Below are 72,089 nucleotides of genomic sequence, written 5' to 3' on the forward strand. Positions count from 1 at the left end.
TCTTATTCATGTATTCATTGGGCTTCAATTCCCAAAAGGCACAAATCTTTGCACATCACCAAGGAAATAATAAAACACTACCCCTGACATTTGCAGGGAGGATCAGGTCCTAATGGACCTTGTGTGTCCCATGTTCATATTTCTTTTTGTTCTTTTTTTCCTTTATGAAAATTTTATTAAATGGTAGAATCCAAGTTCCATTTTAAGATAGTAGTTATGTGCTCCATGATTAAAAAAGGAAATTAAAATATAGCAAGTGAGCAATGAATGGATTAATAAAGACATATCAAGGACTCTGAACTATAGAGAGCTGACAATAAATGTCTCTCAAGGTTAAGTAGAGGCTACCCACTTTGAAGTAACCTTGTGTTTTTTCAACTAAATGGATGGAAATTGTCCTTAAATTTCTTTTGGACAGGAGCCCCATAAGCCGGAGCCAGTGCTTCCGTGCATACATGCACCATTGTTGCTCATACATGAATTGAATTATAATTCATGTAAATTCCCATATTTATCAAAATCACATGCTCTACAGATCCAAACACCCTTTAAAAAAAACCATTTGCAAACATGAATAACAAAAATCACACCATTAATATCAAATTCACATCACATCATCATAGAATTGCATAACTATTACTATACAGTTTTATGAGATTCATTATGTTCTCTCTCTTGTGCTAAACCCAAGTTTACATATGCACTTCCTATAATTTCTAAATCACACCATGACTATAAATTTTTGTTGTATTCAACAGCTACAATTTATATTTTCTATTGTACGATTTTATGAATCTATTACATCTATTCCATTTTTATGAATCTAATTACATTTCTTCCTTTTGTGGATTCTCTCATTATATCTATCGCATTTAGACCGTGATGTTGTCTAGTTAAAGTATACTCACTCATCTAAATATGTAGTCCACAAGAATCACTATCTGAAATACTTTATCTTCAATTTATATATTTTCATTTATCTCAAGATAAAAGAAAAATGTTACACCTACCTTCCAAAAGTGAACTAAAAGGAATCATAAGCCTAATTTGAAAAACATGATTACTTCAAACATTTTACTTTTAAAAATAGCATTCACATGATTTTAACCTAGGAAAAGTGAAAGGTTAAAGAGCTATAGAAGGGTTCAAGGATTGCCACTAATGGGTTTGCAAGATAAAGAGTAAAGAATTGTGGAAGGGTTCAAGCATTTCCATAAATGGGTTTGGAAATAAACATTTTGGCTCAAGATTAAAACGTATGAATGAAGCAAGTGCAAGAAGGGTCCATTTAAAGAACTCTATCTCAAAGGTCAATGATTTTGCAAGTAAGTTGTAATGGGTGGTTGTGAGTTGCGAAGTCAGTGGCAACGGGCCCGTGCCAAGAGCACATTAACAAGGTCTACAAACATCCTTTGCACATAGATATGGAAGGGAAATTCCCTTTTTTTTCATACCTCGAGTATTAAATACAAATGTTAACAAACAACACACTCATTGTGCAATGAATGATGTTTAATAAAAGTCAAAATGAATTACATTTCCATTGTCTCTCTACCTCTACATACACAAACCCATGTGTGCACCTAATATCTACAATTTTAATTTCACAATCAAATGCACATTCAAGATCCAATTCATTATGTAATTTTTTTGAAAGATGCCATGTTCATTGCTAGCTAAGCACCTTTAAAACATTTACCATGTAGTCTTAGATAAATCCCCTCCTCATATTATTACGTAAGGCACTTTCTCACCTTTTCCATTGAAAACATTAAGGGAGATTTGGTGTCTCAAAAGGGCCTCATAAGTATTGGATTAAGTTAATTAGAAATGAACCTACCATTGTAACCCATGGGCTAAGGGACCTGTAGCATTGACTCAATTGACATGGGTACCTTTATTTTGAAATTGGGCACCCTTGGCCTTTGGATGGAGATGGATGGTGGATAGATCAAAGGTCTAGTATGCCTTTAGTGGATGGTGGATGCACTTTGGTGGGCTCCAAAGGCGAAATTTGACTTTGGGGAGGATCATTAAGAGGAGAAAGGTGGGTTTTAATATGGATCCTTAATTCAAGTCCAAGATCAATGGTTGATATGGAGGCGCCTAATGGAGGGTGGAGATTGAAGCGCATTTTGGAGGGCTAGGATTGAAGTGCCTATTTGTTGGCTTGGATTGAAGCACCGTTGCCCACTTGCAAATCAAGGACCCGGATTTAAGCACCTTTTTCCTTCATCTCATCCCTTAATCTACTTCCAAATCTAGGTCCCAGATTGACGCGCCATTTGCACTCATCTCCTCCCTTGGATCTACTGGTAAATCTATGACCCATATTGCAACATATTTTCCTCTCATCTTGTCCATTCGATCTTTGTGTTGATCAAGGGTGGAGATTTGATCCTTCTATTCTTTAGATCTACCTCTTGATCTAATGCCTATGAGTGCTCTACCTCAAATTTGAATGTGTCTCCTTAGATCTGCCCCTTGATCTAATGACTAGGAGTGCTCTACCTCAAATTTGAATGTATCCCTTGGATTGAAGATTAGATAAAGGACTGGGAGTGAATATCATGGGTCCAAACTCTAGGTTAGAGATCTCCACTCATTAAATGCTTTTGTCAACTTCAACATGCATTACCCCATACCTTAGAGCTCTCTCATTGGTACACCTCAAATTACTCTCTAATCCCTTGAAATATTAGAAAACTCTAATTAGAGACCCTTTTGAGACCCCAAATCTCCCCTAATGTATTTGCTAATCAGCACAAACATTAAATTTGGATTTGAGCTTGAAAAAGTATGATGCTTGAGGCTTGTCATCGGCACACACATTCATTTGTATGTCTTATTTTATCTTTAGGCATAATTTATGAGTACATATTTATTGACTTCATTGGTTCCACAATCAACCTTACAAGCAAGGCTGATGAGCATATATTTGGTCTAATTTAAGGCTTTTGAGGCATGAATAATGTGAACAAAATTTTCCTTCATTTGTAATGCAAAATCAGCGTTATTGAGGGTCAACGGCTGACTTAGCCACTAAATTACTTCCATTTTCCACAGAATGATTTTGGCTAAGCAATACTTTCTATAGCAACTAACAAGCTCGAGAAAGAGTCAAAACTTGTTAGAGGAAGGTAAATATAGTAATAGGCTCAAAGAAAGAGTGTAAGCCTCAATCCAAGACCACTTTATCACTTGTGGGGATTATGCTAAGAAAATGAATCCATCTTCCACGAAAGTCTCAATAAAATAAAATGGTAACATGCAAAAGCTGACACCTTCAGACTATACACAATCTGAATCTTATTTCCATACGTAAATTGTACGTAGAAAGAGCATTTCATGCGAACTACTTGCCTCACAAGGAAAAGGGTAATTACAGCTACCCTTGGAATCATTCAGGAACTTTATACAAACATTCCCTATACTGACTGCAATTCTAGCTGAAATCAGATACTTGAATTGAAGCAGGGAGCATCAATTCTGCATCAGAAAAATGGACCCTTAAAACGTGTGATGCTCACCACCATGCAAGCATATTTGTAAATGAGAACCACCGACCAGGGTAGACTGTAGACAGCCCACAAGTTACCTTCCCCTTAGCAATCTTTGACCTTACCATTTTTGGCTTGCAAAATCTGTCCATTGATCATAGTAAATGTCAAAATAGATCCATGCATACATACAAAATGTGTCTTTTTCCATTGCAGTAAGCAATACCCTCTGCTCTCATTTGGCAATTCAGTTTCTGATCAAATGGTCTTACGTTAAAGCCACTTAAGGCAATGAGTCACAAATCTGGAATCTGGATGCATAATCATGTCCGTGTCCTCATCACAGTTCCTTTTCTAATAAAGTCCCACTCATGGACCTATTCGTATTTAACTGAGAGAAGGTCCCAGATCCTTTGATCGTCAGTTTTGCAAAAACTTTAATTTCATTATACCTTGAAGGTCACAACTTCGTGGCCATGCCACAATGAAACAAGTTGTACCACATCCACATATGTGGGCAAACATGAAAGAGGCAGACCAGCAATGCATTGTTCTCCTTGACAAGCCATGAGCAATCATAAGAACTGCCAATCGCACTTTGCATGTACCATGATGCCGACATACTAACGTGCTGATGGAAGGCTTCCCCTTCTAACCTCACATTCCACAATTGCACCAAAAGAAGACCACAACTCCTCTATCATCAGAAAACGATGAGAGAGACATAAAGGGATTCAACATTAGCTCCATTAGTTACATTGCTGCAAAGCCCACAAAAACTGTATCCTTCTATAAAGTTAAGCCAAATGCTTCCATACTTTCAATCACTATCTCTTTCAGGTAATACTTATAGTACAACCGACTGACATATCTTTGAAGTTAACTGCAGCTCTAAGAACTTCCAAATCTGGAAGTCCTTCATTTTGTTTCCCATCAAAGTCAAGAAAGTCTCAACCCAGTGCTCTTTCATTCCCTGTGAACTCAATTCACTTGGCACAGTGAAACTGGCACACAAATGAAGACAATCAAATAAGAATCGAGAATAACACCTTTTCCATTTGATTCTTGAGAGAACAAGTCACACTTTATAGTATCTGATAAATAAGACTGAGGTGCTTGTTTGATGCATAAAAGAAAAATGAACTGAAACGCCACATGACAAAACTACCTCATAAGTTCATCCACTGCAGGCTTGCTTTCCCTTGTAAGCTCACTGTTATACCATGAGAAGAAATATTAGATCTCATGGAGCCAGAATCAAGATCCAAACCTTCATGCACAAACCAGGACAATTATCTTGTGCAGAAATTACCTTTGAATAACAACTTTAAAGAGATGCAGCGAACTGGCAGAGAGAGTGCGTACAGCCATGGATACATTTTCTTTCTTAAACAAATAAATAGCTGGATATCCTAAAAGCCATCTGCAAGAAGTGTATAACACTGAAAATCACAAAATTAAAGATGAAATCGCTGAAATTTGAGCATAAAACCATTAAGATGAAGATGTGGACAAACCAATGGGATATGTTTGGTCTCACCCATTTAAAGTAGGTAAGGAAACCTCACAAACATTCAGGAAACCACCCAAGTCCAAATATTGAATGCTTGAAAATGATTTATGAAAGACACTTTCTGGCGAAGCTTGAAAGGTGTTCTTAGCACCAACAGCATTGGGAAGTTTCATTTTCATATGGCCTGTTTCACAAGGAATACCCTCTTTCATGGGAGAGGAACCTTCTTTAGGTGGAATGGAAAGAAAATGGTTTTTGAAACATTCAAAATGTCTCAAAACTCCCTCCTCTTCCAATGGCAATGCAAACTGCAATAGGAACATATACATACCATTAAAAGGGGGCTGCCATAAAGGCACTGTTATGGAAATCATGCCACAGACAGTAGAGAGTAAACCATGCACAAGGCATATCCAAAACCATGCTGGGCATTCTACCCACCCTAGCAGTATCATCATCCAGTACCACAAATCTGAGAGTGATAATCCTGTTCAGCGTTTCATCCATGTACAGAATGAGGTTATCATGATGGATCAAATAGCCAATATCATCCATAGACATAACTCTTAAGGATCCAACATTCCCAACTTCCTGTCAGCAATTTTCAAAACAATCAGGCAAATGGCACTGTCTATACAAAACATTTCCATAACATTGGAAGCATACAAATTTGCGGTGTTTGTAACCTCCCCAAATAAACCTCACACAACAGCCTATAAGCATACACAGACAAAAATTAATCAGCATGCAAATTCATGCCAACTCTTCTGACCTGCATCATTACTTTAAAGATAATTGGGCGAATGAGTGATAATTGCATCAACAACAAATGGCATTTAGATTTAATTTAGAACTATTTGTGCTGCATTTGAACTGTACCTAGAAACTCCAACAAGAAAGCAGAAAAGCTGTGCCATTTTGAACAAAAAAAGTCGTGGATGTGTGCGCGCGTGTATACAAACATGCATTGGTATATATGAACGTGTGCATGTGTGCTCATGTGTGCGTGTATATGTATGTGTCTATGTAAGTATGCAACTGCATAGATGTACAGATATGTGTATACGTACATACATGCATATAGATAGGTAGAGAGAGAGAGAGAGAGAGAGAGAGAGAGAGAGATTGTGCCCTTACAAGATGGCCTATGCTTAATGCAAGACATGGCCTATCACCCCAGATGCACCTCTTATATATGTCAAGATGAATCCAGGAACATGCCCACACTTATCCTCTAAAAGTAAAACACATTGTGCAGTTTCTATGTCATCACAAGGTTAAAACCATAAACGCCATCACACATAGCAAGGACTAGCTTGTCAGCACTCCGTAGGTGAAAGGCAGACTCAGCTGTGACAAAGGTGCTAATCAAAAAGTACCATTGGTATAATTTCAAGGCCACCTTTGGACCACTTTTCTAACTTAGACTCTTTTATTATAATCAATGCATTGGTCATGACCTTTATAGTAAGAAACTGCCTAGTACTCATCATCCAGATGAGACATCTCGAACCTTGGGAGGCCTCTCTATCTAGATATCCATTCAGTTCAAAAAAGCACTAAACGTTCATCTATCTGCCATACGTTATCAACGCCCATCTCTTGCTATCCTCTATTTCCTATTCTGCAGTAGGAGAGTTCAGTTCCTTACTTTAGTTTTGCATACGTTGAGCAAAGTATTCTACTCGGACTATATCAGAACCCCTTCTTCCTATGTAACCTTTGGATTGAGCATTAGTGATGCAATCAGAAACTAGTATGTTCCTCCTTTTTAAAGTGATCTCTGCATTTTAAAACAGTGTGCTCCTTACAGTATTCCATTGTGCTACAATACAATAGATCAAACTAGTCATAAAGGAGCATTCGGATACTTCACTATGGGCAATTGTTAGCCCCTGGGCAGCAGAATACTGTTCACCATCCCCAATGATCAGGGGGAATGAGAGCTCCTTCTCAACTCTCTTCCAACTCTACTCCACACTTAGTAAAACTCCAAACGTTTTTTACTTGCCACTCTATGGCATTGTGCCAATTTTATCGTCTCATGCGCTTTTGCACAAGTTCTCGTGTAACATGACGTCTGCATTTGATAACCCAGCATTACGAAAAAAGGTTTACTCGAACTTGCTGGATACGAGGGGATGTCAGCAATCATCACTGTGGCATCCTCTGCGGGGAAAAATAGTCTAAGGTACCTTACTACCCATCAACCTAAGTTTACTAGTTGCTTGTTAGTTATTTCTTATAGTATTTTCATTTGATTGTGGCATGCTCTACTATCCATAATGATATGAGGGACTAAAAGCTCCTTCTCGATGCTTTTATGTTTCTACTCTACATGCGGCATGTTATGTCACTAGGTAAGTGTGTTAGGATACACCTAATTCAACTTAGGGGAGCCCTGGATGGATTAGGCACATGGATCAGGCAATAACTAGACATCAAGTTCGAGATGACCTAGGATTAGCTTGCTAATTAGAGCAAGGGGCTGTGTTGGAAAACATACCCACATTTGTCGGTACTTAGCAAAGCTAAACACATAACAATGTCCTCGCAATCACCAACAGAGAGTAAGACATCAAATGCAAAAGATCTGCCACGGTACAACACTCAGTGAACTTGCTTATAGACTTGTGCAATTAGAAGAAAGAGATATATGACACTTTCAGATCTAAGAGAGAATACACAGATGTAGAGTCATGATAGATCTCATCTATAGAATTGAAAATTGTAAACCAGGAACTCCAAAATACGTACCCCCACCTGCAACCAACATACACTGAAATCTACTACACCATGAGCTATGTTTGCCGTCTGCAGTAGAATCACTCCTGGATCACCACAGGCCTCTCTGTAGGCTTCAGTAGCTTGCTCTATGTCTTCCTCTTGCACTCACATCCACTCCCACTTGTGAGCCCCCTAATGAGGAGTATATGGGGGACATGTACCAGCAGAAAGAAAAGTGTCTGAGAGATGCCACATGGGCAGAGAGAGACAACTACGGAGGCAGATCTGACATGGCTGGGAGGGCTTCCACATGGGCAGCATGCAAGCTGCTATGTGGACAGCATGAACAGCAAGCTTAGGTGCTCCTTATGGACACTGTGCAAGGCAGCATGCTAGAACAGGTACATGGCTGCGCTGGGACAGGGCAGAGGCCTAGGAGCAGCAGCAGCAGCGACTGGGGAGGCTGGGGCCACCTACAGGCCTGGTTCCAGGGCAGCAGCACAGCAGATGTGCATGCAGAGGACAGCAGCAGGTCCGGCTGCTAAAACAGCTCGGAGCAGAGTCAGAAATAGGCGCAGCAGTCGCGACTTCTAAATTCTACATCAGTCAAACTCAGCATAGGGGGGCCATTTATGTTTACTTGGCCAGCACTAGGACGTTTTTTCAAATTCTGAAATCCTGTGCTTCCACATGGCACAATATACACCCTTAGATTTTTCTAATTCTGAAAGCCCAAAAGTCCAAAAGCTTTTTTGAAAGCCCAAAAGCTTTTTTTTTAAATTCTGCAAGCCCAAAAGCTTTGAAAGCTTTTGAAAAGCTGCATAAAAAGCCATGGCAAAACCTTTAAATATAGGCGAAACATTGTAATTTCAAGTGTGTTGCTGTTTCTTCATCATTCATCATCACCATCAGGTTTGCTTCTACTTCCTTACTTGCCAATCCATGTAGGGAATACCTGTTTCGTAGACAACCATTCCGCAGCGAATTGGGAATCTTGCTATAGAAATTTCTGATTTTGCAGTTTTCATCATCTCTCAAGTCATGTAGGAGCGACCTCTTCTCTTGCAAATTCTTGATCGCACTTGTTCTATTGCTTTTTCACCACATTCCTGTGCCTCACTTTAGCCAACATCTCAACCTCTCTTCTGAAGCTGGCCTCAGCTCCCAAGGCAATGTCGTTGTTAAGCACTTTGATTGCCGCTTCTTTTCCTCCTGGTAGAAGAGCTCGGTAGACGGTGCCAACATTACCTTTGCCTAGTACGTTCTCTTCACTAAAACACCCAGTTGCTTCTATCCACTCGTACTTGCTCACTGTGTCTTTGAATTCCAGCTCCACAAAGCGTGACAGATGCTTCAGATGCCGCCAGCGCGCCGTTTCCTCCTCTCCAGATTCCTCTTCCATGCCGCGTACCTGCGCGTCCTTCAATTCTAGCTCGAGATTGGTCCGGGCCAGAAACATGTCTTTCGCCTGGATGCTCGGCTCCTCGCACAGGGCCTCCACCTTGTGTGGCAGACACTTCCTCACGAAGGCTATGAGGTGTGGACAGCGGAGCTTCACGCTGACATCCGGAGCGTCCTCTTGGCAGTTGATAAGCGAGATCACCTCGAATGGCCACTTTGGAGCACCCGAGGGCGCACTGCCGGGCTTGCTCGCCTCCCTGGTTTTCCACCTTCCCTCTTTGCTCGAATACCATTTCTCGTAGCAAGGCCACTGCCAGTTCGGGTCGTTCACATCCCCCAGCATTCTTGGGACTCAGCGTTCGTCTCGCTGCAGCAGAGGCACGATTAGTCTCTAAGTCGCTTTTGTGCGTTTGAAGCAAAGTATAAGACACAGAACTTGTGCAAAGATGAAACGTCTAGTCTTTACCTCAACGTGTCCTCGTTGGGAAGGAAGGCGGAAGAACGATTGCGAAAAGCCAGAGTCATCACGAAAAGCAGAGAATTGTTAGATAGAGAATCTCAATATTCCTGAGTGATCGAGTTTGAATGTGAATGCAGCAGAGGTTCAATATCCCTGTGGTGACGGTGTTTGAATCTGAATGAATGCTAGGGGCTAAGCGAAGATTGTTGCTGCTCTTACGAGATAAGGGAGAGTTGCAAACTAAGAAGAGAAGAGAAGAGACAGGGTTGAGAGTAGTGGCTGTGGGACGTAAGGCGAGGCTTGCAATTGTATGAAGCAAATGTGGAAACTATACGGGAGTTTGTACGAAAGCTCTTTGCAAGGAGCGTCCTTGAAACCTCCACACGTCAAAGCTTGCAATGAAATGTCGTTCATGTATCGTGTTAAATCCAATGCTTTTGTATCCAACCCGTATATACCTGCAAGACGACGGATTGCATGTTAGGGACTCCACAACCGGACAGTCGCCTGGCTTTCTAGGCGAGATAGAGATTTGCAAAAGCTCACCTAGAATGTTTTTCGTGGTAGGATCTGAATGACCAATTGCACATATGCTAACAAACATATCCAAACATGCTGAACACGAGGAATGCATATTGACTAATCATGATTGTTTTTCAGATTCCAACACTCCAGCAAAGAAATAGGCCACTTGTCATCGAGCTGTGGACGTCAGAAAGGATACTCCACGTAAGTACAATGTACGGTCATTTCAATTCTGAAATGTTTCTGCACCGTCTGTTGCTCTGGTCCGCATTAATGCGCTACACCTCCAACACTGGAGGTGACTATTCGAAACGGGGGGATGGCACGTTCCCCTATGATATATAATTTTTGGAGAGACATGTGCCGGCTCTCCACCATACATTACGTATGGTTTTTTTTTTTTTAAACTCCTCATCTTGAGCACGCACACTTCTTCGCACATTCTGTTTCCGCAAGGGAACATTACATTTGCTTGGTTCGACCAACATACTAATCATGTCTGCAACACTTCTGTTTTCGAGATGTTTGCAGCCTCCAAACGAGTGTCTTCTCCTAAAGGTACGCACAACAAAATGTATTTGCTTGATTCAATTTATTTTATCAATTCTTTCACCTTCTAAAGATAGAGGTTCAGTCCATTTTGTTTTTCCTGTTGCGTTTAGACAAAACCACGTGAGTGAAATTGTAGCATGCTTGATTCAATTTATTTTATCAATTCTTTCACCTTCTAAAGATAGAGGTTCAGTCCATTTTGTTTTTCCTGTTGCGTTTAGACAAAACCACGTGAGTGAAATTGTAGCAAAGTTTCGGATGGTTTTTATTATTAATCCATGTAGGTGTTTAAACCCGAACATAAGACATCGATTCATGTCACGATGTAGAAATGACCACCGGAAACTCCTTCGAACATGACCATTCGTCAACGCTCAGAGCAGCCAGAGATCGAGCTATTCAACTTGATATAACATCAAGAAAGATGTCCTTGAGGCCAGCTACGTCATCGTGGTTGACCATCGCAGATAGATACAAGCAATGGGTTAGTAATTGCGCGGCTATTTTCTCTAGCCTTCAAATCTGCGGTGTTTGTGGCATAACCACGCTAGTGTCTGCAAACCAAAGGATCGTTTCTTCGCAAGGCATAGGGATCTCAAGCCACACCGCCGCACTCAGAAACATGATACTTTTGGATGCCTGCGAGAATATGGGCATGCAAGTGACTTACTGGAAATGCCAAAGCTGCACACGAGATGCCCAGCGGAGCAGATACATTGTGCGGTTGATGCCACAGTACTCTCGGCAGTTGCTTAAAACAAACCACCTCCACACGCAACTGCTAAGCATCATAGATGTATCCATTTCAGTTACCACGACTGCAAATGCGATTGCTCGTGGCACACTCGATCGAAGGTCACTTCTAGACAATCCTCTGATATCTTGGCGAAACGTCCCACTAAGCTCGGCACAAGAAATCGTGACGAACGAGCTGTCAGGTGTGCTCGCATACAACATCGAGAACAATCCAATATTGCGCAAGTACAATTCTTTAGCAGAGCGTGCGGACATCAAGATGGGTATGTGCATCTTGAGTCCTCAAACCATTGCAGGTATCTTGGAACTACACGATGAGACAGCTCCCTTCGAGTTAATGTCAATAGCGGAATCTCAGCCTGAGCTCCTGCTTTTGCAAAACATGGTGGACCCCGCGAACCGTCGCGCCTTTGATGCAAGGGACAAGCATGAGTTTGCCTCCATACAGCTACGGGGTACAGAAATGCTTTCAGAGAGGGTCGCTTTATTCCACGTCGACGGAGTAGCAGCAGCTGGCAGTGCGTGCGTTGACATAACCATGGAGTCAGCAGTGTTCCCATTCCTGTTCCCTTTCGGACGGGGCTACTATGATGGCTGCATACAGTTCAGCAACTATGTGAAAATGAGAATATGCACCTTATTCTCTATCTACACGCTCTACAAGCCGTACCTGTTGATCATGTTCCAGTTAAAACAGGCAGTGATGATTGCCAATTCAAGCAACTCTACATGCTTGCAACGAGACATCGACCAATATAGGAAAGCCAACCCTGCCACGACCGATGAAGACGCAATGAGACACGTGCTTCGCTACAGCATGCCATCAACAATGCCAGGGTCCCCATCGTGGCATCGACGGCAACTGAAGGACCTCATAACGATGGTCGATGCTTGGGGCCTCCCAGATTTCTTTCTGACATTCACTGCAGACGAGGTCACCGATACACGGTGGCAAGAAATTAATGTGATCGAGAGCATCGCAACGCATTATAATGCGCAATTCACTTGGAAAGACTGTCCTGTTGAATGCGTGGCACTTTTCCACGCACGCTTCCACATGTTCATGCGCAAGCATTTGCTTTCATCCGACGGTCTGCTTGGCCGAATACAACATCATGTCGTTCGTTATGAGATACAGAACAGGGGCTCCCTACACGCCCATGTCATATTGTGGGTCCACCATGATGACCGTCGGCGAATTGCAAATGAGATTGCAGCTTACGTCCCCAGGGACGAGGCCCTGGATCCTCGAAACACAAGGCTGCGAGAACTAGTTCTCAGGAAGCAATCGCACGTATGCAGGAAAGCGTGCTACGTCGGACCGTCACACCACAGTTGCAAGCACGGCTTCCCTTTCGCAACACAGCCAGAATATGAACCCATCCTCGACCCTCTGACGCAACGTTGGTTGTATTACCGGCCGGGACATGCGCACCGAAACGTCGTCCCCTACCACCCTTCCGTGTTACTGTTGTGGGGTGCGCACATGAACATACAGCAGGTGACAAACTCTTCAATCTCTCACTACCTCCTCAAGTACGCGATGAAATCTGAACCAATGGGCAAACTGAACATCCGTTCAGAAGACGCCTCACGTTTGGGGTTGCAACATCTCGACGAAGTAAAGCTGAAACTCATCGCCGCGAGCCTCCTATCAAAACCAACCTCTCCAACAGAGGCCGCGCTAAACTGCATGCAGATACCAATAATCACAAGGAGCGAGACCGTTCACTATGTCGACTCCTCGCCACCATCTCTAAGACAACGCATCGTCTCGCGAAACAACAACGTCACCCTGCACCCGGTCGACATATACTGCGGGAGACCGAGCGTCATCGAGGAGAGCACGTTCTACGATTACCATAGGCAATATGTGATACGAAAGCCCAAGGAAACGCAACGTGGAACGGTCGGTCTTGACCTCTTCGGCAACAGGATCGCAAAATGTGAGCGAGTAGTCAGATTCACTGACTACCACCCTGGACATCAACCAGAGGGGTACTTCTACAACGTGCTCTTGCGAAAACTCAGCTTCAGGAATGAAACGGAGCTCATATCACCTGCCAACACAGTTGGATCCTACTTTGTCGAATGCCAAATGCGCGGCCTCATATTGAGCAACGAGGACCTCGAGATGTATGTGACCGAATACACGCAAAGGAACTTGCTAGCGACTGACCACACGGACCAGTTGATCAATATGATATTGCAAAAGGTTGCGATCATCCGAGACTGCCCAATGGAAGCGCCTAACATCGACCAGCAAACCGTCGAAGGGCCAACACGCGCGAGGATGTTGCAAAAAATGGCCGAGTTTCGCACCGTCGCCAATGCCGCATTGACAGTAGAACAACAAAGAGTCTTCGAAAGCTTGGCTTCAACAAGCTCGGGGCTACACGTTGTCTGTGGAACACCAGGTAGCGGCAAAAGCTTCTTGATACGATACTATGTTTCGCATCTGGTAGCGCAAAACAAAACGGCAATACTCTGTGCATCAACAGGGGCGGCTGCGACGCGGCTGAGCGGGATTGCAACCACTGTACACTACCAATTCAAGATCCCTGTGCGCAGCAGTCAATACCCACTGAACATCCATGAGACAGATGAACGACACCTCGCAATCAAGGAAGCCAACGCGATCATCATTGACGAGATGTCCATGCTAACAAGGATGACTTTCGATCTCGTGGTAAGACAAATCGTCAATGTCACGAATGGCACATTGCATGAGCCATTCAGACACAAAATGCTGATAATTTTTGGAGACCTGGCACAATTACCGCCAGTCTGCAAACACCGCGAGGATCTCTGCGAGCCGTGCCACATCACGTCCTCCGCGCACTGGCCTGCAGCGAAAATGTACCACATGCAATTCTCGGTGCGACATGCACGAGACATGCCGTTCCTGGCATTCTTGCATACCATAAGACTCAGGACGCCCACAACTGACGAGATTTCCGACTGTTTGGGGCAGTGCATTGTCGACAAGGAAGGTGCATGCCACTTCATCGATGCCGAAACAACTATCATTTGCACACACAGAGTCGATGTCGCTACCTTCAACGATGAGCTTGTGGAGAAATTCAACACTCCCGAGACGATTGTGCATGTTCAAATACACAGTAACGCCGCGAGCGAACCAGCTCTCAAAGAATGGTTGGAGGACAAAAGCTTCAACGAGATAGGAAAAATTTGCGTGGGGGCGAAGGCAATGATAACGGAAAACATCGACCTCGCAATAGGTGCCGCAAATGGAGCAATGTGCAAAATCAAGAGCATCAATGCAACTAGCAGGGGGGAAATCAACGGTATCACTGTCGTCGTGGACACAACAGCGGCCGTGCTCACATTACGACGCTCGAAGCATCAGCGAAAGGCAATAAATGGAAAATGGTTCCACAAGTCCACATTTCCACTAACCCTAGCATACGCTATCACGGGACACAAATCCCAAGGCGCAACCATATCCAACAAAGCGCTGCTCATATTCCGAGGAGTGTTTGCCCCTGGCCTGGCATACGTGATGTTGTCCAGAGTGACTGAGAGAACGAGGCTGCGCATACTACATTGCCCACATCCAGACATATTTAGACCAATTCCACGAGAGTTCTCACAGCCGACAACACAACCACGCGCATAAAGGTATTCACTACCAGAGATTGAAAAAGGCAGAGGCAAGTCATGAATATGTTGCGTCAAACATGCGTGCAAGGAAAATGGTTTTAATATCTTGTCTGTTGTCGAGAACAGGTGCAGAGAATCATAAAGCTCGGGACATTGCAGCATAAGACATGGACGCAGACAAGGTAAATTCCACCAGCGTGAAAGAATCTTTTTTTCTTGAAGATTTAAAAAGACGGCTCATTTGAAAAGACGGTGTAATAAGTCGTGCCTGCAAGCAGCTATTTGCGCTATACAAAAGCAACGCGAAGGCAACAAAACCTCCACCAGCAAAGAGGAGGTTCTTCCTAACCACAAAGCAATTCCGGCTAGCAAACAATGCAGGAGAACGTCCGGGAGCTTACATCAACGGCTTCAACACGTATGCAGAACTACGCGACTTCATTGACAACTGCAATAGGCGTTTGCCAGCTAAAAGAGAGCCGGGAGGCTTGAGATTCGCAAATGGTGCGTAATGCTTCTGAAAATTTAAAAAAAACACAACAATTGAGAAAAAGAATTAACGAGTTGCAAGAACAACAAAACTCATCATCGATTGCACTTCTCCTGCAGGACTCCTCAAAGAGATCCTTGTCGAGCTTGACATTGAGTTCGATGAGACCGATAGGATGATGGAAAGTTTGGAGGGGCAGAAGCTACTAGACACGAAGACGAAAGGGATTACAGCGTATGCGTGCGAGCTGCTGCATTATGGGTACAACGTATCCTTGGAGTTGCTGAGGGACACGACGCGCGATCAAGCAACGGCTATACTCGAACAATTCATGGAACAATTTGGAGGGACGCACGACGCGACGCACCCGGTGACGACAATGGAGAAGCTAACGTATATTTTCGACAGGGACTTATACGAGGAGCGCTTCGGTATTGGAAACGATCCTTTCACGGCAACAGAGAAAAACCAGGGCAAGTAAATAAATGCATTCTATTATGGACGTCAAATGAAAAAAAAAGACCGAAAACCTCGATGACTAACGTAATTGTCAATGTTTACGCAGGTACGACATTGAAAGACACGAGCCTCGAGATGAAGGAGGAGCCTCCACTGAAGCGCCCGCGCAAGGGAATCGCGCGAGCCTCGTCGTCTACTGCATCACGTGCAAGCCCAACAACAGAAAGTACATAGGGAGCACGACGGACCTGCCGCGGAGGATCAAACAGCACAATAAAAAACCACCGGCGAAAATGAAAGAGGACTTGCAACGTTACAAGCCCTTTGAAGAAAATTTCGAAATCAAAGTTTTGGAAACAACAGACACCGTAGACAAAGCACGAACTTTAGAGCAGTACTACATAAGGAGCCACAACACAGTAGGTCCATTAGGTTACAACACGCTCAAGGGCCATCCGGCCAGAGCGCGGAAGTACTATTTCCTAAAGCGTAGGAACATAATTTGACCCAAAAAATAAACATTTGTGCCTTCGAAAAAAGGGATCCAATGAAGTTGCAAATGGTCTTGGAACTTTTGTCGTACATACAATGCAGCTTTGGGTTTGGATTTTTCCTGTCACAGTTGCATGCTTCTGGCTCAATTTCGTTTTGATTTATTATTTATACATTTCTGAAATACATCTCCTCGTCGTTCGCTCGAAGTGGAATGACAATAGATTTGCTTACAATGCAAAGAATAGGAATTTGTCTTTCTCCGAAAAAAAGAAAAACTACGTTTTACTGTCGACATGAACAACATCTCTAAAAAAGGTTGCATGCAATTGAACATCAATCTTTTGCATCATTTCTGACAACGTGACTCATGTGAACCTCAACAAGATAGCAAAAGAGAGAAGTATTCATCAAGAGCCCAGCTGGACAAGCACTCTAGTTGCAGACAGGTCCAGCCAGTTTCTTGACTGGGTCAGCCTGTTTTGGGGGCTTCAAAGCCCTGTATAAAGGCCCCTCCAGGGGCAGTTCACTCTTTCAGTGTTTGGGTCCACTGGTGCCTCAATTTAAACTACAGGCTTTCTACCGAGGAATCAGGCATTACCGCCTGCAGATCACCTACAGGGTGAAGAGCAGTACACTGCGCACTTAGGGTTTACAGGATCAACATTGGTGGAGCACTCCTGCAGGTCTTCATGAGGAAGAGAAGCACGAAGGAGTGTCCGAAAGCACATCACGATGCAGCCCACTGAGGCTGTAGCAGAGGACGTAGGCTGACAGAGATTGAAGGTGCCAAAAGGAGGTAGATGACAGTTTTGAGTGGTCAGGGGTCCACATCTAGACAGCACCTTGGCTGCTAGATGGTGGCACACTGAGCACACCCTTTTGTATCAAGTTTTGTCCATTTGTTTGGAGCAATCTATAATGCATGATCTACTGTTCTACCCTATTGTTGCATTGTTCAAAGATCTAAGTCCATGTCCATCTCTCTCTATGCACTGTGTACACATTAAGGAAAGGAGTGAGATTTGAAATAGCACTGAGTGATTTCTGGGCAAATGTTTTCATAATCTTCTCCTGCGTTGGCTGTAGCCACCTCTATTTTCTAATATGGTATCAGAGCCCTTAGGAAGACTCACAAGTGTTGGAAGCTCAAAGGTAAGAACCTTTGGAAGGAGATCTCAGTTCAAGCTTGTAGAAATCGACTCCTATGTCGGAAAGACAGTTACCCTTGTGAGAAGGAAGCTGATCGATATTCAGACAGGTTTACTCCTCCTAAGCCCTTCATATCCTCATTATGGCTAGTAGACTTCCCTGTTGGAGTTTTGTAGGTCATCTCCCCACCTGTGAGCCCCCAAATGAGGAGAGCATGGGGGAGGTGCACCATCAGGGACTCAAAGATGCCAAGGGGGAAAAATTGAGAATAAATGAAGGGATGCCACATGTGCAGCATAGGCAACATTACCAGGCAGCCCTTGGTAGGCTGGACAAGCTCTGAACTGAGGACAAAAGGGCCCATCCATGGGACCACATCTATGAGCAGGACCAGCAGCAAGGCTGCCCAGAGAAGGCAGGGATGGACCTGCAATTGACTGCGCAGCACCCAGGGTCTGGTTGGAGCATTGCAGGAGCCAGGGCACTCAATCAGGCTGGAGAACAGTGGGAAAGAGGCACCTCGAGCAAGAGTGACATGCGTCAGTCAGGCACCATGTTTGGAGGGGTTGGGGCAGCACATGCAAGATGATGCACACAGGACTGAAGGCTGGACCAGCAGCAGATGTCTGAGCAAAAAGAGGGACATTGGCTCGAGCTGATGCAGGAGTGCAGGAGGTGCAGGATAGGTCTGGAGGTGCAGGATAGGTCTGGAGCAGAAGGCCCTGCAGGGAAGTCAGGAAAGTATACAACAAGTAATGGGGGCTGGGGCCATTTCCAAGCCTGGCCCCAAGTCGGCTGGCTACAAGAGAATCACAGACTGGGTCGCCCAGTCTGTGATTTGCTACAGCTACTTCTCATGGCCTTATGAGAAAGTCAGGCCATTTTCCAGGGCATTCAAGCCTCTATAAAGGGCCCCAAGGGGGGCATTCACTGTTCCACCTTGCCCGGTCTTTGATGCCTCATTTTGGGCAACACAGCAGCAGGGAGGTCCAGAACACTTGCACAAGGTCTTCAACTTGGGCTCCCTACACAGCAGCAAGGAAAGACAGAATCGTGGAAGACTTGTGCTCACCATTGGCTCCAGACGGAGGCAGCAAGGAGGTCAAGGATCAAACAGCAAACACTGCCTTTCGATTGGCTGTCCAAGGGAGCAGCAAGAGGGTGTGTTTCTGGGACACCACTACGAAGCCCACAAAAGCTCTAGGAGAGCAACACGAGCTGAAACGTTTTGAAGGTGCCACGAGGAGGTAGGAGAACAGATTTTGAGAGCCACAGGGGTTCACATCTAGGCAGCACCCTGCTGATAGAAGGTGGCACAATGTGTCGACATTTTGTATATGGTTAAGTCATCCTTGGACAAATATATATTATTGTTTCTACTCTCTCTCAGCCCTCAGCCACCCAGACTGTCTGGGAAAAAAAATAAACAGGGCCACTCCATCTCAGCCCAGCTCCCCTCCTCCACCAAGCTGCCGCTCAGCCTCTCCCTCAGGCTGCTCCGAGAGCCACGTTTGCCCCCCATCTTTCTACCTGCAAAGAAAACACACAAAAACAGAAACAAAATAGAGGGAGGCAACAACAGAGACAACTCACACTTGACGATATGAACAAACGCAGCAACATGAGCAGCCTCCAGCTGCCACACAAAAGCAAGCCACCAAGGCCTCTACACAAGCGGCCTCGACTTCCACATTGACCCCCGTACCGGACTCCACATCAACCCCTACATCGACCCCCATAGCAGCCTCGACATCGGTCTCCACATCATCACCATCACCAGTGACATCAATCTTGTCACCTACCTCAGCCCTAGGGGGAGCAGCACCATTGTCCTTGAACTTGGTAACACCGACATCAGAGGTGATAAGGTCACCAAAGGCAGGATCATCCAAAGATATCTATGGATGAGGACCGGGCACCCCTACAGATTGAGGAATGATGTGCCCTTTTGCAGCAGCAGGATGTGGCCCACAAGGAGGGGAAATGGGCTGTTGTTCGTGATGGTAGACTCTTAATTGGCCCCCGTTGAGCACCTGCCTGCTCTCCCGCATAAGGGGTGGGTATATGAGACACAGGATACCGATACCCTATCATGTACCATTTGGAACTGTAAATGGTACCTTATGGTCAGATCCAGGGAACTTCTTGGAGTCATACACAGGACGAGACATAGTCTTCTACATAGAGACACATCAGAGTCCAGAGCACCCGTTGCCGATCGTCAGCGGCTACACATGGGAGTCAGCCGTCAGAGACGAGACAAGGGAGACACGCAGAGTACGAGGGTTCGTAGGAGTAGGAGTAAGCCGTGATCTTTATATAGCAGTATGCTACTTTCTGGCTGAGACATCCCACTTTACCAAGGATATACGTGAGGAGGGCGAGACATCGCCGTACGCATCTCTTCATCCATACATCTCGGACTTCTTGAGCTGCGGGGAAGTCCTTCTAGTCTGGGACTTCAATGCGAGGACGTGCATACGTCAAGCACTGCTTCTCGACTTCCGAGATGATGCCATATTGCTGCCAGACATTGACCTTGATGAGGTAGGCTTGGCAGGAGTCTCCACTGACAGACGGGGACCAGTCACATCATATGGTCACACCTTTCTTGATATGGGTAGGATGGACGATCTTGTTATATATAATGGTCTTAAGCTATGGCCCTCCTTAGGTGGCTTCACTCGCTTTCCACATGGGGGAGGGTCTAGCGTAGTTGACTACATCATGGGATCCCTTGCCTTCACATCGCACATTACCGACTTCTCTGTTTCACCACCACTCCTGGGGGCAGATCACACCTACCTTTTTTTCAACATCTCCACACCCCGTCTCATGGCAACATCCATCACTTCAATCACACACAGCACTTATCATGATATACACTTCGATCATGATCTAGCACCCGCATACTCTGCACGACTATATAAAACTGCTCACGTATATTGATCGCATACCCCTACTAGAGGACCGTGCTGCCTTGATAAGCCGCTCACTCCACGAGGCTGTCCTTCACGCCTTCCCAAACACCACGAGCTCCACTAGACCCCCACCTCTTGGTTCTGTGCCTTGCAATAATTGGTACGATAAGGAGTGTAAGGCTCTTCATTGACAGCTCCGACTCGAGGCCAAACATAGCCTTCTGAGTGAACCAAACACGATACGCGAGTACCGCCGTCTAGTGTGCTGGAAGAAGCAAGCATTTGTCCACCAAAATGAGGAGGTACTAAACATTTTGTTCAGCAACAACTCCAAAGAGTTTTGGCACAAGTTCCTTGAGCGGAAATCACCTTCATCTCTCACCGACACTCAAGTTTGGCACACATATGCACGCAGCCTCTATGATGTTCCCGTCAGCCCGCCCCTGACCTCTCGCACTCACCCAGCCCCACCAGTTGGACTCTGTTACCAAAGGTGTTGTCAAGGATGCAACATTGAAGCTCCACAATGGCCGAGCGAAAGATCACGAGGGACTCTGTATTGAGTTTATTGCATATGGGATTGACATCCTCGCCCCGATCTTCGCAAAGCTATTCAATGAGGCAATTGCCTTGGCTTCCCATACGCATGGACACTTAACACTATCACTCCTATTTACAAGGCTGGGGATCCCATGAGACTGGAAAACTACAGGACCATTATGATTGGGCATGTCATGTCCAAGCTCTATGCATCTGTACTTGACACAGAAGGCAGCCAGTTTGCAGAGATGCAGGGACTCATGACAGAGGGGCAGGTAGGATTCCGGCGAGACCATGGGACCATGGATCACATACTCGCACTCAGGAGTATCATAGAGGAGGCCAGATCACGGAAGCAGAGGGTGTACTGTTGCTTTGTGGATTTTCGCAAAGCTTTTGACACGGTTCCACGATCACTCCAGCTAGATGCAGCATTCCAGACCATTACTTATCTACACCGTGTCAAAAAGTATGGAGGCTAGGTAGTTCTCAGATACATTGTTCGACTCTTCTCAGAGTAGGATCACAGAGTTTCTCCAGTTGGAACGTACGGACCACACAGCCACCGACTACAAACGCATTAGGAACCCGTAGCCTGAGGCACGCCATACTCGACATCAGACGAACATGCAGTTCACGTTGGGTGACCTCCCATCCTTGTTCAGACCTAGGACACGACCCATAGGTGTTACAATAGCCTTGGTTAGGAGTAGAGCCACTGCCAGGAGATCAAGACAGACAACGCCCACAGACAACCGCCAGCGCTCCATCACTGGCTACACATCAGTAGGACCTTGCTCCCTCTCGAGCTCCCTTTGACATTTACACCCTGTGAGGTGGCATTGTACTGGCCAGAGCCGGCATGGCCTGGTGATGTGGATTGATCGACATGATGATGAGGATTGTGGTGGTGATGATGACGATGATGTCATTTTTTACTGGTGATATGACTATGTACAACTCAGGACTTAGCATTCAGCATGGATGATGATGCTCGTTTGGTAGCTCCACCCTTTCTCCTTATTGTATCAGGTTTTCTACCAGTCTCATAGACCCATCGGTCTTTCGTGGACTATAATAAAGTTTCTCTCTCTCTCTCTCTCTCTCTCTCTCTCTCTCTCTCTCTCTCTCTGTGTGCCTGCACTAGTACACCCTATAGAAAGAAGTTTGATTTGAAATTAACTATGTGATTCCAAGGCAGTATCTCTTTCTTTATCTTTCACTGTGGGGAGCATTGGCTATAGCAAGCAACCTTCACCTCTGTTTTCTAACACGGTATCAAAGCATTAAGAGAGATTCACAAGTGTTGGGAGGTTGAAGGTGAGAACCTTGTGAAAGAAGATCTCTATTCAGCTGACTTCTATGGTCTGAAGCACAAGTACCCTTGCAAGAAGGACAATGATCCACATTCAAACACACATACAAATACCTAAGCCCTTCACATCCTCATCATGGCTGCTAAACTACCCATCCCTAGCTTTGGAAGACGGGTAAGCTCGACGGAAGCAACTATCCTCTGCTCGATCCTACACTTTAACATGGTATCAGAGCTCAAGTCCAGCTCTCCTAGGTCAGTTTTAGTTTTAGGGTGTGAGTGTTTCTTGAGTATTCGTTGCAGAGAGAGAGTCTACTATATGAGAAATAGAGATAGGAAAACTCCGAGAGAGTCTATTCGTCTTCTTCCCTTGGAGAAATAGAGTGAAAGACAGGTCTCTACTATGCCAACAGCCGACTCCTAGCAGTGCGAAGATCTCCAACGTGCAATGATCAACAACTCTAGCTCACAAGCAAGCGGCATCAACAGCATAGCAATGACCTCCTACTCTTTCCCTGCTCCAACTACATCAGAGACGACCTGCAACAACCTCGAGCTCATAGGCTTTGATCGCTCAAGATGCTCAGCAGCGCTCCAACCCAGCGGATATCACGAGCCCCAACTGTTGTCAAAGTGAGCCCCAGTGAGCCCACGTCTCCTCTGCCCTGCAGCCCGTAACTCATGAAGATTGCTTCTCCAAGCGTAACAAGGGTATCCTCAAGAAACTCTACGAGCTTGCCTGGATCTCCAGCTGTGGCGTGCTCTCTATAGCATAGCAGCCTGGCTGAGCCTTCAATGGACGTAGGAGCAGCCGTTGTTGCTAGTCGTTGATAGAGGCGCCCCTCAATTCCTCGATCATCTTGACCACTTGCGCCATCTTCGGCCTCTGATCAAGCACCGTTGCCACACATGCCATAGCTATTTGTAGCATCTGCACCATCTCCTCCTCGATGTTTTGACAACGCATCAGCTTCACATCGAACACCTCCGCTATCCATTCCTCACGCACCACTGACTGCACCCACCATGGTAGATCGATCCCCTCCTCATTGGATGTTTGTGTGGGAGCTTTACCGATAAGAAGCTCCAAAAGTGATCTCTTCCACCAGCCGCGACTCAGTCTCCTCCAGTGCCTTGCTCCACGAAACAACAAAGACGCCGAAGCCTCTACCATCGCCGCCTTGAGATCCCTGCAAAGCTTTTGATCTTCTTTTGCACCTTGGGACACGTGGCAATTCCACGTGGTAGGAAGGTTTGGTTAGGATATGGCCAAGCTTGGGTTTGGTTAGTTAGGCAGTGGGGTCAAAGTTTTGCCACGTGGCAAATAAGACTCAACTTTGGTCAAGTTAACCACAATAGCCATGGTTAAGTTATGTGGTTAGTTAATTATGCCACCTCAACCAACTAAGCACACAATCCCTTCACAAGCACACTTTGTAAGTAGCATATGATTCCTGTGCCACATCATCAAAGGCCTCTTTCTTCATAAAACTTTGACAAGCCATAACTTGCAATCCAAGAAGAATTTGCACACGCTCCAAAAAGGAAAAGTAATCGTCTTTTTTAGCTTTACGCGCCTGTCGAGTCAGAATCATTGTTAGCAATTAGACACTGTCAAATTTGAAAGTTTCTTCAACTGGTAAGACCTTTGCAATGACAATACGCACCCCAACTATTAAGAAGTTCATTGGGGAAAGATTTTACACCTGGTCTACACAAATGAGATATCTCTTGATGCATCAGAAGCTTTGGAAGACTGTAAAAGAAGACATACCCACTGCACAAAATGAAGCCTGGAAGGAAAAAGACAAAGCAGCACTATCACTCATTGGTTTGCACTTGGGTCCAAACATAATTCATCATATAGACTCTAAGGATCATGCCAAAGATGCATGGGATGAGTTAAGGAGTGTTTGGTGCAAAATCCAAAAACCAAGAAATTCATCTTAAGATTGAATTCTATGATTTGCACATGAGCTTCAATGAATCCATGGCACAATTTGTCAACAAGATCAAAAGCATTATGACCCAACTAGAAGGCATAAAAGCAAAAGTAGGAGAAAAGGATGCACTTGCAATTCTCCTTAAAAGCATGCCATAAGAGTACAGCGCACTGACAACCACTTTGAAGAATCTTCCAGATCCAACATTTGAGGAATGTGTATCCTCTCTTCTTGAAAAAGAAAGAGAGTTGAAGGCATCGACATCGACATCAACACCCAACAGCAATAATGAAGAACAAACATTGTTCAGTAAAACATCAACAAAGTGTTACCGTTGCGGAAGAATGGGTCACTATCAAAGTGACGGCAGATTGAAGAACAAACCCAAGTGTCACCATTGCAAGAAGTTGGGACATAAGGAAGAAGATTGCAGATTGAAGAACCAGCAGGTCAACTACGTGGAGTCATCATCAAGCCATGAGCAGAATGACAAGAACAACATGTATTGAGAAGCAAAAGCCTTGCCACCTTTAGCCCATATGTTTGTAAATCAAGCCTGTCCACCTGAGAGTAGCTATGAAAGCACTCAGGGAAGGATTTGATCTTGTAATACCCACATCTGACCACCTTAAGTAGCAAGATATGTACTAAGGGGAGAAGTTGTGGGCAACTCCTTTGGAATCAAATTTGAAAGAAATGGTAATCAATAATGAGAATAAAAGCCTATGCCATATAACTATTGCCTTCGAAGATTCATTCCCATCGATTGAAATGTGCATACATACAATCATACAAAAAATTAGAGATATAAAGAAAGAATAATCAAGTTTCAAGTCCTGTGCCATAAGCACATAATTAGAGGCTAAGGTATGGTATAGGAATGTATTAAAGTAGCCACTCTAGGATGTGGACTACATGATGTGAGGATTTGAATCAAGGACATCCACAAGGAGAGATGTGGATCAGAGGATCCAACAGGTGTTGACTGTTCTAAGGGCTCTCTCTATATAAGAAGCCTATTATATATTGTTGATGATATACATTGCAATAGATTGAGTCTCTCTCGTGGTGCTTTGACCCTCCTTGATCATCTTGCTCTTCATGTATCTAGACTAGGAGTGCCCGATCCTTCACTTTAACACTCGGGAGCGTGGTGCTTAGAAGAGGACAGCTGGATATTGTTTGTACCAAGTTTAGCTCAAGATCATCTATAAGTTCATGACTGAAGATGATGGTGCCATCGGTACTCTTGGGATTGTATAGGGTGGTTTGCCTGCAAGGAACCGGTCTTGGAGGACTAAGAGCTGTGGGTTGAAAGACCAATGCACAAGGACATCTCCGACTTGTTCCATAGGGCTTCCCCATGGGAGTCAATGGAGCATCTCCATCGACGTGAGGGGACTAGTCCTTGGTGGGTTGGTGAGAGAGGGTGTTTAAGTTTTGTAGGTCACCTCCCCACTTGTAAGCCCCCAAATGAGCAAAGCATGGGAGAGGTGCACCAACAGGGACTGAAAGATGCCGAGGGGCCCGGGGGCACAACTGAGAAAGAATGCAGGGCTGCCACATGGGCAACAAAAGGCTCAGCCGTCGGTGGGCTGGACAAGCTCTGAATTGACGACAGAGATACCACAATTCACATAAAGTTCTTCATATGAGTTTTGTCACCTATCTTTAAAATGCTTCATAAACCAGCATCCAAAGATCCAAAACCACCTTCTTAAGTATCCTTCAAGTGTGTCCAACCTTTGGGATTGCCAAACAATGGAATGTTTATTAGCTGTCCCAATCATGCTTAACCAACTGCATGCAGCTAAAAACCAAATAAACGAACCTGCACTAGAAGAGCCAAAAGAGTGCAAAGACGGTCTTGTAGCTGAGGCATCTTCCCTGCATAATCGACCATTATTACAGCTCGTAAACTTGTGCATAGGGCAGCTATATCTGCATTTCAGAAACTTTAATGTCAACATACATACAGAAAAAAAGAGGTTAAAAATAGAAACAATAAAATGGATAAATTCAATTAAAACAAAAGAACCAACCTTTTATCCAACAGCTTTGGATATCTTCATATTTCCGTTCTACATATATTTTATTCGTGCACATGTTATTGATATGTGTGGAGATTTCCTTTTTAACAAGAGACTACTCTACCCAGATCTATAGCTTCATTCTTGCAATGTGGCTGTCAAACAACATTTGATGACTATTAGTGAAGACTAGGCTAGTGCATGTAGTGGAATCCCTCACTGACGGTATACAGGCGTAGAAAGGTTGGAGAGTCGTACTAAGACTCAACCTTGGTTATGACCATAGTCGGCTACTCCACTAGATTTATATATCAACATGTGCATAATAGGTTTATCTTATTATATCATTCTTGTAGGGCTCACGGGTGAGCTTTGGCAATGATGACTGAGATACAAAGTTCACGAGGATATACAATGGCTGAGTGTTAGTGGGTATGGTCTCCACGGCGTTTGAAAATGTGAAATGCTATACACCATTGCACTCTAAGGCACTCACAATTGGTCTAGAGCCTTGACACATGTTAGGTATACTTTGGGAAAGTTTGGTTAAAACTTGTGAAACCACAGCCTAGCATTTGGACCTCAAAAAGTCTAGGTCACGCCACACATTAATCAGAAGTAAGACAAAGCGATCATGGGGCAAGTTCTAAAAGACACAATCAATCTCACCTAGCCTAGAGGTAAGGATTAGAACTAATTCCACTGCTGAGCAACACCACACTTAATTCAGATTGCCACACATCATGATGTGCACAATTTGCTTTAATTAGCTTTATGTTTTTGCTTTCTTTGGAGTAACTTTGCAGGTTCACTACACTCTTACTAGATCTCACAATGTTTCAATTGATCTTCTCCCTAGCTTTACGCCTACTCTTACATCCTATGTGTTCCATGCCAATATATGCTCTTTCAGCACAATGGCGCAGCTATACTCTACAAAACGTTTTTTATAATAGCTTCCATTTGCTCCCATGCATGCCTGACATCCTCTTCTTCCTTCCTGAACCCAATTCGTTGCCAAACCTTACCTCTTGGTGAAATCATCACATATCTCATGTTATCACCGCTGCAAATCTGAAAAATTCCAGCGAGCCTGTCCCCTTTTTCAGAAAGTGTGATTCACTCCCAAAGGTTCCTTGTGCATCTCCTAGTTGATAACTCACTCCTACACACCCATCTGTTCTCTGTAACCTGAATCATCAACATGTTCCTCTGCCTAACCTACCTTGAAGAGATTCATAGACAGGTTGAGCTGACAAGAGATGTGGGTCGGATTTCTTTAACTTTTGTCATCGCAAGTTCTTGGAAACTAATGCCTGCATGAGAAACCTTGGGACATGCAATCTGCAGTTCTATCCCTCCTTCAATCCTACACCTCATGTCTGGTCTATATTTTGCATGATTGTGTTATTTCCTTACAACTTTCATGAATGTGGAAATTATTTCTAGATTAAATAACACAGCCGCTGGGACCTATGCACTAATCTATGAACCTTTAACATTGGTATCTGAGCAAAGGTTTTGTGATCCCGTTATCCTTAAGTGGCCTTGGAGTCGGCAATAGGTCATCTTGGAGTTTCATTAAACTTCTATTGTGCTTGAATCATTCAACACTTACTAAGCAACATGCAAGCCAATTGAACCTTGTGTGAATTCCATATGGCTCTAATGTGTCCAACAAGAACCAAGTATCATCACCCTTGGGGGGTATTAATAGCCTCAAGAAAAGATTAAAGAAGAAGAGCTTGGTCACTTTAATTTCCAAGAAGAAGAAGATCAAGAGGGCTGAGCTGGAAAAGAGTGAAGAACAGCCAGCAAACAAAGTGAGATCTGAATTTTTGGAGAAGGACACTTAAGACATCTAGATGTAGTGAAAAATTTTACAATTTCAAGCATGACATGCAGAATAAGTTTGAAGTGATGATGCCTTTTTGTCATCCATGAAGCCCTTGGGAAAAACCATGTGTGGTTCTTTGGCTTCATGCATTACTTTGATCGCTACCCTCATTGCATCTAACAATATTCAATGTAAGCAGCTTCTCCTCGATGTCAAAGGCGGTAACAGGCATGGCCTTTTTTGACCTTCAGACATTCAAGCTTGCAGTCCTTTTGGATCGTGCTTTTGCCCATTGGGACTTGCATGTCATTGTCTTCTTGAGTTATTGTGAGGGTTTCCCTTCCCTAGTCATGGAGCACCTTGGCACCCTTCAGGCACAGTCGTTCCAACAGCATGGGGTATGTAGATAACTTTTACTTTCCAGGTTCGATAAATTTTTCGATCCATTTTTCCAGCCTTACCAAGTTTGATATGAGTGAGATGGTTGCCATGTAAAGGGTATAGATGACCTGAATTAGATTCCTGCACTAATTGCAAGCCAAAACAAGCACACCAGAATGTGGAAGCTCCTTCCTTTGCGGCAAGGTCACCAACCTTCATTTTGGTGGTCTCGGTCTTGGTCTCGGTCTTGAATGACCAGCAAGGCTATCCTTGGATCGCAACCTTGTGCCTTGATGTCATGTAGGAAAACTGTAACATGCGGGGACTTGGTGTGAGCAAATAGATGAAATGCAAAAGGAGAACTCAAGCGTGAGAGACACCAGAGATCTTCTAACTATAGTACACTGCTTTATTTATAATGCTGGCATGGCATAATGCCCTGGCCACTTTTGTACATGAGTGCCAAATCGGCATAGAAAAATGAGCTGAGAAACTTCCCTTAATTATGACTGCGGGAGCATGAGCTATGCTGCCGAAAGACTGTCCAACCTCAACCATATGCTGTCCTTCCCGGGCTGTGTGCAGCGTGGAGCCCTAGCCTTTGACTGTGAGCTGGTACGCTTGCCGTATGGCAGTTGTACAGCTGTTGCTGGGGCAAGCAGAGGCGTGGCAAGGGCTGGAACTGTGGCTTGACACTGCAGGACTGAATGCCAAACTGAGGGGCAAATAGCCCCTTATAAGGGGTTCGAAAGCAGGCTGACCTGGCAGGCAGTTTTGACCGACCTGACCAAGCGTTGACCAACCTGCTTGGTCGGGTCAAATGACCCGACCGGCGACTTGGTCAGCCGTGAGGACTGACCTTGGGTGACCCGGTGGGCCTGCCACTGGGCTCTCGGAATGCCCCAAAAATCCTGCAAATATGCTGCATTGGCTGCAAGATGGTGACTGTGCAGCCAGTTCCCACTGCCACCTGTGCCTGGCACCGATGCATGTGACAAAAACATATGATAGTTGCTTGTTATGGGCCAACTCCCTCGGAGGGGAAGATTTACTAGAAGACACAACTTAGCTGTGTGAGCTTACAAAGCAATAAAGAGAGCAACACTCAGTAGCTGCTCCATTGGTAGAGCACTCTTGCAAAGTGGAAAATGATTTCACCCTGGAAAATGGTTTGTATACTCAAATCCTTTGATAGTGGAACCGCCAAGTGGGGCTCCCTTATATAGGGGATAAACCCCAAACTGACCGACCTGTGCTTTTCACCCTGGAAAATGATTCATATATTGAAATCCTTTGATGTGGAATCCCCAAGTGGGGCTCCCTTATATATGGGATAAACCACCCAAACTGAACGACCTGGTTAGAGGCCTATGGCCCAACCTAAGTGCCGACTTAGTCCGGCACAGTGTTGACTCGGTCTGGACCACTGCTGACCTGCCACGTCACACGTGGCATGCTGAAGATTTGTGGCCTATCTCTTGCACGGACCCCCTGCTGCTTGTTTGCCACATTCAATCTTAGAGTTTCTACATACTTTTTGTTGATTTCTACTTTGGAATCCATCTTGGAGAACATTATTTGTAAACTTTCTACAAGATGAAGCTGTAACTGTATACATCAAGGTTCATAAGATGTGGTAATCTAGATAAACTGTGATGTGGTTAGCAATGAAACTATTCCAATCTTTAGTTGTAGGTTAGTGGCCTCCACCTTCACTACAAGTTGAATCATTGCGCCCAATCTGTAGGAGTAAAGAGATCAACTTCCGCAGCATAGTGGAGTTGTTAAAAATTAACCAGACAGGGGGTACCTGCAATGGAAGACTGATAGATAGCCCAGCAATTCACACAGAAGTGTTTAACTATGGAATCCAAAACTTCTTTACTTTGTGTACTCAACATCCATATGTGCAAGCCGGTAAATAGACAATGCTCAAGAGAGACATAGGATCAACAAACATAATATATTTCTGTCCAATGGACAAAATACAAAAGAGTCTAGAGTCCCACCAGAGCATGATCTTCTGTCCTTTACCAAACGTTGTCCTACTACCTCCTTGGCACTCCTAATCCCTAAGCCCTACATGCTCCTCATAGAGCTTCAGTAGACTTTAGTCTCCGTGCCTTGATCCCTGCACCTTACTGCCCTGAATGTCAGCCTAGGTGTGCAGCCTCCTGTGAGCTCTTTGTCTGCAGGTATTTGCCACCTTCCTCAGTCTTGTGGAAGCCCTTCTTGCTGGCTGTGTCCTGCTCCAATGTGCCTCTCAATTGCTGCCTCAGTGGATCCCTTGATCCCTATGTGTTGCTGCCCTGGAAGACAGCCAAGGGTGCCCTTCCTTGAGCTCTGTCTGCAGTACCCAACTCCCTCTTGGTCCTCTTGGATGTAGGCCCAAATTCTGCTGGTCCGCTGCTCTAGTATGCGCTCTGAAGGCTGCCACAATGGATGTGTAATGCCCCTTTCAGGAGCTCCTTTTATAGGCCGTGAAGAGCCCCAAATCAACCGACCCAACAGCCTCAAAATGGCCGACCCAGTCAGCCCCTTCCTGGCTGACTGGCTGGTCTGCCCCAACTGACCTGGTTGGCTGGCTTTGACCTGGCCGTCTATGTCAGCACCTAGCTACATGGCAAGCAGCCAGTGGCCCAGGCCATTCTCTGCCCCAAATCGGGAGCTGTTGAAGGCCAGACACTTGCCAAACCTAGGCGCCTACCTGTGCCAGCAAACAAGCCATTTGTTGGGCCTCTTCCAGCCCCTGGATCCTTTGCTGCAGTTTTGTACACCCAATGACAGCAGTCTGTACAGTACCTGTCTCCAATCTGCACTGTTCTGGCTGATCTCGACCTACAAGTTTGTGTGTTGTTTCTTTACGTTTCAACTCTCATCGCATATGCTCCTACTCTTCCACCCATCTCCATACAGTTTCACCTATGCAGCACCAAAACCCCCTGTTTTAGTTATTGATGTCTAACCTCAATATCGAGTAGGTACGAGCACCAGGAAATCCCATGAGTGCGACAGAGAGCACCTTTACCAAGCACTAGCACTGTCAAGGAAGTAAGGCCATGGCAGCAGCAAGAATGGCAATGACAATGAAGATGGAGGTATCGACTACGGAGAGTGACTGCCGAAGTGGATAAGGGCACAAAGAGCTTATGTAAGAGGAAAATACACTGAAAAATGTCATGCAAAGGATTTTAAAATGCCCTTATGCAACAGCACGTCAATGGAGAGGATGCACCTCCGGAGTACCTACTGCATGTGACGCCCCTGCTGGAGTGATCTCCATGTCCACCCAATGATGACAGCCAATCAAGTCTAGATTTAAGAGCTTCTTACCACGTGGCAATTTGCCATGTATACTCGGTCTGTACACTATGACCAAATGAGTCGACGCTCCATATGGTTTTGCTCGGCTTCCATTGAAGAGCTTGAGAATCACCTGACCTTATAGATCCTCTAGCTGTACTGTTCCATTGCTGAAAACCTCAGTGAGCCTAAAGGCCCCATTCCATCTGATTTTAGATTGGGTTTTAATGACTCTAATTTGTATTATACAACAAAATAAGCATGTGTTCCTTAAGATTCTTTTTCACAATTTTCTGATCATCCCAAGCTTTCCTTGTCCTCTATATCACCTAATCACTTCATACAATTCACACGTCTCATTTCCCTTACAAAAGCCAGTAATCCTACTATGGTATCAGTGGGAAATGGCTCCTTTTGTAAGCTAAAGTGGAATAGAGTCGGCATTCTCGTGAAACTACAAGGGAGTATATCCTAAAAGAAAAGCTCATCTCAATCCCCAAACTCTACGATAAAGGTCGGCAAATGTACTCGCAGGTCGTGACATTAGATGTGTCCACTCAAAATGCTTCAGTATAGCACCCATATGAAAATATGTCCCCTGGTATAGACGACTAATATATAATTGAAAGCAGAGTGACCATCCCAATGTTCATCATCACTCCAAGTAGCAATGACCCTTACGGCACGTCTTAACCTTTTTCACCGCGCCCTGCACTTGGTGCTCATCGTCTCAAAGTGAAATATCCTCACCACCAGAGCAAAATTGTTAAAAGAGACTGGTGAACTTCTTGCCCGAGAGAAGCTATGATAGCCTTGCAAGAAATGAAAGACTGCATCCCAAGCTAACAGCGTAAATTTCAAAAAGAAAACTTTGATACATTGTAGCAGAGCAGAATCGATACAGAATGCATCCCAAGCTTCCAGCATGAAATTCGAAAAGAAAACTTTGATACATGGTAGCAGACTAGCATCGATATGATCAAATCCACGCAAATTTTTTAAGTGATGGCAACAGCGAGATTGGAAGTGAGAGGAGCATAGTGATGCAAAAGCAAAGCGCATTTATACATACCAATGGCAATCCGGCGGCGAGCAGGTGCTTTGAGACGCCAGCCCATTTGCTTAAGGCAGTGATGCAGAAGAATGTCGAGATGCTTAAGCTCCAATGCAGAATGCTCAGCCATGATGTTGTGGGTAATTCTTGTTGCAAAAAATGATGATGGCAATTTAGTGAGCAATCTCGGAGCTGGGCAAGCCAACCAATGGTGTTGGAGAAGAGAGGAATCTGCATTCATATGCCAAAAGGCCGATTTGACCAATGAGCACACATTGCCCTTCTTTGCGGTTACTGCAAGTTTACATCCAGGCATCTATGTCCTCTGTCATGAACTGTACGCTTGGGACAAGCTCTGTTCTTAGAATTGATCGGGAGTTATTATTAGTTCACATTGCCAAAGGCAAAGCCATAGTGTTTGTTAGCACAGCTGGGCAGCCAGACTATAGCAACTAGATGCTTTCCCGTCTAAAGAGACTTCCAAAGCATGGAAGTCAATTACTTCTATTTCATTTTTGGCCTGTCCTCTATGGACGGCCTTACTAAAGGCACCCTCCCTTGCCAAAGGGAAAATTCATTTTTCACTGAATTTTCATTGCTTGAAGGCTTTAGTAAAGGCTCCTTCCCTTGAGAAATGAAAATGACGTAGATTTTTTACAATTGGTGCAAGTTTCATTGCTATTTTTCATCCCTTAAATTTCTCCATCTTTTTCTCTAGTTTCTCTCTCTCTCTCACCCCCCCTCTCTCTCTCTCTCTCTCTCTCACACACACACACTTTTTTGGTGGATCTCTCTCACACATACACATAGCTTTCCGCCCTCTTTTCCATGGTACCCATCCAATTCATCTTCTTTTTCCTTATTTTGGATCTTGGGCAGGCCTTATGAATGATTTTCATCATTTATAGCTTTTTTTGTGATTGGTGGGGACCATGTGTTTCCTCTCTATTTTTCTCTTCTTTCTATTTCGGGCAAGCCCAGTGACCAGCTTTCACTTTCTATTTTCTACCCCAGAATATCTCACACTCTCTCTCTCCCCCCCTCACTCTCTCCTTCCCCCCCCCTCTAGCTCCAATTCATCTTCTCCCCCCCGCCCTGCCCCCCCCCCTCTCTCTCTCTCTCTCTCTCTCTCTCTCTCTCTCTCTCTCTCTGCGCTTTCAGTCCTCTTTTCCATGCTATGCATTCAATTCGTTTTCTTTTTCAATCTTGAGCAGGTCTTATGAATTATTCTCATCATTAAACTTGTTTAGAAGCAAATTTAAAATTTTCTTTTTGTGAAAATCCTAAATTTTATGATTAGTCCAACTCCCCACTTTCTATTTGAAATCCTCCACCTTTTTCTCTACTCCCCCCCCCCCCCCCTCTCTCTCTCTCTCTCTCTCTCTCTCTCTCTCTCTCTCTCTCTCTCTCTCTCTCTGTTTTCTTTATCTCGTGTAGCCTTACTACACATCATCTCTAGTTATTCTTTTTCACTTTTTTGATCTTGGGAAGGCTTTATGAATGATTAAATGTCATTCACCTTGTTTATGAATAGACTTTCCTCTTTACTTTTTCATGAGCATTCGCTATGGGTAGGCTATAGCAACTAGATGCTTTCCCGTCTAAAGAGGACTTGCTAAACATGGAAGTCAATTACTTCTATTTCAATTTTTTACAAATAGACTTTCCTCTTTACCTTTTCATGAGCATCTCCCGACAGTGGCTTTTGGACATAGGAATGGATTCTTAAATTCATAGCTTGAATGCTTGGTTGCATACTCGGTTAAGCATCTTTGTGGCAGCTTCAAATAAGCAAATGTTATGGGACAAGTCAATCAAAGGACTATTGCGAACGAATTTCCTTTTCATAACTTTACATGTTTGGGCACACTATCGAGTCCCACTCAATGATGGACCTATCGACTTGAATCTCTTATTGCTTGGCGCCCTTCCTGCTGCAGTAGATCGTAGCTCAACCGAGCTTCCTTATTGTCATATGCTCCCTTTTCTCCACAATGCTCCAGAGATGGCATAACTTCAAGACCCACGCAATAACCACACTAGGTGTTCACTTGTTTGCCTTCTACTCAAGGGTCTTCTCTTGCCTCTGGGATTCTTCCCAATGAGTACAGAATCTTACCAAGTTGGAAGTGAGGTCTCAGCAGACCTTTGAAGATCTTATGAGCCTCCTTGTATAGTCTATGATCGAACAGAGTCTACTGAGCATCAAAGGGATGTTCTGCCTGTGAGACTCATTGCTTTCATCCAATCCTATTCAAAAAGTGGAATCATCTTGCTCGACCTCCTCCCAAGGGCCACCTCTAGAGGTAAGATTCCTGGACCAGCCAAAGATGGGACCTAAAAATGGTGGTTACGTGGTCTGGATATCGAAACTATTTGGCCCTTTCTGAGGTTTCCAACGAGGTGGAAGTGGCTAATTGATAAGGCAATCTATCTTGTTCTTTTTCTTCAAGTGGCTAAGCTATGTGAAGAATATTGTGCTCTATTCCTATTCATCTTGGAGTCTAGTCGAAAAAGTGCAGTGTTGTTGGCACTCCTTGCCTCTTGTTTTGTATTATAAATGAATGCTATGATAGAAGGGTAACTTGAGAGGGTATCATAGAAGGGTAGCTTGAGAGGGGTTTTCAGGGTTGTTCTATCTCCTTTGGCACACCTAGCGAAATTTTCACCTTGGCTTTACGTAGCTATGTAGGGTTGGAGGTTGGTTTCTATGTATGGTTAACACATATGAAGCATATGATCTACACTCCGAATGAATCCTTGAGTCTGCTCAGTTTGAGCCTTCTAAACCTGTAAGTCGTAAGCCGTAGCTCTACTTGAACTTTTGATTCCGTTATGGCTAACAAACCTCTAGGGGGGGTTGTTACATTGCTTTCATCGTTGCCAGATGAGCATATTTTTCCCCAATGCTTACTTGAATACATTTATTCTTTTACTTTGTCATAACAAAAGTGGCTTAAAGTCCTTTGAAGGATGAAGATTCTACAAATTAGGTTTTTGTTCCACGTTGAGTGACTGTGTCATGTAACTCTTGTAATTTGTTCCCGACACATCACTAGCACCATTACCATTATTCCTTAAGTGGACACTATATTTGGTTATTGCAAAGGGTTATGCTATGAGGTCTAGCATAGTTTATTCATATATTTGCTTCATCCTTTTTTAGAATGGTAGGACAGAGACACATCCCAAATGATGTCGTTAATATACATCAAAAGTTTGGTGTTGTCAAATGCTAACATAATTTTGATGCAATTCAAGAAGGAGACTCTTAGCAAGTGTGACTTTGATGTAATTCAAGAAGGAGATTGTTCTAGTTGACACCTACATAGCTCCTCTGCTTCACCTTGGAGTTCACCATGTTGTTGCTGAACGTTCTCAAAGATGCCAGACACCTCATTGGTGAACTTTGTTTACACTTTTTTCAGCATGGACTAGGAGACGGACACTTTGTGGCTTTAGGCTCCTTTGCCTAGCTTGTGACACAACCTTATCCTTGCAACTAACTCCATTAAGGAATAGTCTAGGAGCCATTATCAAGGATTGGGGAGCCAACTATGTCCATTTGACTTATCATTATGGGTTCCTCCATTGCAAGAATTCAGCTTGGGGCCAAATTTATTTTATCTTCATTCCATGGATTGTTTTGGTAAGTAGTCCCCTATAAAGCCTTTGAGGACGACTATACCAATTTCAAAGTAGTGTTTCATTCTATACAACCCAAGCAATACTCTACGAGGTTATGTTTCCTTTCCCCTGGTGGAACACTATAAAGCAAAGCAAGCATGCCTTCTATGGATTCTATTTCTTGATGTGGTGGCCATGCCATGCATTCTTCCTCCTTTGAATTCATGTGTTGCTACATGCAATGCTCTAGACTTTTGTGAAAATAGTATGTCTATTTCCAAATTGCCTAAGGATGATTACAAACTAAGATTTGACCTCGGCATACTTACAATTCCTCATGTACTTTGCTCATTTGTAAGAAAAGAAAAGTAATGAATGAATGTGAATTTGAATGTAGGTTCACAATTCATCAATTGCTTATAGCATAATCAATTCTTGAAGGAAAAGGGTCTTCTATTTATAACATTGGCTCTATGCTATGCAATACAACCGCATGAGCTGAACTCTAAACATCCATGCCTTTTATAACTCACACTGGAACTTATCATCTACTAAGTATTGAATTCCTATCGTCAACCATTTGTGGCAATTTCACAACTCAACATCTAGCAATCTCAACCCCCAACAATCTCACAAATCAATTTGAGAACTCAAATCAACTATTGTCATAGAAAAATGGAACCCTTCTACAATGTACTACTCCGCCTTACATACTTTTCATGCTTGATGCTAGGCATGCACTACACATTGAGCATCTCACCTCTAATATTGCTCTTCCACTACTATGGTAGATTCTCTTGAGACTTGGACTATAATTTGTGCTGTGATTTCTTTAGATGCCTTTCATTCACTATAGCACCTAAAATGAATTTATTTCTTGATGTGGTGATTCCATTCCTTCTTCTTTAATTCATGTGTTGCTAAGACTAGTTTGAAATTGTCTAAGGACACAAACACTCAATGAGACTTGAACTCAACATTCTTATAATTCCTCACGTAGTTTGCTTGTAGGCTAAGCAGAGAGGTGGACAAATTTGAATTGGAATGTAGGTGCAAAAATGCATCAGCTCAAAGGATAAATATTATTTGAAGGAAAGGAGTGTTCTAGTCATTGCATCAACTTTGTGCAAGGCAATACAAATCGCAATAGCCAAGCTATACACGCTTGTCCTTTTTATAGACTCACATTCTTAAGTCATCATCTACTAAGCACTAAAGGCCTATCCTCAACCATTTATGGCAATGCCAAAACTCACAGATTTGGCAATGTCATTACCTACTCAACCCACCACAATATCACAACTCAACTCTAGAACTTGCACTAATAGCTCCCACACAAAATTGGAATCCTTCTACAATGGACTGCTCCTCTTATGTACTTATATCACCCTCATACTTATCACCCTCCATGTTTGGTGTGCACTCCATGCTGGGCATCTCGCCTTTGATGTTGCTCTTCCACCGCTATGGTGATTCTCTCAAGACATAGCAGTACTACCATTCCAATGAAATATGTAGTTTGATTCCTTGAAGTATCTTTTGTTTGATGTTGCACCTTCCTTGAAATTTGGCCCTCATTGTGGAGTATCAGTTCATATGACTCATACATTAGCGGATGGATCATTAGACACCTTTGTTCTAGGGGTTTTTTTTTCCCATAATGGCAAAGTTCCCTTGAGGGAACCAGAGTTCTCCATCCATCTTTAACAGATAGAAGCCACAAGTGTGTTGAATGAGTAGATTGAGTAGCCAACATCAGCGGTGTGAATCCTCCACTCTAGTTTGCTCAAGCTACTATTACTCAATCCTCTCTTTCTGTGATTTAGTCCAAATCTGTGCATTCCATAGAGTTTCTCCATTCCATCATTCTTTGAATCTCTTCTCCAATTTGAAGCCTTCTTCCTAGTCTCCTTCTCACCCAACCTCTTCACTACTTTCTGATATTCAGTTTGAATTTCTCCATTCAAACTTTTCCAACTGATTTGTTCTCATTCAAATTCATCTACTCAGGCTGCTTTCTTTTCCATTACACACAGAGAGAGAGAGATGAATCAGGGCAGCATCGATATGGATTTTGCATCAACAGACTATACCAAGAATTTTGAGGATGGAGAGCCAACACTAGGACCTAAAGATCATGTTAAAAGACAAGGATTGAAAGAAGATGAATATGGTAGGAAAAAGTCAAGTTGAATGCCTTAGGATATCTTGCTTCTTGTTGTTAACCCTGTGGCAACAAGGGCCAGAAGTGCAGTCTAGGACAACAACTATGAAGACCATTGTGTGTGTAGAGCAGCGGCAAAGCTCCACTTGTAATATCTTGAGCCTGAAAAATGGTATGATGAATCTTAAAGGATGAGGGTAGCCAAAATACTCTCTAGAAAAGAACCAATCATACTTGCAAAATCAGGATCTACAGAGAGAAATACTAAATCTAGAGAGAGAAAGACAAAGTCTACACTTTTAGAGGTCCCTCCACTTTGTGTAGGGACCCAAAAAGTCCCTCCACTTTGTGTAGAGACCCAAAATGTCCCCTCACTTTGTGTAGAGACCCAAAAGGTCCCCCCACTTTGTCTAGAGACCCAGAAGGTCCCCCCCAAAAGTTGAGGGACCTTCGAAAGTGTAGGCTTTTAGTATTTCTCTCTCTATATTTAGTAATTCTCTCTCTAGAAGGCCACATTTAACATTTGCCTAGCTGACCACACAAAAATGAATCCATTGGGTATCATTGACAATGTGTCAACAAAAATTGTTGGAGTAAGGTTCACGCTCCAGTTTACTATCTTGGATCTTCCCAAGGGAGCCATAGCATACCAGATATTGTTGGGAAGACCATAGCTTCGAGAAGCGTCGGTACTCCATGATTGGGGCACCAATAGAATCACTATCCAAAATAGAGAAACCGTTGTCAAGATAAATTTGGGAAAAGGGGAAATCAAACCCACTATTCCTAGAAATGTTGAAGACACTTCTTTCACTACAACCACCAGTCATGCGTCCTCTGTACCTACCAATGTACTAAAGCCCATAGAAGGGGATACACAAAGTGACATCAATAATTGGATACAAACGTTGGCTATAATAGATAATTGTAAAACAACGCATCTAATGTTGCCAGATGTGGATGCCCAAATGATACAACTAGAAGCACCAATCTGGGATGATGAATCAGAAGTAGTAGAAATGCCAGTCTTCATGACAGGCGTCGAATGGGACGGTGACCCTGAAGAGTCCATAATAGAAGGCTATGGTGCTAACATAGATTGGGATATGGAAACAGAAGCTGATAATGCAACCTTGGAAGGGCAAGTATTTGACAATGACTTGGCAATCCTATAGGCACTCATGGCCATAGAATCCCCAAGATCGACCCTCTAGCACTATCCAATAGCAATCGGTCCAAGAAAAAACAAAGGAGGGCATACAGCACCAAAAGGCCAAGGTAGAGCACTTCAACCAATTCAAAAGAATACAGACCAGAGTGATAGAATTGTACTTAACTAGCCCACAAAATCACCTAAGTCCCCAAATTTTAAATGGGATCCTAAAGGGCTTGAAGGTGTTTGTATGACCGAAGAACCACTCCTTAAGAGTGCGACTCCTATTGAAAATCCATCACTGGTCTCACAAAGCAAAAAGCTTAGAAAGTTCAAACCCAATGTGAGAATGAAGAGTGAAATGGTGAATAGTAACAAAAAAGAAGAACAAGGGAACACAGGTGAATTAGACCAAATATCTTCCAATGGAGCTAGCAGCCAAGCAAGCACCTCAAAGTGCCATGAAGGCCTAAGGGAAGTTCCCGATCACTTCAAAAACTACACTAGGGGAGAAGCGACAATAGCAATGCCTAGGCCAGTCAGGGAATAAAAGCTCACAGAAATAGAGAATATTGAGGATACCCCAGTTTATGAAGGACCAGCCAAGACAAGAAAACTGAATCTTGCCTTGGACGAAGAAGAAGAAAAGCTTGTATACATCGGTGAACAACTCACTCTAGAAGAAGAAAAAGAATTAAAAGCATTGCTAATGGAATATAGGGATTGCATGGCTTGGCCCTACAAAGAAATGAAAGGGATTTCCCCAGAAGTTGTAGTACATACCATACCAATAAGGGAAGGATCCCAACCAAATGTATGTGGACCTTACATGACAAATCCCAAGTATGGGACCCACGTCTATGAAGATGGATGTTGGTTTCATTTATGAGATCGAGCATACCGATTGGGTGTCACCAATTGTGATTGTTCCTAAGAAAAACAACAAGCTTAGAATATGTGTGAATCTCAAGAACATCAATGCAGCAACAATCACAGATCATTATCCCCTACCATTGACTGAAACAATTTTAGAAAGGGTAGCAAGAACTGAAGTGTATAGCTTCTTGGATGGGTTCAACAGCGGGTACAACCAAGTACAAATTGCACCTCAAGATCAGGCAAAGACAACATTTACCACAGAATGGGGCATTTTTGCATACAAACTCATGCCATTCGGCTTATGCAATGCCCCATCTACTTTTCAAAGGGTAATGTACACTGCCTTCAAGGAATTTCTCAATAACTTCCTACAAGTCTTCCTTGACGACTTGTGCGTACACTCAGGAAAAAAGGATCACTTGAAATGCCTTGAAGAAATCCTTAAAAAATGTAGGGAGTATGGAATCTCTTTGAATCCTCTAGAATGCCAATTCTTGGTCACACACGGAGTAGTCTTGGGACACATAGTCTCTCGACACGGGATTGCAATTGACATGGAGAAAATAAAGACGATCATGGAATCCAAGTCTTCATGGGACATGCCGAATACTATAGAAGATTCATACTGAGGTATGCCATGATTGCAAGGCCCCTATATAAGCTCCTAGTCAACTTCATCTAGATAGACGAATGCAAACAAGCATTCGAAAGTGGAGATTGATCACAACCCTTGTTCTAATGGCCCCAAATTGGGACATAGAATTTCATGTACATACTGATGGTTCCAATTATGTAGTAGGGAGTGTGTTATGTCAACCTGGCAAACACAACAAAGACTACCCATAGTATACTTTGCAACAAACAGCTAAATGATGCGGAGGTGAATTACACCACAACAGAAAGAGAAGCCTTGGCAATGATCTACAGCGTGAAGAAATTTTGACACTATCTATTCGCTACTAACTTTATCTTCTACACAGATCATCAAGCCTTATTATATCTTGTGAATCGGCCATGTACCACAGCTCGGATCACTCGATGGCTTCTATTGCTACAAGAATTCAATTTCAAAAAAGTGGTGAGAAAAGGAGCTCAACATTTCATTGCCGATCACATGTCAGGATTGAGGACAGGAGAAGAGCCAGAGGAATGAAGATGACCTACCAGATGCCACATTATTTCAAATAGATGCTGTGCCTGATTGGTGTGCAGACATCATAGGGTACTTAATGGCAAGAAGACCACCTCCTGAAATGAAAGCAGTGGATGCTAGCCTCACCAAGGTAGTAGAACCAAAGCATTCTGATTGGGTAGAGAAGCTAAATGTAGCAAACCACACTCAAGGTCAGTACAGGAGATACACATTTTCAATTGGTGTACGGCCTTGAAGCTGTGGTCCCACTGGAATTTGTAATACCCAGTCTACGCATAGTAGTATAAGAATGTATGGGAGATTATACATCGCTGAAAGACTCTACCAATTAGAGAAGCATATAGAGGAAAGACAGTGAAGCCTTAGTAGTCATGCTGGCCCTCACAATTGATGACCATTTGCCCAACCTCAACTTCAATCCAAATCAACAGATAGATGCTCAAACAACAAGTGACCTCTTTCAAAGAGCCATATCTCTTCAAGGACATTATGTTTGTTTGTTTGAAGAAATTGTTGACGCTGGCTTCTTAAAAACTGAGCAAGCAATCTACGGTGTTCATGGATTACAAGGAAAAGATCGACAACAAGCTCGCTTCATCTATCACCGCTGCCATCTTTACCATACTCATTGGGTACAGAAAACTGCAACACAACATCGTGTGCAGACTCAACCATAACCCGAGGACGGGTAATCAAATCGGTCCAAGGGAGTTGTTAACCCTGTGGCAACAAGGGCCAAAAGTGCAGTCTAGGACATCAACTATGAAGAGCATTGTGTGTGTAGAGTAGTGGCAAAGCTCCGCTTGAGCCTGAAATATGGTATGATGAATCTTAAAGGATGAGGGTAGCCAAAATCCTCTCTAGAAAAGATCCAATCATACTTGCAAAATCAGGATCTACAGAGAGAAATACTAAATCTAGAGCGAGAAAGACTAAAAGCCTACACTTTCGGAGGTCCCTCCACTTTGTGTAGAGACCCAAAAAGTCCCCCCACTTTGTGTAGAGACCCAAAAGGGCCCCCCACTTGTGTAGAGGCCCAAAACGTCCCCCCCAAAAGTGGAGGGACTCTTGTCCAAAAGGTCTCCTACAAAAGAGGTCCCACCACGGAGGTACCTACTAATTGTGTAGAGACCAACATGTATAAATATCTCTCAATGGAATGAAGCTCCCACTCTTTGGGGTTTAGTGTTTAAGCTCACTATTGTGTTCATGCGATTGATCTCCATTGCGTCCATGCTCTCTTACACTATCGTGTTCTAGCATGCCCTTACCCTTATAGTCTCTACCCTTGTACTCCCTCCTCCTCCTCCTTCCTCCTCCTTCCTCCCTCCTCCTCCCTCCTCCTCTTCCCTTCTCCTCCTCCTCCTCCTCCTCCTCCTCCTCCTCCTTCCTCCTTCTCCTCCCATCTCCTTCTCCTTCCTCCTCCTTCCTCCCTCCTCCTCCTCCTCCTTCCCCCTCAAATCTGCAATGGAGACTAGTTCTCCACTCCTCAACCTTGCACTCCTCCTAAACCCTGCAACCCCCTCTGAACCTTGGAACTCCTAGTTAGCTCACTCAACCCTATCCCCCTTTCAAACCCTGAAATCCCCTTCAACTCCCGTGGAGGCGAGAGCCTCCATCAATCGTTATAATCAAGCCCTCTTTCTCACCCACGCATGCATGAGATCTGCTTTTCACGCTTTAGCCTACACCTCTCACCGGAACACGACCCGAGGACCTATGCTACACTTGTGAACACCTATGCTACAATGAGCAACGACACGACTGTAGGTGACCAACACCCTTGAAACCTGCACTTGGAAGAAACAGAGACAACACTTGTCTTCTAATTTTATGGAGAAAATCTTTGACAGTCCCAAGGGATTTTATGAGGTCCTATTCTGATCCAAAGAATATTTGGTTTTACAAAAAGTCCCATTTGGACAATTGGTGCATGTGGTACCCTAGCACCCTATGATAGAGTATAGAGAAGAAAGGGGCTATGATCTGAGCTTAGGACAAGAAGTATCAGATGCCAAGTGGAGATTAGATAAATCACTTAGTGATGCAAGTCTTTGAAAAAAATTGCTCTAATAAGTTGTTCCAAGAGCGATTTGCTGGGTTTGGGATGGAATGGTAGGTCATACAAAGGGGCTATATCCTATGTCACTTGGGTTATCTGATTGGAGTGGATGTTGATCCACAAGCTTTGTTGGCATGCACTTCTAGAAGGATTAATAATAAGTTTGTGTATTGGAAATCTCAGGGTTGGCCTATTCACCTTCAGCTCAAAGTGGCAAAATCCATTATGATTAGCGTGATATCTTTTTTCCTGCCTTTATTGCCATGGACCACCAAAGCTTTGTATCTGATTGTAGTAGCCAATAAGATTTATGTTATGCAAAAGAGCATGAAATAAGCAAGGCCAGACATGGATTTCTTGGGAACATGTAACTACTCTGAAGAGGCATGGAGGGGCAGCCCTATTAGATGTCAAATTACAAATGGTCACTAGGAGATGGCCTTTACTACAAGATATGTGTGGATCTCACAAATCATGGGTGGAAATAGGTTGTAATTGTGCAGTGCAAGACTAGGATTGATGGTTCATGGTGGGATATAGTGAATGGTTCCCAACGGGTTCGAACGGTGGCTTCACCTCTCCTTTCTCATTTGATGATCTCATGGAACGAGGTGTTGACACAGACTTAATGGTGGCTTCACCTCTCCTCTCTCATTTTATGATCTCATGGAAGGAGGTGTTGAGACCCACTAAATGGAAGCCTACTGCTCAGCGGTTGTAGGTGAATTCTATGGTAGGTGAGCTATTGGCTACTTCCTAATTTTTGGAGTGGTTTCATAAACAAATTGAGAGGATGAGAGGATAAAATTCAATAGAAGGGTTGGTTGGGGCTAGTGAGAATCCGAGATGCCTTTTTTACCTATAGATGCCATGGATATGTATGGTAATGGGAGAAGGTGAGGGTAGCAATTACATCCTTTGGTGACATTCGTGATTGGAGGATCAACAACCTTGGTTATACTGGGCATTTAGAAAGCCTCAAGATATTTTCCAGCATAGAACACCAAAGGTGTACCATATGCTGTGAAAGATAGTGCTAGATCACTAAGAAGTAGGGTATGTTCCAACACTAGGAAGAGTATGGCTTAGTGGCTAGAAGTAGTTTTGCAAGGCTAGTGAAGGAAAAGTGTTCTCTTGCACATGCTAGTCAAAGGCCTACCAATGGGCAACCAATTGCAAAAGCAGCAAATCACTTCCAGTAATTGAGTGTTTTATACTATGTGCTTATCACATAATATCATGATGAGGACAATTGGTAGCTACTTTGCAGCTTTCGGTAATTGAGTGTTTTATACTACGTGCTTATCGCATAATATTATGATCAGGACAATTGGTGGCTACCACTTAATTGCCTGCTAGCTTCCAAACTCTAATAAGTTAATATTTTCTACTTTTTGCAACATAACAAAAGGGTTTTTTCTCATGCTACACATGGCGGACTCCATCCTTGAGCACTTTCGAGGCATTTTCCATTGCTAATATAAGTCTTTTCCATGGAAAAAAAGAGCTTATAATGCAACTTTCCTACTGCACTTTCATCATTTTTGCCTAGATATTACATCTATTGAATCAAGGATTACCACCCTCAAGATTACAACCCTCATATCCTAGGGCTGAAAGACATACGTTTGGCTATTAATCCAAGACAATCCACATGACAAAGGAGAGCACATAGAAAGTCTAACAACCAACTACATGGAGGTAGTAGCCGTCTAAACTGAGTGTACAAAATCTAGGCATTCTATCGTATAGACGAGACAAAGTGAAATCAAGTAATAAAGGTAACCTGGAAAGTTTTTAGAAAGGGTTACTGAGCTTTTTTTTAAAGAACACCAATCTAGTCTTATGCATGGTGTAGTAAGCATATTCTTGGTTGGTCATTGGAAGACCGAAACCAAATGCTTCAAGCCATCATGCAAGAACGATAACCTTATGCGTCAAACGAGCAATAATAGTGACCCTTGAGAAGTCTACGAACATAATAACTATGGAAAAAAGGATTAATAGCCAATCTGCTTCCTCCTTTCAAGGCATAGCAAACAATAGAAACCATATCTTGGTCTTATCAATGAGTGCCATCATACGAAAGGAAGGCGTAACACGATACATTGTTTCGAAGGCTGAAGACTATAGTAATATAGTCATAATACTCCAGAAACTTTGGATTGGGTACGTAAAGCAAAGGAGAGGCTAGCAAGACCACAGATTTGAGGTCCAAACAAATGAAGGAAGCCAATCAGCCCATTGGAGCCAAAATGATTGTAAGCCTTGAAAGATAGATCTCATTTCAAGTGGCTGTGTGATGTCCATACTGTCGTAAATTTTCCGAGTCAAGAAGTGGACCACTAAGTGGCGAACATGCCAAGGGCTTCTCTTCCAGGCCAAGTACATCCTCTTCCAAGTGGACCCACTATGTGGCCACACCATGCCAAGTACTTACTCTTCTAAGTACCTCAGAATATTGAGGTGATTGTCTTGCATGAAGGTGGTAAGCATCTGTTCCGTTTCTTAGACAAGCATAGAGGCATCAGATTGGGCACTTGGCTCAGCAAGTAAACTTGATTTCTAGAAACTACAGATTTCAAAATTCATGCCAAGCAGATTCACCGTCTTGTAAAGGCAACTCACTATGGCACAAATCATGATCCTACTCAATTTCAACCTCCTCAGAGATTTCAATGCATCTCGCCTGTCTTTCCATCATTCTAGCAGGAACATTTCAAATAGGGTGGACACTGGCTACTGTAGACACACTAGCATCATCGAGGCCCCACAAGAAGAATTTCCTTGAAGACAGGAGATCTCTGAGAACAATAGTTTGCTGGTGCTCTACCTTTGATATCAATGCAGGCCGCATGATAGTCATTACAAACCCAAAGATTCTTGACAACGCATACTGCTTGGGTGTTTTCATCAGGGCACATGCAATATCTAGCACCCACATAACCCATCTTTCTTTGCATCAACAGATCTCTCTCATGACATCCAATGCAAATCTGAGACATACCCTTCTTCATTTTAAGGGAGAAATTTTCTAGCTTTGCATATATATTTTGCTTTGGGAACGACTCCTCCCCCACCAAAAACAAAAGCACAATCCCACTATTGTGGGTCTGCCAACTGTGTCCTGGCTGCTTCCATGCCTAATTTTTCCCACTCATTGCCTCGACCCTTTCCTCCACCTGCATGCCAGCGTCTGCATAGATGTTTGACATCAAGATGTAAGCTGCAGCAGCCTTTTCATCCAATGAAACCGCATGTTCAAAGGCCAATCTTCCAAGCTCCACATCACCCGACTTCCGACAAGCACCCAACACTGTATGCCACACCACAAGATTAGGGTAGAAAGGGATCTTCTTCACCATTGCTAGTGCCTTGTCTAATTGGCCTGCACGTCCAAGGAGATCAACCATGCCAATGTGATGCTCAATAGTTGGAGTGATGCCATAGTCTTTGCTCATAGCCTCAAAGCACTTCTGGCCCTTATCAACTTGACCCGTGTGACTGCATACAGCAAGAACAATAGAGAATGTCACCCCATCTGGCTCTATCCCCTCTCCTCTCATTCTCTCAAGCATATGGAAAACAATTTCACTTTCCCCTTGCTGGGCATATCCTGCCATAAGTGCAGTCCACGAGACCTCATTTCGAATTGGCAGCTTGTCAAATGCTTCCTGTGCTTCAACAAGCAACCCACATTGCACATACATATCCACCAAGGTACTGCCAACGACAAGATCTCTTTCTAGCCCCTTTCTGGATATCTCGGTGTGTATTTCTCGGCCCTTGTTTACAGCTACTACCCTGCCACAAGCTTTCAAGCTACAAACAAATGTGACAACATCTGGAGATAGACCCTCCAGTTGCATCTGTTCAAAACAGTCCAGTGCTTCCTCACCAAGCCCATGCTCAGCATATCCTGAAATGAGTGCAGTCCACGAGACCTCGTCTCGAACTGGCAGCTTCTCAAATGCTTCCAAAGCTTCTGCAAGCAAGCCACATTTCGCATACATATCCACCAAGGTGTTGCCAACAATAATATCTCTTTCCAGCCTCTTTCTGGAGATCTCAGTGTGTATTTCTCGGCCCTTGTCTATAGCTCCTATGCTCCCACAAGCCTTCAAGCTGCAAACAAGCGTGGCAGCATTTGGAGAGAGACCATCTAATTGCATCTGTTCGAAACAGTTCAGTGCTTCCTTACCAAGGCCCTGTTCAGCATATCCTGCTATTAATACAGACCACAAAACTGTGTCTCGAACTGGCAGCTTGTCAAACGCTTCCCGTGCTTCTGCAAGCGAGCCACATTTGGCATACATATCCACCAAGGTGCTGCCAACGACAATATCTCTTTCCAGCCCCTTTCTGGAAATCTCGGCATGTATTCCTCGACCCTTGTCTATGGTTCCTATGTTGCCACAAGCTTTCAAGCTGCAAGCAAATGTGACTGCGTCTGGAGAGAGACCTTCCAGTTGCATCTGTTCAAAACAATTCAGTGCTTCCTCACCAAGCCCTTGCTCGGCATATCCTGCCATTAATTCAGTCCAGGAGACGATGTCTCGAACTGGAAGCTTGTCGAATGCTTGCCGTGCTTCTGCAAGCGAGCCACATTTGGCATACATATTCACCAAGGTGCTGCCAACAACAAGATCTCTTTCCAGCCTGTTTCTGGAAATCTCGGCATGTATTTCTCGGCCCTTGTCTATGGCTCCTATGATGCCACAAGCTTTCAAGCTGCAAACAAATGTGACAGCATCTGGAGAGAGACCCTCCCGTTGCATCTGTCCAAAGGAGTCCAGCGCTTCCTCACCAAGCCCATGCTCGGTATATCCGGTGATTAGTGCAGTCCACGAAACCTCGTCTCGAACTGGCAGCTTGTCAAAAGCTTCCCATGTTTCTACAAGGGAGCCACATTTGGCATACATATCCACCAATGTATTGCCAACAAAAATATCATTTTCCAGCCCCTTTCTGGCTATCTTGGCATGTATTTCTCGGCCTCTTTCTACATCTTGCATCCTAGCACAAGCCTTCAGCACAGCAACAAACGTATAATGGCTAGGGTGTACAGCATCCTCTTGCATTTTCTGGTAGAGGTCAAGGGCATGCTTTGAATCCCCACATTCAATATAACCCCAGATGAGAGAAGTCCATGAATATACATTCCGCTCAACCAACTTGTTAAAAACATGCTGAGCATCGCACATGCTTCCAACTTGGACCAACATTGGGACAAGGTAGTTCCCAAGAGATCGGTGATCGTCCAGCCCCTTTTTGCACATGTATGCATACAAGCGCTTGGTATACGCTATACTTTTCTTTGTTCTGCACTTATGCAAGAGGCATGTAAGGTTCTGAACTGAAGGCACCTGGGGCGTCCGTTCCATAGACGTGAGTGCTTCCTCTAAGCTGAGCGTTTCCCAGCCACTGTTCTCGGACAGTTCTTGTTTAGATGCATTCACCTTTAATCTAGACATGAAGCCAACCTTGCCAGACTCCTCCACCAAGCCACGGTCTTGGGCCAGATCGGGGACTTTTCTTTGATCCAACCTCGATGGTACCAACCGCTTATCCATAGTGAATATGGAGATCTCGGGTTTGTCTGTATAAGAGACACGTCAGATTTGCCAATCTACAGATTTACCTTCGCAAATCATTCAGTTCAGACTAGTTGCACACTTACTTTGCTCTGTCAGTTGTCCCACCGCAGGGAGGAATCCATGAAGTACTCCTTCCATAGGCGCTCGACCTCTGACCTACCTGCGAAGCGTGACTACAACAAAAATCGATTGCCAGAAGTGGGACGTTTTCCCCGGTTTATAACGAAAGTACCCATGTAAAGCCGGAAAAACAAGTTTGCAAAAAACATGCAGTACCTGAACACGCAATTTCTGCTCCACTGTCCTGGGGGGGAGCGAAAGTTGCAGTCGGAGCGTGGATCTCCGCTACGAAAGAAACGCAGGCTAAACACCTGAGTGACGATGGGGCTGGATAGTTTCATGGCAGTTGAGGCAGACGTATGACAGGGAGTTCTGCCATCTCCTCTATAAATGTTCATTGCGAGAAGAAACAGAGAGAGAGGAGTGAGAGGACTATGGTTGTGGAGCTTTTGATCGGACCAACAAAAGCTTCCCAATCTCTCTTAATTGCTACGGTACTTCTCCTAAAACCTTCAAGTATCTTAGTATCTTGGTTTATCAAGTTTTCCAAGGCAAGTGGGTCCGTCAGGGTCCTGGTATCTTCTCCGCTCTTGAGTTTCGTTTCGTTCAGAGGGTCCACACTTGAGGTGGCGCCGAATACATAAGGTGGTTCTCCATAAGATGTCTAGTGGGTCTAAGTGCCTACACATCAAAACCGTCTCTCAATTGATGACAGTTTTTGTTAGTCCTTGCTCTCAGATACAATGCTCAAGGATGGGTTTTGGGCGATGTTGAACGGGGTTATGTAAAAATCCACATCATATTGTTTTTATGAAAAAACTACACTTGACTGGAGTGAGATGTGGTTCATTTCATGAGCAGAGAGGGAGATTTTTTTGCATGGTTCTATGATTGGTGCTTTACTAATGTGCACGTTGTCTATTATTGTTGATGCATGGTGCTATTTTTTGTGCATCCACGTTGTTGGTTGCATGAGGCTTGCATTCACTTTTTGCATGTCTTTGTCGTGCCTTCTTTACATTGAGCGAGAGGGAGATTGAGTGTTCTATTGCGTGGAGATGGAGGCACTGATTGCATTTCTTTGTAGGCTTGATTTGCAAGTTTTATTTGTTGGTCTGTCAGTCGTCTCTCTCACAAGCGTTTGAGTTGGATTTCCGGAATCACAAGTCTTCAAGGAGGAGATCGAGCATTCGCAAGTCAGTCTCCCTTTGTTGTTTTCTCTCTTTGACTACGAATGAAATCTCCAACTTGCTTGGCATCATAGGTTCATGCGGTCTGCATGTCATCATGTGAGTTGGAGTTTCGTGTATTGTGCGTGAGTTGGAGCTCTATGTGTTGCACTGCTTTTAGTACCTGTCCGCACTTCGTAAACCCAAATCTTTACTTGCATCTTTCAAGCCCCAAGCAACTTGCAACAAGCGACAGGGATGAGGATGGCTATGGAGATGGCAGCTCGAGCTTAAGCTTTGGAGATGGAAATAGCAGTAAGCTCTGCTGCCATCTCCTCTTCGCCCTCTCAGAAATATTCAAGGAAATGATGAGTACCCAGGATCACCTCTTTGCTTCTCATTGCTAGCGTATTGTCGGCAAATACTTCTGCAACAATGGCGTGGACCTCATCATGGGTCCTTACGATGATGCCTGGAAGCACCTTCAATGGGTTTGCATTGAGCATCTTCTTAGCAACCGCTAAATTCTATCCTTTCAATGCCACTGCAAGGAAGAAGCTGACTATGTGGTTCGCTTCATCATGGAAAAGTCACGCAATGACGCAGTCATCCCTCTCCGGGATGTTTTCTCTAAACAATACCACATGCATGCTTTATGGTAAGTGTTTCTTTGGCCTAGAAGGTGCAGGACCACCCAATCATTGTGTTGTCTAGTAATGCCTTCGATTTTATGGGAGGACTATGGCTAGATTTGCAGGGATACAACCAGCGTTGCCACAAAGCTCTAGAAAAATGAAAAGATGTCGTGAACTCGATGCTTGAAGACCTTAGCTCCCTTCCTGCTCTCTTCGACCACACAATCTCTTTCCTGCACTTTCCTCTACTATCGCCTGTCTTCCTTCATGCTTCTACCTTGAGAATTGAGGCACCCACTCCTATGGTTGCGAACTTGTAGCTCCCTAGAGCACCATCTTGTTGTCCTTGTAGCTTAGACTACCATTTCAAATGTTTGAATCTTTATTCAAGCTTTGTGTACACTTGTAGACTTTGTGTGCTGAAGAGATTGGGTCCTTTGTGTTAGCATGTCCCATGTGCTTTGGGTATTCCCACAAGGACTTGCTCAAATGGCACATGCAATCAGTTTCAATTAGTCTCAAAAGAGTCTACTCAAATGGGACACAGAGACTGCACCAACGGTGTTGCTTTAAGCATGTGGTCAGTGCGCATTGTCTACACAGGTGTTATACAGGTGTATTCCATGTGCTTTGGAGTTTGCAAGGGATTGCTCAGATGGTACATGGAAACAATGCAATGTGGGTTTGGGCAGCCAACTTATAGGTTTTGTACGAAAGCCGTATAGAGTACACATTCTTTGGGCTTTGTAAATTCTCAAGGAAGTTTGCTCGTAGAGCATAAATGTGAATTTAAACTATGCGTGGTTACTCAATGTGAGCTCCTCGTGCATTTAAAAAGTTTGCATTTGTATTGCATGTGTTCCAGCGTGAATGTGCAAACGTACATGAGTTGAAATTGTGTGGTGTTGTTTGAGTTGACAATAATAGAAATGTCTTCTATAATCACAAAAGACCACTACAAGTAGTGATGCATTTCATTTGAGGTTTGGTATGTTGTCATCTATTGCTTTTCATCTTTTCAGGGCCATCTTAGTTGGTTGTTGCCTTGCAAAGCTACGCTTCAGGATCATGTGTGCAGATTATTTACTTCAAAAAAAGAATGGTTAGTGAAGTTCACATGCATATTCAATGTGCATTGGGGTATTCCTTCTACCAGGGCTTGCTCAAATGGCACATGGAATTAGTTTAACTTAGGTTGTTTATTCGTTCAGGTGTTCTTGCAAAGGTTTACTTTAGGCACGTGGTCAACATCTATTTTGTACATTTACATGTGCATTTCATGTGATTTGGAGTATTCCCACAAGGGATTGCTTAAATGGGACATGAAAGTGGCCCATGGGATTTGTATACAAGTTTGCTCATGGAGTACGATGTGAATTCGAACTGCGCACGATAATTCAATGTAAGCTCCTTGTACATTTGTAGAGTATATATATGCAGTCCACGTGTTTCACTCAAAGTACTATTTAAAGAGCCAATTCACAAAAAATCTTCATGTGTATTCCATGTGATTTGGAGTATTCTTGCAAGGGTTTGCTCAAATGGCACATGGCATTTGCATGGAAAAGGATTAGCAACAACGAGCTATAAGTGGAAATAGTAGTCGATGTAGGTTGAAGTTTGTGTGGGTTGATTTAAAACAATACATGGGATTGACATGACAGGTGTTGCTTGAAACATGTGAATGTACTTTGGATTATTGTTCAAAGAGCTCAATTGGATGGTATAAAAAACACGCATGTGAAGTGTTGATTTCATAGCTATGCATGCATTCTACACAGTAATTCTAAATGGAGTGTACGTTCTTTGGTGCTTGTGGCATGGTTTTGGTGGGTGATTTTTTGAGGTACTTTACGGTTTACTTTGGAGTACTTTTGCAAGCACCCATTCAAATATTGTGTAACTAGAGTGCCGATTCATTCATCCTGTGCATTGACTTACAGTTTGTTCTCTCAGAAAGGAACATGGTGCGAGTTGAAGCTCCTAACTCGTTCGTAGATCATGTCGATTGTTTTCGCACTCTAATTCATAGAAGACTTGCCTCACCTTCGATACTTGGCTACTAGGAACGAAATATAACCTTTTCACGATGATGAGGTTCCTTGGGGCGAGGCAATGGTGCCATATTTGAATGCAGTAGCCGTTATTTGTTCCATGGGCATTGTCAAGTGGGTGGACATACACCAATCATACATGGGTTGGGGAGTACCTTTCTTAGTGCATCGTGAAAATCTATTTGTTTGTCTACATCCCAAAGGAAAAGATTAGGTTTTTTGATGATGTTGAGTGCATGCCGATTTTGGGATTCCAGGCTTGAAGTTGCTACTTAATCTTAATAGAACTTGGCATCAAGAAAGCCTTTATATAATGTGAAGAAACCTCATTTTGCTATGCTTTCTTTTAAAGTGCAAGACATACTATTATAAAATGTTCTTTGAGTATGGAAAGTGTTCATTCTCTGACATATAATCTACTATTCTTGTAATTGACAACGTTATTGTAAACATAGAACCAAGAACACTTGAACTACCATTTACTTTCAGCTTCTACTTCAACTTGCAATGTTTAGTCCATTCAATTAGCATCTACTATCGATTGTGTATTGAAGCTACTAGCCTTACGTTCACAATGTTGTTGTAAATACAGAGACATGAACGGACGTCGGGCCTTGTTTGGCATTCCTACTACAAGACTGAAAACTATATTAAATGTCGCATCCCATGGCACCTCATTTTCTCAAAAATCTTTCCTTGAAATCACATAGAATAGCTTGTCTTTCTTTTGAACCAAAAACCAAGCTCTGCTACCCATGTGCTGACTAGTATACCTTTTGAAGTTATTGGGGCTATACTTTCTTCCCTGAAAAGTCAATGTGACATTAGAGAAGCATTAGAGACAAATGCTATAATCTCACGGGTGGGTATTTTCATTGAGTCCTCCATAGTTTGCAATCTGCATGAAAAAATGATAAAGATTTTAGATAGACATAAGTAAACAACTAAAATGATATAAGTAAAAAACTAAAACTTTAGATAATGTAACCATATAACTTATTATGTTCAAATTTTATAGTATCCTTATTATTTTTTAATTTCATATATTAACTTTGAAAGTCTTTGAACTAGTATTTGGACTAATAGTTTAGTTGATAGAAACTATCTAAAAATTTACAAAAACCACCTCCCTCTTCAAGAGAGTCCAAGGACATAACCCTCAGAGTGGTCCCATCTAGCTCCCGTGCCTTTTGAGCATAGGGGCCAAAGGAGTGCCTCGTGTGGTAAGCCATGGCATGGGATTAACTAAATTAAAAACCAAAATAAGCAATATGTATTAATTTTAACATTATATATATATAAATAAACTTTTTTTAAAACAAAATCATTTCAAATATTATTACTTTTACATTAAAAAAAAAAACATTGATACTTTAAATTATATATCACCGCGCACCGGAGGGGTGAGCAAAATTGAGAGTCAATAGATTGCGCCTCTAAAAATCTACCGATGCTTGTTTCAGCTTCACATTTTCTTTGACAACTTGTTTTGGCTCCTCCTTGAGGGAAGAAATTCTCTAGCCTTGAGTTGTCCTTTCTTGATCCGATGTCTCAACTTGCAATTTCATCTCTCAATAGAGGCACTCAAAATCACATGCTTGGGCCACCTGTGATTTCAATTGCTCCTGTTATAAACTAGCTTGATGGCTCAACATTGCGACATCATGCTTAGTGGAATTTTGTACAAGATCTATAGCCTTCTAAGTTGCTTTGTGCTAGCCGAGTTACTCTTGGAAACTCCGCTCAAATGCCATGGCTCATTCGATCAATCACGCTTCCCTTATCGGCAAGGACTCTAGTGTTGTGGTCATATTGCTCAATAGTGGCCTGCACCTACCTGAGCGTATCCATCTGATTACAAAAAGTGTGGGGGACATCAGTGTTGCTTCATCCTCTACCTTATTGTGATCTTCACCAATTATTTCTTCAAAAAGATATTCTTGATGTTCTTGCATCTCTACATGTGGACATTGCTGTTACTAGGAAACCACCAGAATGTGGGACTTGTTGGAATAGGATTGGTCACCTACCCACTTGTGAGCCCCCATATGCGGAGTGCATTAGGGGGGGGGGTTGGACCATGGAGTAGGGATAGGCATGGGCTACCACATGGGTAGAACATGAGCTATCATGTGGACAACAGAGAGAATGTGGAAGTACCTAGCAAAGGAGATCCACCATGGAGGGCAAATTTGGATCTAGATGCTCCCCACACATGGAGAGGATAGAAATGCACAGGGAAAATAGGCCAACAAAGGTTTTGGACCCTATGGGTAGGTTTGGGGCAAAGGATAGAGGGTGGGACTACTTGGTCCAATGGATGGAAGCCATGTGGCTAGGTAGGGCCAACCAAAGCAAGCAAAAGAACCCTAGCCGGCAACTTATAGCGCTCCCCTTAAAGTCAATTGGTAGGGGGAAAAAAGTCAGCCATATGGGTTGGTATTTTTGGTTGGGCCTTGAGCCCTATAAAAGGGGGCAGTTTGTCCCTCATAACACATCACTTTGAGCAACAAACCAAGAGCAAGGACTAGTAGGAGGACCATCCTTGGGGCTATACACAAGAGGTGAAGGAGATCTACAAGAGCTATAGATTTAGCTCAAGGTGCTGCACACCTAGGCTTACTTTTCAGATAGCAAGGTGGAAGACATCATTTGGATAGAGAGTCTACATACGCTCAGTGGATCATGCAGGCTTGGAGATCTAGAGGTGCTAGGCATATAGTAGCAGAACCTTTTCGTATTTATCTTGTCCAGTTTGTGGATGGATGGAAATATATAAGAGTTGCTTCTACATTATCTTTGAGCACAGTCTATTTGCTAGTCTGCACACACATGAATGGTTGTGAACTACACGCATGTTGATGAAGCTTCATTCCATAGTGAAACACTTTCACATATAATTCCTGGGCTCATTTGTAAGTCTTTTGCTGTGGGATACCCTCTCATGGGATTCATTTTCTAATAGGACTCCTACTTGAATGGCTCCAAAGAGGTGGCAATGGCTTAGAAAATGGTGGGCCAAAGGCACGGGTTTCCAATGTTGATTTTTAATGATTGAGTTATCACTTTTTTGTACTACTATGGGAGGGGGGGGTTCATCATCTTCATGGATGTTTATTGGATCAGACTATCCTTTGCCTGATTTGCATTGTCTCTCCCCTTATTTTCTCTCCTCAATATTGGAGTCTCCTTAGATCTTGTACTAGCTTCATGGTAGACCCATCATTTGTGTCACCTGTAGGTTAAATGTCTTTGATTTTGAGACTTCCCTTTAGAGCACATGATCAATGGTTTACAAATACTTGAACATAGAACACAACAATGAAGTCATCCTAATGGACTTCGACTTGCCAATCCCAATTGAATGAAGTTTCATACAACACTTTGTTGTCATCATCGGTGCATGGAATTCAGTTGTGTATCTGCATTTCTTCACATCAAATGCAGCTTGTATCACCTTCATGATGCACACATATGGTGATGGTAGCCATCCCAGACTTCTATGGGTAATAAAAGAGATTATCTCTCTTCGGAATGAATTTGTCAAACAGTGTGCTTGTCGAGGTTCCAATCTCCCTACTACTAGACCATTCCACCATGAGTGTCGATGTCTAGGACTAGCTAGCCAAGAAGAAACTCCTTGGCACCCTGAATGGAGACTTGTTGAGAACACTCAATGGTATCCCGTTCTTCTCAATGTCCAAGACACATGCTAGAAACAATCTTGATAGGGGGTACAAGAATCCTTCCAAAGGATTGCCTTCATAGTATCATTGTAAAGAAGGGCCATATCCTTGATGTGCCTTGTACTGAGCTTTGGATACTTGTATTTGAAGAGCAAGTTGATATTCAATCCTTGTAGAATACCTTCAACCTCATCGACCAAACTAGTGAAGGCATCGATAGTAGGTAGCTCTTTGGGGACAATCTGGCCATGAGTCCTTACTGTTGTGAAATGCAAAAAGGAGAAATGAGGAGGGCTGCAAACTTCCATTAGAATTCTTATACCAAGTGAATGATGAATGTAGCATGGATTAAGCTCATCTTAATATTTCCAAGTAAAATTATTGGAATAATAGTTGATTTTGGTTGATCCAATCCTTACATCAAGTTGAAGTATTGTGTTGATCTAGTCGTTGCTTGTCCTCCTCATCCTTAGACATGCCAACTAAGTAAAATGATTTGCATAATGATTTATTGGTTGATTTATTCCTTGCATCAACTCAAAGTACCAATCCTTGAGTATGCCCATGATGGGATATCTCAAGGTGTATGCCTCAGGCACACCTTATGTTTCTATGTGTGAGTGTTAGAGGCACAGTTAGGTGCCCATAAGCACAGTTAGGTGGTGGAGAGCCACATAGGATGATTGAGAGAATCTAGGAGCAGATTGAGGAGATGATTGTGGAGCTCTGAAGTCATCAGTGATGTCAGTGAGCATGTATGAGGTACCTACTTAAGGACCTCACTCTTCTTCATTCTACAATGGAAGTAATGCAAGTATTCTGAGTTTGTGTCCACTCTACTCTTTTCCTTCAGTTTTCCAACACGGTAGCAGAGCCATTTGATCCCCCTTGAGCCCATTTCTACCACATCATCATCATCATCATCTTCTTCTTCTTCACCATCTCTCCCTCTTCTTCCCAAAATTTGCTTAAGCCTGTTCTCCTCAGGTTCTCAAACATTTCCCACGCCCTTCCTGTTGGAGATCCACCTTGAAGGGGCGAACTTCCGGCTGTAAGGAATTGAAGAAACTCCATCTCTGCTGGTCACCATTACACGATTTTTGTCGATTTCTCTTCCTACGTTTTCTCTGCGCCTGCTCCTTCTTTCTCTAATTCCTTTCAGGGGAAGCTTCTCCATACCTTGGGCTACATTGTGCTGAAATCTGAGTAGCAATGGCTGCATATTGAAGGAGAAAACAGAGAAAAACCAGTCGACTTTATAGAAGGAAGAGAAGGTGACCTGACGCGTTTTTGCGCCTCTTCTTCCCAGAGGATCTACTGTGGTATACCAGCTTTCTTTTGCCTTAGAAAGCCCCCTTTCTTTTGCTTTGAAGAGTGAGCTATAAGCCCTCCAAGTTCAGCTCTTTAGTTTTGACAGTTTTGACAAGCTTTTGAAGATGATGCTACATAAAATGCTACTCTAGCATTTCTGGTTTTTTGAAGCTTTCAATAACTTCAGTACAAATGTGGCTTCAGTTTTGTTTTGAATTACTAGACCTGGTTTTGATTGGAAAGTTCTCATTTTAAGCCACCTCTGTGAAGCATATAAGAAGAAGCATCATTGTTTGAATATTGGTCACTAGTCTTTGCTACATCAAGTGCTCATATTTTGGAAGTCTTTCAGTTATTTTTTGCCTTGTAAGAGAGATAGACACTGCCCAATATCTAGGTTAGACCCTCTCATGGCTGCCCTATTGAATCTAGAAAAGTTCAATGGAAAGGGCTTCCATACATGGCAGATGAAGGTGAAATTTGCATTGATGAGGGAGAACTTATGGGGACTTGTCAAACCTACTCCTACCGCTTCTTCTACGGCCTCCAATGCTGGAGAATCCTCAACTCCGACACGACCGGCAAGGGATCCAGCTAGAGAAGAAAAAGCATATTGTATCATTGCTCTTGCTTTAGGAGATGATTATATACACCATATCTCTGACTTGGAGTCTCCTTCGGAAGCTTGGCAGAAGCTTGACATGATTTTTGGTGCTAGCTCTCACATCTCTAAACTATCACTTAAAATCTCTTTCTTTGAATTGAAGATGACTAGTGGTACTACTTTAGCAGCTCATGTCAACTATATGCGGAGTCTTATGACTCAATTAGCTTCTATCAACTCTCCTATTTCTCCAGATGATGCTATGGCAGTGTTACTTAAGAGCATGCCTGAAAATTATGATCACATAGTTACCACTTTGAAAAATCTTCCTAATCCTAATCTTGAAGGTATTATCTCTGCTCTCCAAGAAGAAGAAAGGCATATGGAGCTCAGGAAAGGCAATGACACTGCTTATGCTGTAAAAGTGCAGAAGGGCAAGTATACTCCTTGCAATCACTGTGGAAAGACAAATCACCTTTCAAAGGACTGCTTCAAAATTAATCCATGCAAGCACTGTGGCAAGAACAACCATAATGAGAAGTTTTGCAGAGCCAAAGCAAAGAAAGAAAATGCAAATCTACTTTCAGTTGAGCCTCCACAAGATGAGGCATCCCATGAAGATTATGCATTTTAAACATCTCTATGTATGCTCCAGATCTCTCTTTTTATGTCAAGGTACTCAGCCTGGATAGTCCTCCAAAATGAATGAAAATAAACTATTGTGTTTTGTGTGTTTTGTAAACACCTCTGGTCACCTTATGATGTAGGCCATGTGTATGTTTTGTTCCATGGTACCTCCTGCAGACATTGTGTGCATGTACATGTAGGGGAGATAACCATTGGAAGGTCTTTCTGTATCCCTTTCTGTTTACCTTACACCCAAGGGAACCCTTGCTAGCATGAGAACCTAGCCATAGATTTATCCTTGACCACCATGAGATGGCATGAGAAACTATGAGACTAGATGTATCCTTGACATAGCCTGAGGCATTTCCTTGAGGGGGGGTTTGATGGGATATCTCAAGGTGTATGCCTCAGGCACACCTTATGTTTCTATGTGTGAGTGCTAGAGGCACAGTTAGGTGCCCATAAGCACAGTTAGGTGGTGGAGAGCCACATAGGATGATTGAGAGAATCTAGGAGCAGATTGAGGAGATGATTGTGGAGCTCTGAAGTCATTAGTGATGTCAGTGAGCATGTATGAGGTACCTACTTAAGGACCTCACTCTTCTTCATTCTACAATTATTCTGAGTTTGTGTCCACTCTACTCTTTTCCTTTAGTTTTCCAACAGTCCACATATTGTGGTTATGAAAATAAGGTCTTTGATAAAGGCCTCCTAGTCATCCAAAATACCTTGAGAAGGCTTGCGGGATGGCGATGGTGCTCTGAATGGTGATGGCGAGGCTTAGTCAGAGCGTGTAGCTTGAAGGAGTCTCATGGAAGAAGTCTCTGGTCGTTTGTTTGTTGAGACACAATTGGGTTGGAGCTATTGAAGCGTGTTGAAGGAGCACCCTAGGTTGGTCATTCATGGATAGGCTATTTGTGTTTTGTTGAAGCTTGGAGCCGCAGGCGATTGGAGAGTCATTGCAGGGCTCATGGATGATGGCGTCGATGCAAGGTGTCTATGAACGACCGGCACAAGAGCTCATTTTTAAGAGCCGACTGGTTGGGTTAGATGGCGGCCCTTGCAGATGATACGTCGCATGCATCTATTGAAGGCATTTGCAGTAGAAGGCATGGACCGCTACCATTGTTGTTGATTGGAGGCTCTTGGAGCATCCCACTAAAGTCACCTTTAGTTGTTGAAGCTGTGAGGTTGCATGGGTTGTTGAGTTGTCGAGCCATTGTGAGCCTTAGCCAAACAGAGGCTTACCGATCGGTCATTCAAGGTTGTTGAACGGTGCAGCTAAGAGATTCAAAGATAGTCTCACAAGTCACGTTGAAGAGTATGTTGCTGGAGCCGTTGCTATAGTCTCGCTAGCCATAGGTGAAGCTTCATGAGCACGAGGTCGATGGAGTCACCTTTCGAGATGCTAGGAGCTGTCGGCTGAGCGTTGTAAGCTCGTGAAGGTGGTCAGTGGAGGAGCTCGTCTTTCTCTCACAAACACTCAAAGCCTCTTGGAAGAGTCTCACTCCCTCTCACAGATCAAACTTAGAAGATTTCTCTCTTGGAGTCGAGAAGTGAGAGAAATCTCTTAAACAATGGACTCTCAAATGGTCACAAAACTCTCTGTGGTGAAAATCTTTCGAAGAAGAAGAATGAAAAACTCTTACATTCTCAATAAATGAATGAAGAGAATAGACAAAAGAATCTCTTTTACATGCTCAAGAAATGAACGAAGAGAATAGAAAAAACTCTCACAAGAATCTCTCACATATGATGGAATTTTCTCTATCTTAGACGATGATCTCAATGCCTTAGCGGAAGGCAAGGGAGCTCTGATGCCATGACAAAATATGAAGAGGGGGGAGAAGAAGAGTGGAGATATCGAGAGAGGGCACAGCAAGAGAGCACTCCACAAATGACTAATTGTACACTAGATTTAGTTGAAAATGTAGAATCTATACAAACCGTTTTAGGGTTAGGATTAGGACATCTAACCCTTTTCTTTATAGCACTCTATTGGGTTAGTGCTATGCACATATCAAATACATGATGTTGAGATGGTCTCTCAACAAGCAAGCCAAAATGAATGGAATAGATCTTACCGTAGCTACGTATGCTTGATCTCTGAGCCCAAGAAGTCTAAAATCTTAGGCTTCTCATAGGCTATCTTGAAGAATCTATGCTTTGTGGAGTACAATAATATTTCAAAATAGGAATAAGAGAAGTAGATACTTTTCTTCTCAAATATGATTGATTTTCCCTTGCTAAAAATTTATTCTCACCAAAGAGTGGTCCCTAGAGTCAGTTTGCAAGAATGCTAGGATTATGTTCATATATTCACATGTGACTTTTATTTTGCAAGTATTTCTTTGTTCTTGGAAATATTCTACTCTTGCCTTTCTGTTAAATGCAAAAAGATAATTGGCAAGATGTTCAAGTTGTGGATGTAAGCATGCTAGAATGGAAAGATCTTAGGCATTGAGATACGGCACCAAATAATTAGACACAAGAATACCAAAAGTTGGAGGCCTTTCTTGGCTTTTGCATAGGCAATAGATTCCAAATTTAAAAGACACACACTTCTAGGGTATATTTGGCATAGTTGATAGATTTCAAATTTAGAAGGTACACACACTTCTAGAGTATATAATAGATTTCAAATTTAGAAGGTACACACCCTTCTAGAGTATATTTGGCATGCCAATATTTTGGTAGGAAATATAGACATCCATCACAACAATTGCAAGGGAAGAGAGCTCGAAGAATTCTAGAGCATGTACATAGTGATGTGTGGATAGCAACCCAACCTAATTTGAGTGGATATGAGTAATTTGTGTCGTTCATTGATGACTACTCAAGGAAGAATTTGGTAGACTTCCTAATGGGGACAAGTCTATCTAATCTTTGAGAAATTCAAAGAATTCATTCAAGATTACTAGAAAAGTAGATTGACAAGTACATTGAGACAACTAAGGCAAACGGAGGGGGAGGATAAATGTCAAATGCATTTGATGATTTTAATGAGACCAGGGCATTAAAATGCTAAAGACATGCCCATACCCCTAAGTAGAAAGGGGTTGTAGAAAGTAGCAATAGGCATATAGCAAAGGTTGCTACTAGAGCTATCTTGAATGAGGAGAATATCGCACATCACACACATACATAAAGATATATGTACATACACAAAGGTACCTAATTGTTCTTCTTGGATAAGCTTACTACCTATAAAAGACTCCAATAATGGATAGTTCATGTCCAAGGAGTTGATATCTAAAACTTTTCATATCAATTTGTTGGAAAGGGTTTCTTTCACAAGCAACCGATGTTGCAAGAGATTAAGGATATATTGTGGGCATTAATGGCTCCTCGATGGAGCTTAGCCCTTGTGTGGGAGGGGTCGTTTCATTCCATTCATTTTGTGGACTATTGTTTCCTCACACCAGTTGTTGTAATATCTATTGATCCATTTGAAGCTCTTATAAGCATGGTAGCTATATAATTGATTATCTTATCTTATGCCATGTCTATTATCCCATGATCCATCAGGGAGTCTATCACACGAAGATCTATGTTAATGGTTCCTCATCGGAGCCTAGTTCATGTGTTGAGGAGGGCTTATTGGTTTATGCTACTTCTATGGTCAAGATTGTTGTGTCCTCACACCAATAGTTACAATGTTTGTTGGTCTTTTTGAAGCTCTCATACAACATGTTAGCTGTGTGATTGATTGGCTTCTCTATTTTCTTGCCTATTGTCCCAAGGTCCATCTAATCAAGTAGCTTTTGATAGCACAAGATATGATGCTTGCAAGTGTTTGAATTACAAACTAGCGTGAGCCCTCCCTGAGCTGATTTCCAAGGGGATCAATCAAATCCCTTGAAAGGCCAATGAAAAGACCTATAGCGTATCTAGATAGGTTAAAGCCTAGATGGTGCATTTGGCCAAATATATACATACTTTATAGATATAGATTCTATTGGGAGAACCCTATTGGAGATGAGGAGGAGCCCCACCTCTCCCTTCTCCTCTTGGTTTTCCCCCAATCCTCTCTCCTCGTCATCATTTTTGTTTTGTCCCTCCAGCTCCTTCTCCATCACCCATCCACTTGTGGAGTTGATTTTGGCTACAATGATTAGGACTTTCCCCTTTTGTCATTCAACAAAATAGCTTGAGCTTTCATTTTTAGGTCTATGTGCTTCTCCTTTCCCTTGTTCACTGTTAAGCATCACTCAATATGTCCAAAAAAATCAAGGCATGTCTAGTGGCATCTTTACTATCCCATCCATTTTGATTTGTTGTAGGTGGTACATGGGAATTAGTTATAGCTTTAGCTATCATAGATCCTCTCTTTGGATGTGCTGCATGAATGGGTATGTAGAATGATGGTTTGCCTCATAAAAAATGCAATCAATGCATCTATAGTTGTCATCGATCCTCCCAATATAGGAGATCTGAATGATCCTAAGGTAGGAGCACCATCTATTGAAGAAATGGTGGTAGTGGTGGAACTAGGAGCCACCAATCTACTCAGCAATAGAAGGTGACATGAATAATTAGCACAAATTCCCCTAGAACCAGTGAATATGGTTAACAGCAGTAATGTAGCAAGAGTGGGGTGTCCTTCAAGCAAATGCTATCTAGATACTCTCTAGATACTCCAAGATTGTTTTTTTGATACAAAAGCAAGAAAATGTTCCAAATGTGGCGAGTCTTTCTCCAGCAAGTAACCAGCCAAGCGAAGGCTATGAAAAATAAATACAGCAACGTTTCTTCCTCTTGTAGGCTAGTGCAACAAAAATGCTCTCCTAAAGCTCCTAAAAATAGTGACCACATAGGCAACGGCCTTAGTGAGGACAAGGGTGGTGTGGAAGCAATTGATAAAACTTTCTTATAATTCTAACAACATTTTTGGCAATATTAAGGTGATTGCAAAATGGCAGTCCTAGCTAATGACAATGGAAACTTTGCAAAGTGACTACCAAGTTTAAGGTAATTGGGTGTGCTAGGATGTCAGTTAGCCTAACAAATCCCAATTGAAAAAGAGTAATGGATTTAGTGGTCAATTCTAGAAATGGCAATGATTGTTACACTAGTCAGCCTGTTCAACAAGTACAAAGGCTTGAGAGTAGAGGCTAAGTTCCCCCAAAATGTAGTGTCTATATAGGTTCAAGTCCAAAGAGCAGCAATGTAACTAGCATTGACAACTTGTTGGATTTGTCTACCCAAAAAGAGATGACTGGTTTAAGTCCTCCACTGTAAAGGTGACAAATAAGAGTAAAAATAGCCATAATATGGATGTTTTTTTGCCAAAATCCAAGGCTCTCACCTCCTTTAGGAATTAGGGGGGACACTAAGTAATATGTACACTAGCACATGCAATCAATAGAAGGGATTTAATATTTTTATGGAGTTATATAAAATATACATACGTAAGGGGTTATTTATTACAAAAAGTAAAAATTCCACACATAAGGGATACTTTTATCATTTCAAAATTTACAAAAGAGGTGTATATGTTATAAAAATCTATAGGCAGGGGGATTTTTAAATACTCCTTGATTGCACGTGCTATATGCGGGTTTTACATGGTGACCCCCCCCGCCCCCCAGCCCTATGCTTTAGGACAACATTGGAATTATTTTGTGTTACAGAAAATGCACGTAGTGATTGGAATAAATCCAATGGATTTTGGAGTAGAAAGAACAGCATCCAAGATTGGGGGGTGATTTTTCTTTCAATTGGATTCAAAGGCATCTTTTGGCAGATATTTTGGTTATCAAGTTCATGTGGGCATCTCTTCTTTGTAGCAAATTCTCTTGTGTGGAGACCATCAAGAAGTTAAACTCCTCTTTTGGAGTTTAGCTGGACCCTAGAGGCTACATCTCTCATTGATCAAGAATTTTTTATGGAGTGGCTTGATGGTTTAGCAACTGGCAAAGCTAGGGTGGCTGGGAGACTTTGATTCTCTCAACACAAGATGGGTGCCTTAATATCATTGAACTAATATGCAATGCAAGGCTTCACTTTGCAAGCTTGTGGTTAGGGGGCTTATGCTCAGATAGGAGCCTTGGAAAGATTTCTATATTTGATGCATAGGGTCTTGTTCCCCCTCCTGTTAGGTGGTTATTTGTTGCAAGGCCAACATTGGGTGAATCTTTATGTCCATACACCTAAGGATACCTTCCTCCTCCCCTTATGATTGCCATTCCTTAAAGCTTGGGGTAGATTTAGGAGTGATCTTTAGTGGATCCTCCTATTCTCACAAGAGTAGATTGATAGGCATCCTAACTTGTGCAATGAATTTATTCTTGATGATCATGGTAGACCTCTTAGTGCTTCTGGGTACCTAATGGTACAGATGGGAAAGAGGCTTCAATTATTCTATTGGATGTTGGAGGGATTCAAAAAACATTATGGATGAACATAAGTTTGATATGGTTATTCACATCAAGGGAAGTAAAAGGAGGATTGAGAAAATTGATGCAGCCTATTCCTTGGACTGACCCTTATAGATAAGGGATGTTGCCATATGTTAGATGGATGAAGGATTTTTTGAGGACATGTATCCCACCTTAAATCTTTGATTTGCACTATATTGGCAAGTTATTTAGATATACAGATGAGTATATCCTCAAGGATGCAATTTTTTATCTCCTCAACATTGGGGGGCACACTAATGGGGTGTTTTTTGGTGTGTTTAAACCCTTTTCTGGGGACATTCCTTTGGGCTTTTGGAGGGTTTGGCTTTATGGTGGTGTCCTGCAATGGGATCCTAGTGAGTGGTAGTGGATTCATGCAAAATTCCATGAGAAGACAATTGGCAATGCTAGAAGGTTTTAGCTCAATGTTAGGGTTAGATCCTCTCATTGGGAGGAGTTTTAGATTTTGTAGATTTACAATTTTTTTGTTAAGAAGTCTTTGTGATTCTCTTAAGAGTAGAAAATTGCTCTTTTCTTTTGGATTTTTATTTATAGAGGAGGAATTATAGTACACAAATGGAGGCCAAGGTTTAGAACACCCTCTACTTGCCTGCTTTGTCTCTCTATGAGGAGTCCACTTAGCTTTGTGTATGGGGTTGTGGTAGGTCATCATTATTTGGAAAAGGATAGTAGAACTTTTAAGTAGATTTTCTCCCTCCCCTTTCTTCATCATTAGGGGCTTAGTGGCCTCACTTTGTCTTTGTCAAGGCCTCAGGCATTTTATTGCATAGACCTTCTTAGGCTTTTTGGTCTGACATTATTTGGTTGAGCCATGCTCTTTAGATTCTATTCCTCCCTCTCCTTATAAATTTGCACATGACTTTTGGCAGACACATGTTGGGAGATCATAGCGAGCATTTTAGCTTGACATATATGGAGATCTAAATGCATATAGCACTTGATAATTCCCCGGTCCACCATTCTCACACCTTGGGCCAATATTTGAAATTTAAATAGACACCATACAAACTTTGATCGTCATTCCATTGAGTATGTAGGGTTCTTCTAGGGATCCCTCTATCAAGATGATTACTTTTTTCAAGGAAGAGAGAGGTTATCACTCACCTAGCCTTGCCATGTGTAGACCCACCAAAATGTGGGATCATTTGATAATTTCATGTATCCCACCTTCCTTGCATGGACCCACCAAAATGTGGAATCATTTGATGACTTGCATGTATTCCTTCCTTACATGCAAGTGGAATCCACTATAGTGGAATCATTTCATGCATCCACCGTAGTGGAATCATTTGATGAGTTGCATGTATTCCTTCCTTGCATGCATACACCCATCAAAATGGGGGATCATTCGATAAGGTTGTTTGGAATGACTTGATAAGATCATTGACTACCCCAAAGTGGGATTATTCGAACAATTCATTCGATGAGTTCTACTTAATATGTTTCATTTGATAAGCTCAATTAAGTTCCTTGCCTCATGGAAGCATATGGAGTTATCTTGGCTTATGGCATCATGCATCACTTGCATTTATTGGTTGGCTTATTATCATGTTCATAAGGGTTGATTGGATTAATATGTGTGCTCATACGCTTCATAGGCCACTATAAACTAAAGCAAAGTTCTCCTTCATAGAGTATCAATTACAATTGAAAAACCACTATGCAATACATACAGTAAAGTCTCCCCTCAATTGCAAAAGTACGTATATAATAATGATCCCCTTTGCATTCCCAAAACATGAAAAAGTATCTCGAATTGGCATCACAAGTTTCGATGTAGGTCCACAACATACCAAGCAAGAGCATCTGGTTGTGCGCTTGCCCAATATGATGTAGCCTTGCAAGAATGAGCAATAGGTTCAACTAATCACTGGCATACATCCTCATCATGTGGTCCGTCAAAGAAATCTTCATCTTATGGCACATCCCCAACTTCTACCAGTAGCATATTGTGCAAAATGCAGTTACATGCCACTATAATTGTTGCTCCAACTTGGGCTTTGAGTTTAGGAACTTCTTATTGAGGTACTGCCATAATCCCATTGGCCTTTCAATCGACCAAATGCATGCTCCACAACAATGCAGGTGGAGGATAGATAGAAGTTGAACTTGCATTATATTTTTTTGTTCACATAATAGGATGCACATGTAAATTTGGAATATTTTGCCTTCCTAGCCACACATTTGGTGTTTGATGGACATTGGAACTTTGCAAGTACATGCAAAATTGGTGCATCATTTTATTTACTACCCCCTCATGGAGCCATGTGTCAAAATTTCATTCCACACATATGTATAATAAAGCTAGAAGTTAATCAATCCAAAGGTTCCAAACTATATTGATTCACTATTCACTCTAGAAATGCAATGATTGCATCGAATTGTAACAACTAATTTGGAATTCTTAGATCATCCTTTGGCCTCTTAGTGAAAGACTGAGGACATATACTTTGAAAAATAAACTTATATTATAAAATTCTACTTGTATTTGATAAAAGAATTTAATTAGTGCTTAGGGATTATTTTTTCTCTCTTATATAGAAAGCACACACAATTGCAATAAAGTATAGAATTGCTATGATAGACACCAAATGAGAAAAAATACTCCTTAAGCACATAAATAAGATACACATCATAGTGAAATATTTGTTGACACTCTCCAACTCGTCATTAGTAGCCCAAACATGTTATTTAAAAATTTTGCATTCATTACATGGTCGGCATCTTCCTTGACCTTGGGATCACATGTAAATCGGAGTCAACACAAAAAGATCAAGCATTGCTAGTAATGGCTTTTGCAACTCAAAATAGTGAGGGGATGCTTCATGTTAACACGATTACTATGTTGTAGCAAGGAATGCTATTATGCAGGTGATTCAATGTTTTTTCTCACTTTGTGCTTTTAGCTCCTTTCTTTACTTTTTTTACATAAGAGGATTTTCCCTACAAAATTGAGCTTCTTTTCTATGGCATGCTCATCTCCCTAACATAGTGGATTGCTCATCTGTTTAAAGTTCCTTTGGGACCATAATACCTAGGGCTACTTGTGGGATGTTCCTAGCCTTGTCCATCATTTGTGTGTACCCCAATTTTCACATCTTTCAAAACTATGTGCAAAATCCAATTCAATTCTACTAATATAGTCTTCTTGTGAGTCAACCCTTACGGATGGAATCCAGATCTACCACGAATCTACCAAGGTCAAAATTCATATTTGCCACAAATAGCTTGGATCTCTTTTGGCACTAGCATTTAGAGATTACCAACAAAATGAAATCACCTACACTAGGTGATTTGTGTGTTTTCTATTGATTAAGAGAAGGGGATTGGGGGAATGAGAAACAATGCAGACGGCTTGAGTCAAGGTGGAAGCAACAACATTTTCTTTGAGGTTACACTTGAGGCGATGGAGATCAAGGGAGGAGGCAGAGGACGCTGTAGATGAAATGGAGGTAGTGGGCATAAGGAAGGAAAAGGGAGGGCATGTTGGTAATACTAGAGCTTCTACTATGCTTCTTAATTCTCTCCTAGAAGCCACATATATATTCTTCACATCTCTTTTGATGCAAAAATCTGGAAGTACCTTGCAAGGTTCAAAACAGCACCACTGCAATTCGAGATCCTTTAAAGTACCTTGTAGATTTGAGTACAACACCTAATTTTCTCTAGGAAGCCACATATACATTCTTGACATCTCTTCTAATGCAAAAATCTAGAAGTACCTTGCAAACATAAAACAACACCACTACAATTTGAGATCCTTCAAAGTACCTTGTAGATTTCAATACAACACCACCTCCAGGAGCTGCTGTCCAGGAGCTGCTGTATATGAAGGTAAATTAGTAGTGGAGGGAAAAATTGACGCCAAGGATATCAATAACATTTGATTAAACGTCCAAATGAGCTCATGGAACATTTCTCTCTTTTCACGGGGCACTTGAAGTTGTGAGATCCATGGTACCTATCTCTCTTTTCATGGGGGCCTTCCAGAGCCAATGAGATCCAAAACAGTGAGGATAGAAACTCGTAACCAAATCAATGGCCTAGATAATGTTTTATGCTTTATTGCTTATATCCACTATCCTTCGGTTCGGATTTGAACATAGACATGCTTGCCACACTTCCTGACTATCAAGCACCCATCCTAGGTAAGGACAGTGATAGACTCCTTGGTCTCTCAGGGGACCTTGGCGTTCAAGACTTTATCAACCCATCATCGATTGTGATTCCCCTACTACTGGCTCCCCTATGGTCCCTACACCCCAAGCTTGCCTGAGAAGACAAAATATTGAGTGCTACATCTTGAGCTACCTCTGAACCTCCCTTCATTGCTGCAATCAACTTACCTAAGGATGCAATGAGTTCCTACATCTACTATACACAGCTTTGAAATATTGGGGAAATGTCCCTTACAATCTCCACATTTGTGCATGGGCCATAGCTTAAATTGTGCTGTAGGATGAATGGAATAAAACCAAAAAATTCAACTTTGTCAACATCTCTTTTCCTAGGACATGGAACAAATTTTTCCCAGAAGAAGTGCACGATCGTTGTTTCATTGCTTGTGGCTTCTCCACCGTCCAATGCAAACTTGATGTCCCTAGTGCTTTCTATTGAGCTCAAGGTGCATAGATCAATGACATTGTACACTCCCTTGCAACTCAACTTCTACATACTCTAAATAGGATTCATGCATCTTCAATGTTTATCATGAATCTGCATTCTAGCCTTTAGTACATTTAGAAAATGCGCTAATGACCGATAGCAAAAACGATGAAAAGGAAAATGAGATTGTCGAAGACACTATTTGATGTAGATGTGAGTCAGGGGAGAGTCTAGGAATGGATGTTTACAAACATAGAGAATGGTGGATGAGGTGAATGCATCTGTCTAAAGCTCGAGGACATGTAAGTTTTTATGCCAATTAGAACACAAAGAATCTCACTTTAAGAACCCAGGACATTGTTGCCTTTGCTCTCAGCAATAGAGTGGGTTTAGGTCGGTAGTTTGGATGCGCAACACATAGATGGATTGGTGGATGATGAAAATTTGCATGCCACGTGGAGGGGCTGAGAGTGCAAGGAGAGGTCTATCCATTGCTCTCCATGTGGCACCTTTTCATTTTAAGAATATAGATATAGAGATGCCAAACATATTTCCTTTTTTTAATGATCATTTTTTATTAAAAAATTTAAACAATTTCTTGCATGAAGAAAATGTTCTTTCTTATTTTCTAGATAAACAACTCATTTGATATGTAGATAATTATAATTAATACATAGGAAAAGATAAATTCTTGCTAATTTTCAAGATAAATAACTCATTTCCTATATAGGAATTGTAGAAACTACTTCATTCTCCTTATAGGAACTCACATTTCCTAGATAGCAACATACATCGGCTATATAGGAAATGCAATTCCCTACACAATAAACTTGAAATCCAATTCATTCTCCATATAGGAGCTCACATTTCCTAGATAGCAATATACATGGGCTATATAGGAACCACAATTCCCTACATAGCAAACTTGAAATCCAATTCATTCTCCATATAGGAACACATATTTCCTAGATGGGACTATATAAGTTATCAAATTCCCTATATAAGAAAGGAAAATCGACTTCATTCTCTATATAAAGACTCACATTTCCTAGATAGCTATATAGGAAATACAATTCTCCATATAAAGAGGATAAAATGAGTAATTCTATTTAGTTAAAATCCATGAATTTTCTAGTTTGGTAAGAGTTCACTATATAGAGATTGGTCAAAAGCTCCTTGTGAAAGAAGCTTGCGGACCTTGGCCTCCACGTTCAAAAGTTGCCATCACAGTTTTCTTCTACTCTCCCTTCACCTCTTATGGACTTTTGAGTTGCATTGGATCTCAAGGATTTCCTTGTCAATGGAA

At 42.7% G+C, this 72,089-nt stretch overlaps 2 protein-coding genes across 2 annotated transcripts; both read right to left on the reverse strand.

Moving 5' to 3' along the window:
• Window positions 1-3,390: 3,390 nt before the first annotated feature.
• On the reverse strand, window positions 3,391-33,424 carry LOC147900774 (uncharacterized). Its single transcript, XM_087375830.1, has 7 exons — window positions 32,994-33,424; window positions 26,202-26,311; window positions 5,455-5,604; window positions 5,041-5,321; window positions 4,813-4,923; window positions 4,669-4,713; window positions 3,391-4,504 (listed from the first exon to the last, which is right to left on the reverse strand). Exons 1-7 carry the CDS (start codon window positions 33,289-33,291, stop codon window positions 4,348-4,350), a joined length of 1,152 nt encoding a protein of 383 aa, XP_087231956.1. The 5' UTR covers window positions 33,292-33,424; the 3' UTR covers window positions 3,391-4,347.
• Window positions 33,425-46,102: 12,678 nt separating this feature from the next.
• Window positions 46,103-50,318, reverse strand: LOC147900775 (pentatricopeptide repeat-containing protein At5g27110-like). Its single transcript, XM_087375858.1, has 3 exons — window positions 49,887-50,318; window positions 49,694-49,783; window positions 46,103-49,612 (listed from the first exon to the last, which is right to left on the reverse strand). The coding sequence occupies exons 2-3, from the start codon at window positions 49,746-49,748 to the stop codon at window positions 47,157-47,159; spliced, it is 2,511 nt and encodes an 836-aa protein (XP_087231984.1). The 5' UTR covers window positions 49,749-49,783; window positions 49,887-50,318; the 3' UTR covers window positions 46,103-47,156.
• Window positions 50,319-72,089: the final 21,771 nt, after the last annotated feature.

The sequence above is a fragment of the Dipteris shenzhenensis genome, chromosome 6 (genome assembly GCF_047967505.1).
Source record: "Dipteris shenzhenensis isolate YYH24624 ecotype China chromosome 6, Dip_SZ_1.0, whole genome shotgun sequence".
Taxonomy (NCBI): domain Eukaryota; kingdom Viridiplantae; phylum Streptophyta; class Polypodiopsida; order Gleicheniales; family Dipteridaceae; genus Dipteris; species Dipteris shenzhenensis.

Excerpts from the sequence above, each read along its gene's own strand:
- LOC147900774 (XM_087375830.1), bottom strand. The coding sequence starts at position 33,291 with ATGCCTGGATGTAAACTTGCAGTAACCGCAAAGAAGGGCAATGTGTGC. Across the intron at positions 4,714-4,812 it reads TTTAAAGTTGTTATTCAAAG|TGAGCTTACAAGGGAAAGCA; the intron begins GTAATTTCTGCA and ends ATGGTATAACAG. Across the intron at positions 4,505-4,668 it reads GCAGTGGATGAACTTATGAG|TTTCACTGTGCCAAGTGAAT; the intron begins GTAGTTTTGTCA and ends TTTGTGTGCCAG.
- LOC147900775 (XM_087375858.1), bottom strand. The coding sequence starts at position 49,748 with ATGGAAGGAGTACTTCATGGATTCCTCCCTGCGGTGGGACAACTGACA. Across the intron at positions 49,613-49,693 it reads GGGACAACTGACAGAGCAAA|ACAAACCCGAGATCTCCATA; the intron begins GTAAGTGTGCAA and ends TCTCTTATACAG.